This window comes from Sturnus vulgaris, unplaced genomic scaffold, assembly GCF_052056855.1.
Source record: "Sturnus vulgaris isolate bStuVul1 unplaced genomic scaffold, bStuVul1.hap1 Scaffold_798, whole genome shotgun sequence".
NCBI lineage: Eukaryota > Metazoa > Chordata > Aves > Passeriformes > Sturnidae > Sturnus > Sturnus vulgaris.
Genome location: NW_028276694.1, coordinates 1 through 67,273, shown reverse-complemented (window position 1 = coordinate 67,273; position 67,273 = coordinate 1). Strand labels below are relative to the sequence as shown.

At 48.9% G+C, this 67,273-nt stretch overlaps 3 long non-coding RNA genes across 3 annotated transcripts; 2 read left to right on the top strand and 1 right to left on the bottom strand.

The window, feature by feature from the left end:
* Window positions 1–15,554: 15,554 nt before the first annotated feature.
* Window positions 15,555–18,484, bottom strand: LOC148217499 (uncharacterized). The gene is made up of 3 exons (XR_015801039.1): window positions 18,091–18,484; window positions 17,330–17,428; window positions 15,555–15,820 (listed from the first exon to the last, which is right to left on the bottom strand). It is a non-coding gene; the product is annotated as an uncharacterized LOC148217499 (long non-coding RNA).
* Window positions 18,485–33,366: 14,882 nt separating this feature from the next.
* On the top strand, window positions 33,367–35,632 carry LOC148217498 (uncharacterized). The gene is made up of 3 exons (XR_015801038.1): window positions 33,367–33,551; window positions 34,178–34,345; window positions 34,663–35,632. It is a non-coding gene; the product is annotated as an uncharacterized LOC148217498 (long non-coding RNA).
* A 16,085-nt stretch (window positions 35,633–51,717) lies between these two features.
* LOC148217497 (uncharacterized) lies at window positions 51,718–54,387 on the top strand. Its single transcript, XR_015801040.1, has 3 exons — window positions 51,718–52,306; window positions 52,933–53,100; window positions 53,418–54,387. It is a non-coding gene; the product is annotated as an uncharacterized LOC148217497 (long non-coding RNA).
* Window positions 54,388–67,273: the final 12,886 nt, after the last annotated feature.

Below are 67,273 nucleotides of genomic sequence, written 5' to 3'. Positions count from 1 at the left end.
CGGAGGCGCTCGTGGCCCGTGCCGAGGCAGTCCCTGGGGCCACGAGAGGACATCTCTCCCTGCAGAATTTCAGTTCTTTCCAGAGCCTCAGCAGTGACAGAGGACAAAGAGGAAGATGAGGAGGAGGAAGAAGGGGGAGAGGGTTTGAGAGGAGGGGAAGCCCAAATCCGTGCTGTGTGCGGAGCTCCGACAGCACGCTGCAGCCCGCAGCTCAGTGTGAGCACGGGGCAGAGGAAGCGATTTCTGGGCATTCAATCACCCTGAGGCGGGCCCGGCACCGCCCCTGCAGCACCGTCCCCAGCACAGCTCGGTACCGCTCCGGGATCACCCGGCCCCGCCCCCGGTGCCGCCCGGGACCACTGGGGACCGCCCCTAAAGCACCGCCCCGGCCCCGCCCGGTCCCGTCCCCGGGACCTCCGTGCCCCGCCTCGCCAAGCCCCGGCTCCGCCCCGAGCCTGCCCGGGCTGCGCCGGGACCATCGCTGGCGGCCCCGCCCCTCTCCCCCGGGCCGAAGCGGGCTGAAGGAGATGTCCGCACGATTGGAAACGCCGCCGAAAATCGCACCCGTGGGATCGGTGTCGGCGTCGTGCGCAGGCATCCCACTAGAGCGAGCGGGCTCCTTGCTGTGCCCCCCTCCTTTTGCAGCCAGAGTTAGAAGGTCGGGGAGCGACACCCGAGCCGCCATCTTGGGAGAGGCAGGCGCGCAGTACCGCGCTCTGCCCACAGGGTGGCGCTTGGGAGACAGGCAAGGGATGGAATCAAGGAGTGTCCCAATCCTTGAGGAAATCCCCCGGAATGAACGCCCCAAAAAACCCCGACCAGAACTGACAAACCTCCTGCCTCTGTACGAGTGCAAAGGGTGTGCAAGGAGTGTGCAAATAGTGTGCATTAGCAATCGATCGGCAGGCATTGGAAAGCGATCGCCGATCTAATCGATCGGCAGGCGCGATCAATCGATCGCCGAGCTAATCGATCGGCAGGCATTAGCAATCCATCGCCGATCTAATCGATCGGCAGGCGCGATCAATCGATCGCCGATCTAATCGATCGGCAGGCATTAGCAATCGATCGCCGATCTAATCGATCGGCAGGCGCGATCAATCGATCGCCGATCTAATCGATCGGCAGGCGCCATCAATCGATCGCCGATCTAATCGATCGGCAGGCGCGATCAATCGATCGCCGATCTAATCGATCGGCAGGCGCGATCAATCGATCGCCGATCTAATCGATCGGCAGGCATTAGCAATCGATCGCCGATCTAATCGATCGGCAGGCATTAGCAATCGATCGCCGATCTAATCGATCGGCAGGCGCGATCAATCGATCGCCGATCTAATCGATCGGCAGGCATTAGCAATCGATCGCCGATCTAATCGATCGGCAGGCGCCATCAATCGATCGCCGATCTAATCGATCGGCAGGCATTAGCAATCGATCGCCGATCTAATCGATCGGCAGGCGCGATCAATCGATCGCCGATCTAATCGATCGGCAGGCGCGATCAATCGATCGCCGATCTAATCGATCGGCAGGCATTAGCAATCGATCGCCGATCTAATCGATCGGCAGGCGCGATCAATCGATCGCCGATCTAATCGATCGGCAGGCATTACCAATCGATCGCCGATCTAATCGATCGGCAGGCGCCATCAATCGATCGCCGATCTAATCGATCGGCAGGCATTAGCAATCGATCGCCGATCTAATCGATCGGCAGGCGCGATCAATCGATCGCCGATATAATCGATCGGCAGGCGCGATCAATCGATCGCCGATCTAATCGATCGGCAGGCATTAGCAATCGATCGCCGATCTAATCGATCGGCAGGCGCGATCAATCGATCGCCGATCTAATCGATCGGCAGGCGCGATCAATCGATCGCCGATCTAATCGATCGGCAGGCATTAGCAATCGATCGCCGATCTAATCGATCGGCAGGCGCGATCAATCGATCGCCGATCTAATCGATCGGCAGGCATTACCAATCGATCGCCGATCTAATCGATCGGCAGGCGCGATCAATCGATCGCCGATCTAATCGATCTGCAGGCATTAGCAATCGATCGCCGATATAATCGATCGGTAGTCGTGATCAATCGATCGCCGATCTAATCGATCGGCACGCATTAGCTATCGATCGCCGATCTGATTTTTCCCGCCATTTTTCATGGATTTTTTCCCCCATTTCTTACTGATTTTTCCCCAATTTTTCATGCATTTTTTCCCGCAATTTTCGTGGATTTTTTCCCATATTTTCCCCATTTCTCACTGATTTTTTTCCCCCATTTCTCAATGATTTGTTTCCCATATTATCAAAGATTTTTTTTTCCCATTTCACCATGATGTTTCCCCCATTTCTCACTGATTTTTTCCCCCATTTCTCACTGATTTTTTCCCCCCATTTTTCCATGGATATTTCCCGATTTTCCCCCCCATTGCTCACTGATTTTTGCCCCCATTTCTCTCTGAATTTTCCCCCCATTTTCCATGCATTTTTCCCCCCATTAATCACTGATTTTTTTTCCCCATTTATCACTGATATTTGCCCCCATTTCTCTCTGAATTTTTCCTTCCATTTTTCATGCATTTTTCCGCCCATTAATCACTGATTTTCTCCCCATTTATCACTGATTATTGCCCCCATTTTTCACTTATTTTTTCCCCACAGCATCGGCCACCACAGCACGAGCAACAACAGCTCGCTCTGTTCCCGCCATTGCCCATGGATTGTTTGCCTGTTTTCCATGGATTTTTTCCCCATTTCTCACTGATTTCCCCCCCCCCCATTTCTCACTGAATATTCCCCCATTTTTCATCGACTTTTCCCCCATTTACCACTGATTTTTCCCCCATTTCTCGCTGATTTTGTCCCAAATTTTCCCCCATTTCTCATTGATTTTTTTCCCTGTTTCTCACTGATTTTTCCCCCATTTCTTAATGACTTTTCCCGCCATTCGTCACGGATTTTTTCCCCCATTTCTCAATTATTTTTTCCCCCACTTTTCCCCGTTTCTCACTGATTTATTCCCCCATTTTTCATGGATTTTTTTTCCCCCATTTCTCACTGATTTTTTTCCCCATTTTTCAAAGATTCCCCCCCCGTTTTTCACTGATTTTTCTCCATTTCTCACTGATTTTCCCACCATTTTTCATGTGGTTTTTTTCCATTTCTCACTGATGTTTTACCCCATTCTTATTCCCATTCTCATAGCTCTATTTTATATTTATACATATTCTTATATTTGCATTATTTCTGTTATACACTAGATTTTTCATAGATATTTGCTACTTATATTTCATTATATTTTACATGTATACCAATCTATTTCTATTCTTTATATTTTATTTTTATATTAGCTATAAAAACCGTGCCTCTACCCAAATAAAAAGCATTTAAACATTCCTTTTAGACTATATTTAGGTATTTTTTATGGTTCTGTTTTTCATGCATTCTACACCCACCCCTCCCTGTCAATGTTCTGGCACCCACCATGACCCCCCCCCCCCCCCCCCCCCCCCCATGCCCGACTCACCTGCTCCTCCAGCGCAGCCCGGCTCCCTTTCCCAGGGACCTTGGGGTGCCCCAAACCACGTCGGAGCCCCCAGTCTCCACACCCTCCCCCTCCGTAGGGAACGGGAATGGGATGGGGAGCACACAGGACAAGAAAGGAACACAAAAGACACACTGGACAGAGAGAAGAAAAGCGCTGGAAGCTGGATATGAGGATGAAAGTGGAGCAGCAACAAACCTCAGGACTCTTGACTAGAGAGTGTGGCTGCTGAACGTCTCAAAAAAAAACCCCAGCTCCAACACAACATGCTGTGCTCACGGCTCGGCCTGGGACTCGTCAGTGAACATCTCTCTCTTGCCAGGGCCATAAAGCCCCCGAGAAAACACGAGGTGAGGTTGATGTGCTCCGGCTTTGCTCCTGCTCAGCCCTAACCCCAGCCCCTGCTGCCAGTGAGCACCCTGATCTCTGAACCTCTTCTCAGCTTGTTTGTACGCTTCCAAATTCCTTCCTCTTTCTTCAAGCTTCATCTGTTTCCTGGCATTGGGAGAATGACAAGTGTTTAGCACAGCGCAATGAATACAACAGTCTCATTTTCAGAAGACACAACTGAACGAGAACCGACAGCAGCACTGCTTCGAGACAATCTGGGCACACGTTTCCCTTCCAGCAATCTGAGCGTTCTTTTGTGTCACGCCTGAAATCCTGAAAATGGTTTTTTGAGAAAAATTATCCATAACTAGAAAACAATCAAACCAAATAAATAGAACCCCTATGATATAATAACAGCCCATATACTACAACACTCCAATTCTAATATTAATAAGAAAACAGAAATTAGCTACACAGCATTACCTCAAACAAACACTACATACTGGCAAGAATCAAAGCCACCACAAAATAATTCAAAAACTACCCTATGCCTTATGCTACAGGCTAGAATGCCATCGGCAAACCTTATCAAGGTATCCTTTAAAAACAACGCCCCACCAAAAACAAAAACAACACAAAACGCCATTCAAGAACTCCCTTATCAACACCTGAATGAAAAAACATGGCATTAGATAAATAGACCATAGCCCTTATCATACACCATCTACAAACAAAATAAAGCTATACCATACATCCTCGAAAACCACCTTCAAAGCACGACATTAGAAAAAAAAACTTTCCAGAATTAAAAGCTGTATCTAACAAAAGCCGTCTGATAAAATTAACAACCAAGCCCCCACCATCAGAGCTGCCCCTACTAAACTCCCCATCGTACATATGAAAAATCAGTTTTAAAAACCTACTTCAATTCATTCTGCCTCAAATACAAAGCCATCCAGAAAGTTACCTTCACTCAAAAACAAAAGCGCACGTAGTAAATAACATTAAAAAATAAATCAGCACACTACACACCACAAGCATAAAATATTGAATTAAAACCAAAAATACCCCTATTCATTAAAGAGCCCAGCCGCAAGCTATATTTAACTATAACTTCGTGCAAACGTACACATATCATTAAAATAGATTTCTTTCAGAATACAACTGATGATCTAAAATAGTAAAATGTCCGAGAACGATATTATAATAGGATATCCTCGATCATCCTCCCGCAAATTCTCTCCACTGTATTGTCCGACACACACCGGAAAAAAAAATCCAGTTTTTACTTTTTTCAGCTAACTTCTCATTTATTAGCTGAGAGGAATGTTGAATTTGTCTTTACAAATGAGCTGTGGATCAGCCTGTAGATAAGGCTAGCACTGAGAGATAAAAGAAACAATGGGATGGATTCCACTGATTGATGAATGGAAAGAGATAGTTGCCTTTACAAACAAACTGCAGGGCTGCTGATAAATGAAATTGGATATCGAAAGATGAAAGAAGCAACGGGGGGAAGCTATGAATTCTATAAGAATTAAAAATTAAAAGGGAGGGTTATACATTAGAGGGGAATTTCAGGTATCAGGCGTTCCGGGAAGTCTGTGCCTCTCAAGTACCTCAGCCAATGGGAAAAGAGAGAGGGAAATGCGGCCGGGAAAATAGGATAAAAAGGAGGCTGCGTCCTCCAAAAATTTGAGAGATCCCAGGGGAATGTCCGATGGCCTCTCCCTTTATTCGAATAAAGCAAAAAGGACTCCTCTGTTTCCTTTTTGGACATAAACCGCTGGTGTTTGTGGATTAATTTTCCTGACATTTAGCAACATATTGTTAAAAAAAAAAAAAAAAAAAAAAAGTGATCCAGAAGAGGGCAACATTGACAGCCATTCCAAGACAGGATGAACAAATGCTTTCACATTGACAGAGGATGCTGCGATGTTCTGAGAACAGAAGATAGAATAAAATAAAGGAAGGTGATGTTACAAGACAGAAAAGGGTAAAATAAAAGGAGTACCTGAGACTGGGGGGCGGGGGGGAAGAAAATGGGGAAATATTAATTGCTACACACTAGGTACAAATGCTTTTTACAAGTAATTTATGAGAAGCAAACTAAAAGCGTCTTACTGCTGCTAGTGATATCATGCTCCAAGCTCTGCTAATAATTCCTATTTCTAGCAATAGTTAAATTGAACTCACTACATTCCAACTATTTTTCTGCTTGTTTAGATGGCAGATCCGTTTGGAACACACCTTCGTATAGCAAATTCTATGCCCAGGTAGGGACCTCTCAGTTCTTCCATAAAACATTTTCTTCTGCATTATGGCAAGCCTTTGTTTTAGCTTGACAGCTTTCTTGAAACTTAAATTTACGCATGTATCCAAAGACATTTGCAATTCCAGAAATCGGTAGGCACATAATATGGAAAGTAAATAACATTCTCGAGAGGGAGTTGCTTTGTTACTGAGGGGATGAAAAGCAAGGCTAGAGCTAGTAGAACTACCCAAGAAATTGGACTTAACGCAGCTTTTACAAGGCTCAAAGTAGCCATACCGAGATGTTTGAGCTAAAAGCCCCAGTTACCAGACTTACAGGCCTAATAGTTATCACCACACCACATTCCCTGGTTGCAGTATTTTTAACAGCAGTGCAGAACGCTACTGAAAATTATTTTTAGGTTGAATTGTTCTCTCCCCTCACTGCCTGTGTAGCTGTTAGAGGCTTCCAGGAGGCTGGGGAAGCAGACTGCTGGTTTCACTTCCAGACAGGTCACTTCCGTGGTCTGCTGGAGGGCACTTTGAAGCCCGTGTCCTTTTCTTGCTCTATTGTATCTGACAACTTTCCTCCCCCACGTCTGTTTTTTAGCGGGCAGCATTTTTGGAGGGCCAGTCAAAGACCTCAGGCTCCGAGAGAATTCGTCTGCTTTGCTCTGTTTATGTGTGCAACAGATGGGAGCAGCAACTAAGTCAAGTAGTAACTTCTGAGCTGCCCAGTTATCAGTAAACCAAAATATTCTTTTGTGACTCTCGCCAGATGAACATATCATCCTATCCGAGTCACACACTGCCCCTCTGGCATTTTCCAGTCAGACAAAGAATTCCTGGCCCCTTCCTTGCATGAACCTCAGCTCTCCACCTTGTTCCAGAAAGAGTTCTAGATCCAAGGCCCAGTGAGCCAGCTACCCTTTGCTGCCCTGAGCAGTATGGAAACAGCCAAGCCCCAGCCCTGCAGCCCTGCCTAACTCGCCTTTGCCTCCCAAACCTGAACCTTTTCCTTGGCTGTGGCATCCTCACTCATGCAATCCTGAAGACAAAAATCTGATTTGGCAGGTGAGGCCGTTTCTAACGCAAAAGCTTCACCAAGGTTTCTCTTCCAACTTCAGCCTTAAACAGTCCTGTCCTCCTCAGACAGCCCCCACCTCCAGCCTTTAGCTGTAAATACTTACTGTTTTATAGCTAATGCTTGCCACCCCTCAAAATTAAGTCTTTTGATATGCATTTACATCCCTCCCTAACCATGTCCTCAGCACCCTTCCCAAACTCAGCCTCATCTCCAGGCCTAGAACCTCTCCCTAGGTGAGGGACTGTCCTCGGGTAGGAGTGCTGACAGACCTGTGCATGAGCCCAGCTGCAGAGCCCGTGCTAATCCCAGCCCAGCTCTAGCCTTTAAACCCACTGGGGCTTTGGTACTGGAGGCCCAGTTACAGTAACCCCTGTGGCCGTTCCGCTTCCAGGCCATCTGTGAGTTGTGATCCCCCACCCTACACCACTTTGGTGAGAAATGCATTCCTTTCTTACAATAAAGTTTTCATTTTATGTCTAAATTCAAGCATTCCGAGAAAACGTGTAGCAATTATATCAAGACAGACATGACAGGCACCAACATTAGTCTTTCATTACACACTTTTCATGCCTTCTCTCCACAGATTTCTTTGAGGCAACTCTGACTCCTTTTCTCACAGGCAGCTCCACACAGCACCGACTCCTCCTCTCCTCTGTACGACTGGCTAAACCCCAGCCTGTCCCTTCCCCAGCCACCTGAGCCTGTCTGTCCCACACACAGCATCCTCTCACCTTGTCCATCCCTTGCACGGCCACGTGTCCCTTCCTCCTCGCAGCACAGCCAGCAGGCTCCAGCCCACACTGCAGCAGGCTCTGCACCTCCTGCTGGAGCTGTGCTTAGTGAAACTGGCAGCCAGCTGACCCACGCTTTTATAACAACCAGCCTCACTGGGCAGGCAAGGCTGTTTCCACTCCTTGCTAGTCAGTACAGCTGTAACTCGTTGGCAACTAGTGCCTTCTGCACTATCCTTACAAACTATTCTCCTACAGAAATGGACCGGAATTCCGCGGGGATTTTCCGGGGATTCCGGGGGGATTTTCCGGGGATTCCGGGAGGATTTTGTCGGGAATTCCGGGGGGATTTTGTCGGGGATTCCGGGGGGAATTTCTGGGGGATTCCGGGGGGATTTTATCGGGGATTCCTGGGGGATATTCCCGGGGATTCCGGGGGGATTTTATCGGGGATTCTGGGCATATTTTCTCGCGGATTCCGGGGGGATTTTCTCAGGGATTCCGGGGAGATTTTATCGGGGATTCCGGGGGGATTTTTCCCGGGAAATGCGGGGGGCTTTTTCCCCGCGATTCCAGGGGGATTTTCCAGGGGATTCCAGGGGGATTTTATCGGGGATACCTGGGGGATTTTCTAGGGGATTCCTGGGGGATTTTCCCGGGGATTCCGGGGGGATTTTCACTGGGATTCCGGGGCGATTTTCTCAGGGAATTCCGGGGGATTTTCTCGGGAATTCCGGGAGGATTTTCCCGAGTATTCCGGGGGGATTTTCCCGAGTATTCCGGGGGGATTTTTTCGGGGAGTCCGGGGGGATTTTCCCGGGGATTCCGAGGGGATATTCCCGGGGAATTCCGGGGGGATTTTCCAGGGGTTTCAGCGAGGAATTTCCAGGGGAATTCCCGGTGGATTTTCCAGGGGATTCCGGGTGGATTTTCTCGGGGATTCCGGGGGGATTTTCCCGAGTATTCCGGGGGGAATTTTTCGGGGAGTCCGGAGGGATTTTCCCGGGGTATCCGGGGTGATTTTACGAGGAATTCCGGGGGGATTTTCCCGAGTGTTCCGGGGGATTTCCTCGGGGATTACGGGATGATTTTCTCGGGCAATTCCGGGGGATGTTCTCGGGTATTCCGGGGCCATTATCTCGGTGATTCCGGGGAGATTTTCTCGGGGATTCCGAGATTATTTTCCCGGGGAATTCATGGGGGTTTTCCCGGGGATTCCGGGGGGATATTCGCGGGGATTCCGGGGGATTTTCATGGGGATTCCGGGGTATTTTCTCCTGGATTCCGGGGAATTTTCCGTGGATTCCTGGGGGATTTTGCCGAGTATTTCGGGAGAATTTTCTCGGGGATTCCGGGGTGATTTTCCCGGGAAATTCCGGGGGATTTTCTCGGGGATTCCGGGGGATTTTTTCGGGGAGTCCGGAGGGATTTTCCCGGGGATTCCGGGGGGGTTTTCTCGGCGATACCGGGGGGATATTCTCGGGGATTCCGGGATGATTTTCCCGGGGAATTCCAGGGGATGATTCCGGCGATTCCGGGGGGATTTTCTCGGCGATTGCGGGGGGATTTTCTCGGGGATTCCGGGGGGATTATCCCGGGGAATTCTAGGGGATTTGCCCGGGGATTCCGAGGGATTTTCAGGGGAATCCGGGGGGATTTTCTCGGGGATTCAGGGGGGTTTTTCTCGGGGATTCAGGGGGATTTTCCAGGGGATTCCGGGGGGATTTTCTCGCGTATTCCCGGGGCATTTTCCTGGAGATTCCAGGGGGATTTTATCGGGGATTCCGGGGGGATTATCCAGGGGATTCCGGGGGGTTTTTCCAGGGGATTCCGGGCATATTTTCCCGAGTATTACGGGCGAATTTTCTCGGGGATTCCGGGGAGATTTTCTTGGGGATTCCGGGGGGGCTTTCACAGGGATTTCTGGGGGATTTTCGCGTGGATTCCGGGGGGATTTTCTCGCGGATTCCGGGGGCTATTTTCCCGGGGATTCCGGGGGAAATTTCTCGGGGAGTCCGGGGGGATTTTCTAGGGGAATTCCGGGGGATTTTCTCGGGGATTCTGGGGGGATTTTCCCGGCGATTCCGGGTTGATTTTCCCGGGGACTCCGGGGGATTTTCTCGGGGATTTCTGGAGGATTTTCCCGGGGATTCCGGGCGGATTTTCTCGTGGATTCCGGGAGGATTTTCTCTTGGATTCCGGGAGGATTTTCCCGGGGAATTCCGAGGGATTTTCTCGGGGATTCCGGGGAGATTATCCCGGGGATTCCGGGGAGATTTTCTGGGGGATTCCTGGGGGATTTTCTCGGGGATAGCGGACGGATTATCACGGGGATTCCGGGATGAGTTTCTCGGGGAATTCAGGGGGATTTTCCAGGGGATTCCGGGGGGATTTTCCCGGGGAATTCCGGGGGATTTTCTCGGGGATTCCGGGGGGTTTTTCCCGGGGATTCCCGGGGATTTTCTCTCGGATTTTTTCCCCAATTTTTCAAGCATTTTTTCCCGCAATTTTCCTGGATTTTTCCCAAATTTTCCCCATTTCTCACTGATTATTTTCCCCATTTCTCAATGATTTTTGCCCCAATTTATCAAAGATTTTTTTTCCCCATTTCTCACTGATGTTTTTCCTCATTTTCCCCCCATTTCTCACTGATTTTTATCCCCCATTTTTCAATGATTTTTCCCCATTTCTCTCTGATTTTTTCCCCATTTCACCATGATGTTTTCCCCATTTCTCACTGATTTTTCCGTTGATTTTTCATGGATTTTTCCACCCATTTTTCGTGGATTTTTTCCCCATTTTTCCCCATTTCTCACTGATTTTTTCCCCCATTTATCACTCCTTTTTCCCCATTTTTCCCCATTTCTCACTGATTTTTTCCGCCATTTTTCATGGATGTTTCCCCCAATTTTCATGGATATTTCCTGATTTTCCCCCCCATTTCTCACTGATATTTGCCCCCATTTCTCTCTGAATTATTCCCCCCATTTTTCATGCATTTTCCCGCCCATTAATCACTGATTTTTTCCCCATTTCTCACCGACTTTTCCCCCCATTTCTCACTGATTTTACCCCCTTTCTCACTGATTTTATTAATGTTTGTATTTCTATTTCTATTTATATTTATATTTATTATTATTGTTTTGCATGTTTATGTTTATGTTTATGTTTATGTTTATGTTTATATCTATGCAGGTTAACGTTTGTGCATGTTTATGTCTATGTTTATATTTATGCATATTTATTTTTATGCCGGCGAACGCGGGCAGGCGTTTTATGTAAACGCCTATCCGCCGGGGTCCTAGAGAGGCCGCCATCTTGAGTGTGTCCGCACTCTCAAAATGGCGGCTCGGGCGGCACCCCGGCTGACCTGCCAAAAATGGCGGCAGAAAGGGCGGGAAAAAATCAGGACCCCGGTGTGTAGGCATAAGATGCCTGATTACATCGCCGACGCCGATCCGCTCGCCGACAATTTTCCCGGACGTGTCAGAGCGTGCCGACAACGGCCGCGCGGTCCCCGGTGCCGCGGGCGTGAGGGCGCCGGCGAGCGCGGACAGGCGTTTTATGTAAACGCCTATCCGCCGGGGTCCTAGAGAGGCCGCCATCTTGAGCGCTGCCGCAGGGCTGGGTCCCGGCCCGCGGGCCCTTCCGCCATCCTGAGAGGGGCACGGTGCAGTACCCGCCTGTGTCCACACGGCGGCAGCACTGCCGCCCAACTCAGCCCGGCACTGCCGCCCTGTCAGGGACAGACAGAGAAGGGAGAGAGTTCCATGCACCAGAGTCCCCACCCGTCATAAAATCCTCTCAATGAACGCCCCAAAAAAACCCCGACCCAAACTAAAAATGCCCTGCCTCTGACCAAATGAAAAAAAAAACCTTTTATATATATAAATCATCTATTTTTTAATATTTAATTTCTAGTCATAATCTAGACATATTTCATATATTCAATTTAATTGCTATTCTATTTATCATATATACAATATTATTTTATTATTCATTATATACATAGATTTATATTACTAATGTTATTTCTATTTTATCTATATCCATCTATATTTGGAGGTTCATAGTTTTTAATATTATTTCTTTAAAAGCTCTGCCTCTAACCAAATAGAAACAAAAAACTCGATTATTTTAAATTCTATTTGAATATATTTTTCTATTTAGTTTTCATATTTATATCTGTAGATTTATATGTCTATATTGTGTATTCTATATTTATATACTATTTAATGTAGTTTTTACTAGTATATTAATATACTAGATGCTATTTACATTCTATTATAACATACTATTTAATATAACATATTAAAATCGATAAATTATTTCTATTACATACTACATACATGTATTTTATATTTATATTTTTTTCTATATATTTATACTTACATATATATATGCATATATAGTTATAATAATTTTATGTCAGTATCTATTTTTGCATATTTGTATATTTTTGCCTATATTATTTTCAAAAAACCCTCCTCTAACCAAATAAAAACCAATAAAACATTCCTTTTAAAGTCTGAATATTTATATATTTCTATTTTCATAACATAATATAATGTAATGTAATATATTTATATATTGGTTTCTTATATTTGCTTCTATATTTTTATTCTTTATCTTTTCTATTTACAGTATCTATAAAAAAACCCTACCTCTATCCAAACACAAGCCAATAAAACATTCCTTTTAGACTATATTTAGCTATTTTTTAAGGTTCTGTTTTTCATGCATTCTACACCCACCCCTCCCTCTCAATGTTCTGGCACCCACCATGACCCCCCGCCATGCCCGACTCACCTGCTCCTCCAGCGCAGCCCGGCTCCCTCTCCCAGGGACCTTGGGGTGCCCCAAACCACGTCGGAGCCCCCCTCAGCCTTTTTTCCTCACCCCAAAGAAGGCATAGAACGACTCCTTTAATGAAGTTGTTTTAACAATTGTAAGGCTAGAGCTTTTGGTATCCACTGCTTGCCATCCCTTGTAAACCAATTTTTTTCTTCTTTCTTCTGCAGCTTAATAAACCTCTTTTTTTCCCCATAGTTTTCCAAATGCATGTATTACCGCATATGCATATTTAGAATCAGTAAATATATTTAATGTCTTGTCCTGCTATAATTCACAGGCTCTCACAAGCGTGTGCAGCTCTGCTGTCTGAGCTGACCAGGTGGCTGGTAACCTCCCCCCTTCCTTTAATTGCTTTCCATTCACGATAGAGTATCCTGTAAATCATGAAGAATGGGGGGGGAAAAATCAGTGAGAAATGGGGAAAAAAATCCATGAAAAATGGGGGAACAAATCAGTGAGCAACGGGGAAAAGTGGGGAAAAGTTAATTGAGAAATGGGGAAAAAAATCAGTGAGAAATGGGGAAAAAAATCCCTGAAGAATGGGGGAAAAAAATCAGTGAGAAATGGGGGAAAGTGGGGAAAAAATCCGTGAGAAATGGGGGAAAAATCAGTGAGAAATGGGTGGGGAAATTCCATGAAAAATGGCGAAAGAAATCAGTGAGAAATGGGGAAAAATGGGTAAAAAATCAGTGCGAAATGGGGGGGGGGGGGGGGAATCAATGAGAAATCGGGGAAAAACATAAGTAAGAAACGGGGGGGGGAAAAATCCATGAAAAATGGGGGAAAAATCAGTGGGAAATGGGGATAAATCTGGAAAAAATCCATGAAAAATGGGGGAAAATATCAGTGAGAAATGGGGGAAAATGGGGAAAAAGTCAGTGAGAAATGGGGAAAAATCAGTGAAAAACGGGGGGAAAACTCCATGAAGAATGGGAAAAAAAAATCAGTGAGAAATGGGGGAAAAAAATCCCTGAAAAATGGGGGGAAATATCAGTGAGAAATGGGAAAAAAATGGGGAAAAAATCATTGATAAATCGGGGGAAAAATCAGTGTGAAAGGGGGGGAAAAATCGGGATCGGGGACGTGGACCGGGACTGGGATCGGGGACCGGGACGGGGAAATGGGACAGGGACCGGGATCGGGGACGGGGACTGGAGACAGGGACCGGGACCGGGATTGGGGACTGGGACCAGGACCGTGATCGGGTTCCGGGACGGGGAACTGGGACTGGGACCAGGATCGGGGACCGGAACCGGGGACTGGGACCGGGACCAGGACTGGGGACGGGGACTGGGGACAGTGACCGGGACTGCAATCGGCACCGCCCCCCGAACCGCTCCCGGAACCGCTCCCCGGGCTACCCCGGCACGGCGACCGGGAACGCCCCCGGCACCGCCCCCGGTGCCGCCCCCGGCACTGCCCCGGCACCGCCCCGGGTAGCGCCCCCGGCACCGCCCCCGGGGCGGGCCGCCGAACGCACGCGATGACGCGCGGGGGGCGGGACGGCGCGGGGCGGTGACGCGCTTCATGCCAGGAGCAGGGCCCGGGTGCGACGAAGACGGGAGCGGGCCGACCCGATACCGCGCGGGGCCGCGGGCCCGTGCGGAGCCCGGCCCGCTGGGTAGGGGCCGCCAATGGCACCGGGGCTTCTGCTTCGGCTTCTGTCCGTGTCGGCGGGGAGGCCCCAGCCAGCGGTGCCCCTCTCCCTCGGCGACACGGGCGTGGAACTCGGCATCGGGCGCTGCATCGCCGCGGACAGCAGGGGGCGCACGGGTACCGATACTGCCATGGGGCCCGGCGCTGCTCTCCTGCTCCGCCGCCAGGCGGCGCTGCGCTGCCGTCCTGCCGCGCCTCCGGGCACGCTCGGTTTCCTCGGGACCCCGGGCCCCGCCTGTCCCGCCGCTGCGGAGGCGGGGGATGCTTTATGGGACTGCCCGAGCTGGCAGTGCCGGGTCTGGGGCGTTGGGGCGCGCCTTGGGGGGCTGCGGGTGCGCTCGTTTCCTCTTCTGCATGGCCTTCTGTGTGAGCATCTCTCGTTGCGACTGCTCTTGGAGAGTCAAACCCCTCCTCCTAAGTGGTCTCAGGAGCCTGGCAGGGTGAGTTTTGTTTCACAGGGGAAAGGGCCACTGGTCGTGTCCAGAGACCTGTGCACCCAGCCAGGTTTCTGCCTGATAAAATTCCAAATGGATGAGGATTTCTCCCAGCCCCAAGCTGCCCCCACCTGTAACCCTGGCTGCCTTTGGGGTGCCCAAAGCCTCCTCTGTGCAGATCTCAGGAACCTGGGAGGGGTGAACAATGTTGCACAGGGAAAAACCCCACAGATTTTATCTCCGGGCCTGGGGCCAGGAGCAGGCATTTGCGTGCTATAATTCCAGAAGGAGCACGGTGTCTCCCAGACCCAAGCCGCATCCAGCTGTGACCCAGCTGCTCTTGGAGTGCCAAAAGCCTCCTCGTAGCTGATCTCAGGAACCCTGGAAGGGTGAGTTTGGTTTCACAGGGAAAAGGCCTCCGTTTGTGTCCAGAGATCAAATAAGGGACTCTGCTTTTCCTCTAGTTCTCCTTCCTGTTTTCACCTGGGCTACAAGGATGGGCATGGCCTGTATTTCTCATATCAAAGTGATGTTACTAAATTTGTCCAGAAGTTCTGATTGTTATTTTTATTAGTAGTAGTAATTTTCTGATAGAAAACACTCTCATTTTGCCTTTCCCACGTTGTTTCCAGGTGCTGCCCAGGATGGACATCTGTGGTCTCAGACAGTGATTCCCGAGGAGCAAGGAAAGCCTTTTCCTCACCTGCACAGTTCAGGTGGATGGGACAGAATTGGTGTGGCCTGACAAGGCAGGAAAAGCTGTCTGTGTTCTGGAGTGCCTTGAAAGCTTTCTCCGTCAGGTTTGGAAGGGGTTTCTCTTTGGGATTTCTTGTGATGCAGCACCACGGGTATCCCTTTGTGCCAAGTCCAGTGCTAAAGGATTGAAGAACTGACAAGTGGGGTCTGGGATGAAAATGCCTCTAATAAAATTAAGCAAAGAATACAATAAGAGAAATGAGCATCCTTTTAATAGTTAGGAATAAAAATGCTGGAAAAGGGCACTCTGAATTGGTGTCACTTGTCATGGATAAAACCCCAGAGTGAGGAATCAGAGCAGAAGTTGAGAGCTGGAATCCTTCTGCAGTCGACTTAATTTTCTTTTCCTCCTCTCTTTCAGGACAGGAAGAATCACGACTCTCCTGGCATCTTTGCCAAGAGCTGTGGTGTTTGATCAGCCAAAGCCCAGAGGCTTCAGCACCAGAGGTCTGAGCCTGGAGGGCTCCTGGTGCTGCCCGTGCTGTGGGCTATGTCAGAGGATGCAGGGTTCCTCTTTGCCTCCCTGCTGGGATTAACTGCCATGGGAATGTGGGATCTGGGTGAAACTCCAGCTCTCCTGGTGTTCAGGGGAGCAAGGTCTGAGGGACTCCTCTCTGGGGATGTGCGGTGAAGGACTGAATAGTGTGGAAGGAGAGTATTTATAAACTGTATCACTGTTTCTCCCAAAATTGGGGTGGAGCACTGATGGGGGCGGTTGGGTTTGGTCTGGGCCTGTTATTCTTTGTGCAATTTTTAAATTCTCTTGTATGATTTACTGTCCGGTATCTTTCTAACAAAAGCTGACATAAATTTAGATTAAGGATTAGAACTTGGGTCCATTCATTGCAAACATTTGACAAGGCTGGAGGACTGGGGTGGTGACTGCTCTCAGGAAAGGTTACTTATTAATACTGTGTCAGATTTCCCGCAGTGACTGTCAGGCCTGCATGGCTGTGAGTTCGTGCTCTTCTCACTGGGGAAATAAGTTCAGCAAAATTAGAAATGTTAGAAAAATCCAGCCAAAAATTCCACCTCTGTACCCCCTAAGTTTTCCCAGTTTTTCCCAGCTAGGAGCTGCACAGAAGTCAGGCAGGGGAAGTGACAACAGGGAACAGCTGAAAAATTCAAAGGCACAAAGAGGAAAGGGGAAAGGTTTCAGAAAACAATTCTATGGTCTAAGAATAATTTCTGATTCCCTACTGAGAAGAACACGAACTCACAGCCATTCAGGCCTGACAGTCCCCTGCAGTGAGAGCTCAGCACACATCCACAGAGGCAAGTCCAGCATCTTAAATGAAAAAATAAAAATAAAAACCAGGAGAAAAAGGTGATTTCTTTTGCTTCAGAGTTATTTCAAGTTCTTAAAGCCCAAGCAACATTTGCTCTTGATTTTGGTTGGGTGAATCATGAGCAGTGGGCACGGGTCATGCCATTCATTGAGCAGAAAACCCGGGGTCATTTAGAGGGGACACAAGAACTGTTTGTGTAGCGACCTCGGGCTGCAGAGGGGCAGGAGAAAGGCCAAGGGAGCTCCCTGGGGCCACCAGGGCCTGTGGGGAACAGAATGGACGCTTGGATGACCAGTGGAGGTGAGGAGTGGATCTGAGTTCATCTACAGGGAAATAAGGAGGGGATACTCTGGAGTGAAAAGCTGAGGTGATGAGTTCACCCACCTGGGCACGAGTTGTGTTTGCACAAAGTGGGACCAGAGGTGAAGGTCAATCCAAAGTCGATCCTGCTTGACCTCTGAATTCCAGGATAAGTTTTACAAGCTGCCAAATGAGGGAGTAAAAATACACAAAAATGAAACCGAGAGCATTCATGAGGTTCCTGGGAGTCCATTACACTGTTGTCATAGAATTCTTAATGAGTTTTGAGCTTTTAATGACAACAATTCAGTACTTTCTTTGGATTATTCACTGTGTAGGATTTGGGGTTTATCTGGATTTTAAAGGCGTCGTGGTGGCCCTGACACTGCTCAGGAGCTGGTAGGAAAAGCAGGGTCAGAGCTCCTGGCAGGCACAGGGTGTTTTTCCCAGAGTGGACTGTGGAGGAATTGTTTGGGCCTTGGATTGTCCCTCTGGGTGATGCCAGTTGCTGTGATTTGTGTAATTCCATACATTTAACTCCCAATACTTCCCAGCCCAGGAGCTTGAGCTGACAGGGCAGCACACAGATTGTTCTCTGTGCTGTGCCCCGATTTGGGGTTGGCTGTCAGCTTTGCTAGCTCCCGTGAATTATGCCCATAGCCCCGAATTCCCTGCTCAATTCCCACTGCCATAACCTCACAGCGCCTCATGGAGTGGGGATATACTGTGGCAGGAAGCTCAGCAGCATCGGCACAGGGACAGGTGTATATTCCAAAGAATTTGCTGTTTCAAACCCTCATCCCCCAGCCCCGCCGATGTCCCTGGGGGGCACTTGACAGAGTTACCTGGATTTCAGCTGATTTCACCCCCCCCGAGCTCGGGCTCCAGGTGATCTTTTCAAGCAGGAGAAGGCAGGGGCCGGAGGCGCTCGTGGCCCGTGCCGAGGCAGTCCCTGGGGCCACGAGAGGACATCTCTCCCTGCAGAATTTCAGTTCTTTCCAGAGCCTCAGCAGTGACAGAGGACAAAGAGGAAGATGAGGAGGAGGAAGAAGGGGGAGAGGGTTTGAGAGGAGGGGAAGCCCAAATCCGTGCTGTGTGCGGAGCTCCGACAGCACGCTGCAGCCCGCAGCTCAGTGTGAGCACGGGGCAGAGGAGGCGATTTCTGGGCATTCAATCACCCTGAGGCGGGCCCGGCACCGCCCCTGCAGCACCGTCCCCAGCACAGCTCGGTACCGCTCCGGGATCACCCGGCCCCGCCCCCGGTGCCGCCCGGGACCACTGGGGACCGCCCCTAAAGCACCGCCCCGGCCCCGCCCGGTCCCGTCCCCGGGACCTCCGTGCCCCGCCTCGCCAAGCCCCGGCTCCGCCCCGAGCCTGCCCGGGCTGCGCCGGGACCATCGCTGGCGGCCCCGCCCCTCTCCCCCGGGCCGAAGCGGGCTGAAGGAGATGTCCGCACGATTGGAAACGCCGCCGAAAATCGCACCCGTGGGATCGGTGTCGGCGTCGTGCGCAGGCATCCCACTAGAGCGAGCGGGCTCCTTGCTGTGCCCCCCTCCTTTTGCAGCCAGAGTTAGAAGGTCGGGGAGCGACACCCGAGCCGCCATCTTGGGAGAGGCAGGCGCGCAGTACCGCGCTCTGCCCACAGGGTGGCGCTTGGGAGACAGGCAAGGGATGGAATCAAGGAGTGTCCCAATCCTTGAGGAAATCCCCCGGAATGAACGCCCCAAAAAACCCCGACCAGAACTGACAAACCTCCTGCCTCTGTACGAGTGCAAAGGGTGTGCAAGGAGTGTGCAAATAGTGTGCATTAGCAATCGATCGGCAGGCATTGGAAAGCGATCGCCGATCTAATCGATCGGCAGGCGCGATCAATCGATCGCCGAGCTAATCGATCGGCAGGCATTAGCAATCGATCGCCGATCTAATCGATCGGCAGGCGCGATCAATCGATCGCCGATCTAATCGATCGGCAGGCATTAGCAATCGATCGCCGATCTAATCGATCGGCAGGCGCGATCAATCGATCGCCGATCTAATCGATCGGCAGGCATTAGCAATCGATCGCCGATCTAATCGATCGGCAGGCGCGATCAATCGATCGCCGATCTAATCGATCGGCAGGCATTAGCAATCGATCGCCGATCTAATCGATCGGCAGGCGCGATCAATCGATCGCCGATCTAATCGATCGGCAGGCGCCATCAATCGATCGCCGATCTAATCGATCGGCAGGCGCGATCAATCGATCGCCGATCTAATCGATCGGCAGGCATTAGCAATCGATCGCCGATCTAATCGATCGGCAGGCATTAGCAATCGATCGCCGATCTAATCGATCGGCAGGCGCGATCAATCGATCGCCGATCTAATCGATCAGCAGGCATTAGCAATCGATCGCCGATCTAATCGATCGGCAGGCGCCATCAATCGATCGCCGATCTAATCGATCGGCAGGCATTAGCAATCGATCGCCGATCTAATCGATCGGCAGGCGCGATCAATCGATCGCCGATATAATCGATCGGCAGGCGCGATCAATCGATCGCCGATCTAATCGATCGGCAGGCATTAGCAATCGATCGCCGATCTAATCGATCGGCAGGCGCGATCAATCGATCGCCGATCTAATCGATCGGCAGGCATTACCAATCGATCGCCGATCTAATCGATCGGCAGGCGCCATCAATCGATCGCCGATCTAATCGATCGGCAGGCATTAGCAATCGATCACCGATCTAATCGATCGGCAGGCGCGATCAATCGATCGCCGATCTAATCGATCTGCAGGCATTAGCAATCGATCGCCGATCTAATCGATCGGCAGGCGCGATCAATCGATCGCCGATCTAATCGATCTGCAGGCATTAGCAATCGATCGCCGATATAATCGATCGGTAGTCGTGATCAATCGATCGCCGATCTAATCGATCGGCACGCATTAGCTATCGATCGCCGATCTGATTTTTCCCGCCATTTTTCATGGATTTTTTCCCCCATTTCTTACTGATTTTTCCCCAATTTTTCATGCATTTTTTCCCGCAATTTTCGTGGATTTTTTCCCATATTTTCCCCATTTCTCACTGATTTTTTTCCCCCATTTCTCAATGATTTGTTTCCCATATTATCAAAGATTTTTTTTTTCCCATTTCACCATGATGTTTCCCCAATTTCTCACTGATTTTTTCCCCCATTTCTCACTGATTTTTTCCCCCCATTTTTCCATGGATATTTCCCGATTTTCCCCCCCATTGCTCACTGATTTTTGCCCCCATTTCTCTCTGAATTTTCCCCCCATTTTCCATGCATTTTTCCCCCCATTAATCACTGATTTTTTTTCCCCATTTATCACTGATATTTGCCCCCATTTCTCTCTGAATTTTTCCTTCCATTTTTCATGCATTTTTCCGCCCATTAATCACTGATTTTCTCCCCATTTATCACTGATTATTGCCCCCATTTTTCACTTATTTTTTCCCCACAGCATCGGCCACCACAGCACGAGCAACAACAGCTCGCTCTGTTCCCGCCATTGCCCATGGATTGTTTGCCTGTTTTCCATGGATTTTTTCCCCATTTCTCACTGATTTCCCCCCCCCCCATTTCTCACTGAATATTCCCCCATTTTTCATCGACTTTTCCCCCATTTACCACTGATTTTTCCCCCATTTCTCGCTGATTTTGTCCCAAATTTTCCCCCATTTCTCATTGATTTTTTTCCCTGTTTCTCACTGATTTTTCCCCCATTTCTTAATGACTTTTCCCGCCATTCGTCACGGATTTTTTCCCCCATTTCTCAATTATTTTTTCCCCCACTTTTCCCCGTTTCTCACTGATTTATTCCCCCATTTTTCATGGATTTTTTTTCCCCCATTTCTCACTGATTTTTTTCCCCATTTTTCAAAGATTCCCCCCCCGTTTTTCACTGATTTTTCTCCATTTCTCACTGATTTTCCCACCATTTTTCATGTGGTTTTTTTCCATTTCTCACTGATGTTTTACCCCATTCTTATTCCCATTCTCATAGCTCTATTTTATATTTATACATATTCTTATATTTGCATTATTTCTGTTATACACTAGATTTTTCATAGATATTTGCTACTTATATTTCATTATATTTTACATGTATACCAATCTATTTCTATTCTTTATATTTTATTTTTATATTAGCTATAAAAACCGTGCCTCTACCCAAATAAAAAGCATTTAAACATTCCTTTTAGACTATATTTAGGTATTTTTTATGGTTCTGTTTTTCATGCATTCTACACCCACCCCTCCCTGTCAATGTTCTGGCACCCACCATGACCCCCCCCCCCCCCCCCCCCCCATGCCCGACTCACCTGCTCCTCCAGCGCAGCCCGGCTCCCTTTCCCAGGGACCTTGGGGTGCCCCAAACCACGTCGGAGCCCCCAGTCTCCACACCCTCCCCCTCCGTAGGGAACGGGAATGGGATGGGGAGCACACAGGACAAGAAAGGAACACAAAAGACACACTGGACAGAGAGAAGAAAAGGGCTGGAAGCTGGATATGAGGATGAAAGTGGAGCAGCAACAAACCTCAGGACTCTTGACTAGAGAGTGTGGCTGCTGAACGTCTCAAAAAAAAACCCCAGCTCCAACACAACATGCTGTGCTCACGGCTCGGCCTGGGACTCGTCAGTGAACATCTCTCTCTTGCCAGGGCCATAAAGCCCCCGAGAAAACACGAGGTGAGGTTGATGTGCTCCGGCTTTGCTCCTGCTCAGCCCTAACCCCAGCCCCTGCTGCCAGTGAGCACCCTGATCTCTGAACCTCTTCTCAGCTTGTTTGTACGCTTCCAAATTCCTTCCTCTTTCTTCAAGCTTCATCTGTTTCCTGGCATTGGAGAATGACAAGTGTTTAGCACAGCGCAATGAATACAACAGTCTCATTTTCAGAAGACACAACTGAACGAGAACCGACAGCAGCACTGCTTCGAGACAATCTGGGCACACGTTTCCCTTCCAGCAATCTGAGCGTTCTTTTGTGTCACGCCTGAAATCCTGAAAATGGTTTTTTGAGAAAAATTATCCATAACTAGAAAACAATCAAACCAAATAAATAGAACCCCTATGATATAATAACAGCCCATATACTACAACACTCCAATTCTAATATTAATAAGAAAACAGAAATTAGCTACACAGCATTACCTCAAACAAACACTACATACTGGCAAGAATCAAAGCCACCACAAAATAATTCAAAAACTACCCTATGCCTTATGCTACAGGCTAGAATGCCATCGGCAAACCTTATCAAGGTATCCTTTAAAAACAACGCCCCACCAAAAACAAAAACAACACAAAACGCCATTCAAGAACTCCCTTATCAACACCTGAATGAAAAAACATGGCATTAGATAAATAGACCATAGCCCTTATCATACACCATCTACAAACAAAATAAAGCTATACCATACATCCTCGAAAACCACCTTCAAAGCACGACATTAGAAAAAAAAACTTTCCAGAATTAAAAGCTGTATCTAACAAAAGCCGTCTGATAAAATTAACAACCAAGCCCCCACCATCAGAGCTGCCCCTACTAAACTCCCCATCGTACATATGAAAAATCAGTTTTAAAAACCTACTTCAATTCATTCTGCCTCAAATACAAAGCCATCCAGAAAGTTACCTTCACTCAAAAACAAAAGCGCACGTAGTAAATAACATTAAAAAATAAATCAGCACACTACACACCACAAGCATAAAATATTGAATTAAAACCAAAAATACCCCTATTCATTAAAGAGCCCAGCCGCAAGCTATATTTAACTATAACTTCGTGCAAACGTACACATATCATTAAAATAGATTTCTTTCAGAATACAACTGATGATCTAAAATAGTAAAATGTCCGAGAACGATATTATAATAGGATATCCTCGATCATCCTCCCGCAAATTCTCTCCACTGTATTGTCCGACACACACCGGAAAAAAAAATCCAGTTTTTACTTTTTTCAGCTAACTTCTCATTTATTAGCTGAGAGGAATGTTGAATTTGTCTTTACAAATGAGCTGTGGATCAGCCTGTAGATAAGGCTAGCACTGAGAGATAAAAGAAACAATGGGATGGATTCCACTGATTGATGAATGGAAAGAGATAGTTGCCTTTACAAACAAACTGCAGGGCTGCTGATAAATGAAATTGGATATCGAAAGATGAAAGAAGCAACGGGGGGAAGCTATGAATTCTATAAGAATTAAAAATTAAAAGGGAGGGTTATACATTAGAGGGGAATTTCAGGTATCAGGCGTTCCGGGAAGTCTGTGCCTCTCAAGTACCTCAGCCAATGGGAAAAGAGAGAGGGAAATGCGGCCGGGAAAATAGGATAAAAAGGAGGCTGCGTCCTCCAAAAATTTGAGAGATCCCAGGGGAATGTCCGATGGCCTCTCCCTTTATTCGAATAAAGCAAAAAGGACTCCTCTGTTTCCTTTTTGGACATAAACCGCTGGTGTTTGTGGATTAATTTTCCTGACATTTAGCAACATATTGTTAAAAAAAAAAAAAAAAAAAAAAAGTGATCCAGAAGAGGGCAACATTGACAGCCATTCCAAGACAGGATGAACAAATGCTTTCACATTGACAGAGGATGCTGCGATGTTCTGAGAACAGAAGATAGAATAAAATAAAGGAAGGTGATGTTACAAGACAGAAAAGGGTAAAATAAAAGGAGTACCTGAGACTGGGGGGCGGGGGGGAAGAAAATGGGGAAATATTAATTGCTACACACTAGGTACAAATGCTTTTTACAAGTAATTTATGAGAAGCAAACTAAAAGCGTCTTACTGCTGCTAGTGATATCATGCTCCAAGCTCTGCTAATAATTCCTATTTCTAGCAATAGTTAAATTGAACTCACTACATTCCAACTATTTTTCTGCTTGTTTAGATGGCAGATCCGTTTGGAACACACCTTCGTATAGCAAATTCTATGCCCAGGTAGGGACCTCTCAGTTCTTCCATAAAACATTTTCTTCTGCATTATGGCAAGCCTTTGTTTTAGCTTGACAGCTTTCTTGAAACTTAAATTTACGCATGTATCCAAAGACATTTGCAATTCCAGAAATCGGTAGGCACATCATATGGAAAGTAAATAACATTCTCGAGAGGGAGTTGCTTTGTTACTGAGGGGATGAAAAGCAAGGCTAGAGCTAGTAGAACTACCCAAGAAATTGGACTTAACGCAGCTTTTACAAGGCTCAAAGTAGCCATACCGAGATGTTTGAGCTAAAAGCCCCAGTTACCAGACTTACAGGCCTAATAGTTATCACCACACCACATTCCCTGGTTGCAGTATTTTTAACAGCAGTGCAGAACGCTACTGAAAATTATTTTTAGGTTGAATTGTTCTCTCCCCTCACTGCCTGTGTAGCTGTTAGAGGCTTCCAGGAGGCTGGGGAAGCAGACTGCTGGTTTCACTTCCAGACAGGTCACTTCCGTGGTCTGCTGGAGGGCACTTTGAAGCCCGTGTCCTTTTCTTGCTCTATTGTATCTGACAACTTTCCTCCCCCACGTCTGTTTTTTAGCGGGCAGCATTTTTGGAGGGCCAGTCAAAGACCTCAGGCTCCGAGAGAATTCGTCTGCTTTGCTCTGTTTATGTGTGCAACAGATGGGAGCAGCAACTAAGTCAAGTAGTAACTTCTGAGCTGCCCAGTTATCAGTAAACCAAAATATTCTTTTGTGACTCTCGCCAGACGAACATATCATCCTATCCGAGTCACACACTGCCCCTCTGGCATTTTCCAGTCAGACAAAGAATTCCTGGCCCCTTCCTTGCATGAACCTCAGCTCTCCACCTTGTTCCAGAAAGAGTTCTAGATCCAAGGCCCAGTGAGCCAGCTACCCTTTGCTGCCCTGAGCAGTATGGAAACAGCCAAGCCCCAGCCCTGCAGCCCTGCCTAACTCGCCTTTGCCTCCCAAACCTGAACCTTTTCCTTGGCTGTGGCATCCTCACTCATGCAATCCTGAAGACAAAAATCTGATTTGGCAGGTGAGGCCGTTTCTAACGCAAAAGCTTCACCAAGGTTTCTCTTCCAACTTCAGCCTTAAACAGTCCTGTCCTCCTCAGACAGCCCCCACCTCCAGCCTTTAGCTGTAAATACTTACTGGTTTATAGCTAATGCTTGCCACCCCTCAAAATTAAGTCTTTTGATATGCATTTACATCCCTCCCTAACCATGTCCTCATCACCCTTCCCAAACTCAGCCTCATCTCCAGGCCTAGAACCTCTCCCTAGGTGAGGGACTGTCCTCGGGTAGGAGTGCTGACAGACCTGTGCATGAGCCCAGCTGCAGAGCCCGTGCTAATCCCAGCCCAGCTCTAGCCTTTAAACCCACTGGGGCTTTGGTACTGGAGGCCCAGTTACAGTAACCCCTGTGGCCGTTCCGCTTCCAGGCCATCTGTGAGTTGTGATCCCCCACCCTACACCACTTTGGTGAGAAATGCATTCCTTTCTTACAATAAAGTTTTCATTTTATGTCTAAATTCAAGCATTCCGAGAAAACGTGTAGCAATTATATCAAGACAGACATGACAGGCACCAACATTAGTCTTTCATTACACACTTTTCATGCCTTCTCTCCACAGATTTCTTTGAGGCAACTCTGACTCCTTTTCTCACAGGCAGCTCCACACAGCACCGACTCCTCCTCTCCTCTGTACGACTGGCTAAACCCCAGCCTGTCCCTTCCCCAGCCACCTGAGCCTGTCTGTCCCACACACAGCATCCTCTCACCTTGTCCATCCCTTGCACGGCCACGTGTCCCTTCCTCCTCGCAGCACAGCCAGCAGGCTCCAGCCCACACTGCAGCAGGCTCTGCACCTCCAGCTGGAGCTGTGCTTAGTGAAACTGGCAGCCAGCTGACCCACGCTTTTATAACAACCAGCCTCACTGGGCAGGCAAGGCTGTTTGCACTCCTTGCTAATCAGTACAGCTGTAACTCGTTGGCAACTAGTGCCTTCTGCACTATCCTTACAAACTATTCTCCTACAGAAATGGACCGGAATTCCGCGGGGATTTTCCGGGGATTCCGGGGGGATTTTCCGGGGATTCCGGGAGGATTTTGTCGGGAATTCCGGGGGGATTTTGTCGGGGATTCCGGGGGGAATTTCTGGGGGATTCCGGGGGGATTTTATCGGGGATTCCTGGGGGATATTCCCGGGGATTCCGGGGGGATTTTATCGGGGATTCTGGGCATATTTTCTCGCGGATTCCGGGGGGATTTTCTCAGGGATTCCGGGGAGATTTTATCGGGGATTCCGGGGGGATTTTTCCCGGGAAATGCGGGGGGCTTTTTCCCCGCGATTCCAGGGGGATTTTCCAGGGGATTCCAGGGGGATTTTATCGGGGATACCTGGGGGATTTTCTAGGGGATTCCTGGGGGATTTTCCCGGGGATTCCGGGGGGATTTTCACTGGGATTCCGGGGCGATTTTCTCAGGGAATTCCGGGGGATTTTCTCGGGAATTCCGGGAGGATTTTCCCGAGTATTCCGGGGGGATTTTCCCGAGTATTCCGGGGGGATTTTTTCGGGGAGTCCGGGGGGATTTTCCCGGGGATTCCGAGGGGATATTCCCGGGGAATTCCGGGGGGATTTTCCAGGGGTTTCAGCGAGGAATTTCCAGGGGAATTCCCGGTGGATTTTCCAGGGGATTCCGGGTGGATTTTCTCGGGGATTCCGGGGGGATTTTCCCGAGTATTCCGGGGGGAATTTTTCGGGGAGTCCGGAGGGATTTTCCCGGGGTATCCGGGGTGATTTTACGAGGAATTCCGGGGGGATTTTCCCGAGTGTTCCGGGGGATTTCCTCGGGGATTACGGGATGATTTTCTCGGGCAATTCCGGGGGATGTTCTCGGGTATTCCGGGGCCATTATCTCGGTGATTCCGGGGAGATTTTCTCGGGGATTCCGAGATTATTTTCCCGGGGAATTCATGGGGATTTTCCCGGGGATTCCGGGGGGATATTCGCGGGGATTCCGGGGGATTTTCATGGGGATTCCGGGGTATTTTATCCTGGATTCCGGGGAATTTTCCGTGGATTCCTGGGGGATTTTGCCGAGTATTTCGGGAGAATTTTCTCGGGGATTCCGGGGTGATTTTCCCGGGAAATTCCGGGGGATTTTCTCGGGGATTCCGGGGGATTTTTTCGGGGAGTCCGGAGGGATTTTCCCGGGGATTCCGGGGGGGTTTTCTCGGCGATACCGGGGGGATATTCTCGGGGATTCCGGGATGATTTTCCCGGGGAATTCCAGGGGATGATTCCGGCGATTCCGGGGGGATTTTCTCGGCGATTGCGGGGGGATTTTCTCGGGGATTCCGGGGGGATTATCCCGGGGAATTCTAGGGGATTTTCTCGGGGATTCCGGGGGGATTTTCCCGGGGAATTCCGGGGGGATTTTCTCGGGGAGTCCGGGGAGATTTGCCCGGGGATTCCGAGGGATTTTCAGGGGAATCCGGGGGGATTTTCTCGGGGATTCAGGGGGGTTTTTCTCGGGGATTCAGGGGGGATTTTCCAGGGGATTCCGGGGGGATTTTCTCGCGTATTCCCGGGGCATTTTCCTGGAGATTCCAGGGGGATTTTATCGGGGATTCCGGGGGGATTATCCAGGGGATTCCGGGGGGTTTTTCCAGGGGATTCCGGGCATATTTTCCCGAGTATTACGGGCGAATTTTCTCGGGGATTCCGGGGAGATTTTCTTGGGGATTCCGGGGGGGCTTTCACAGGGATTTCTGGGGGATTTTCGCGTGGATTCCGGGGGGATTTTCCCGGGGATTCCGGGCGGATTTTCTCGTGGATTCCGGGAGGATTTTCTCTTGGATTCCGGGAGGATTTTCCCGGGGAATTCCGAGGGATTTTCTCGGGGATTCCGGGGAGATTATCCCGGGGATTTCGGGGAGATTTTCTGGGGGATTCCTGGGGGATTTTCTCGGGGATAGCGGACGGATTATCACGGGGATTCCGGGATGAGTTTCTCGGGGAATTCAGGGGGATTTTCCAGGGGATTCCGGGGGGATTTTCCCGGGGAATTCCGGGGGATTTTCTCGGGGATTCCGGGGGGTTTTTCCCGGGGATTCCCGGGGATTTTCTCTCGGATTTTTTCCCCAATTTTTCAAGCATTTTTTCCCGCAATTTTCCTGGATTTTTCCCAAATTTTCCCCATTTCTCACTGATTATTTTCCCCATTTCTCAATGATTTTTGCCCCAATTTATCAAAGATTTTTTTTCCCCATTTCTCACTGATGTTTTTCCCCATTTTCCCCCCATTTCTCACTGATTTTTATCCCCCATTTTTCAATGATTTTTCCCCATTTCTCTCTGATTTTTGCCCCATTTCACCATGATGTTTTCCCCATTTCTCACTGATTTTTCCGTTGATTTTTCATGGATTTTTCCACCCATTTTTCGTGGATTTTTCCCCATTTTTCCCCATTTCTCACTGATTTTTTCCCCCATTTATCACTCCTTTTTCCCCATTTTTCCCCATTTCTCACTGATTTTTTCCGCCATTTTTCATTGATTTTTTCCGCCATTTTTCATTGATTTTTTCCGCCATTTTTCATGGATGTTTCCCCCAATTTTCATGGATATTTCCTGATTTTCCCCCCCATTTCTCACTGATATTTGCCCCCATTTCTCTCTGAATTATTCCCCCCATTTTTCATGCATTTTCCCGCCCATTAATCACTGATTTTTTCCCCATTTCTCACCGACTTTTCCCCCCATTTCTCACTGATTTTTATCCCCCACTTCTGACTGATTTTTCCCAATTTTTCGTTGATCTTTTTCCCCATTCCTCACCGATTTTTCCCCCATTTCTCTCTGATTTTTCCATCATTTTTCATGGTTTTTCCCCCCCATTTCTCACTGATTTTACCCCCTTTCTCACTGATTTTATTAATGTTTGTATTTCTATTTCTATTTATATTTATTATTATTGTTTTGCATGTTTATGTTTATGTTTATGTTTATGTTTATGTTTATGTTTATGTTTATGTTTATGTTTATGTTTATGTTTATGTTTATATCTATGCAGGTTAACGTTTGTGCATGTTTATGTCTATGTTTATATTTATGCATATTTATTTTTATGCCGGCGAACGCGGGCAGGCGTTTTATGTAAACGCCTATCCGCCGGGGTCCTAGAGAGGCCGCCATCTTGAGCGTGTCGGGACTCTCAAAATGGCGCCTCGGGCGGCACCCCGGCTGACCTGCCAAAAATGGCGGCAGAAAGGGCGGGAAAAAATCAGGACCCCGGTGTGTAGGCATAAGATGCCTGATTACATCGCCGACGCCGATCCGCTCGCCGACAATTTTCCCGGATGTTTCAGAGCGTGCCGACAACGGCCGCGCGGTCCGCGGTGCCGCGGGCGTGAGGGCGCCGGCGGGCGCGGGCAGGCGTTTTATGTAAACGCCTATCCGCCGGGGTCCTAGAGAGGCCGCCATCTTGAGTGTGTCCGCACTCTCAAAATGGCGGCTCGGGCGGCACCCCGGCTGACCTGCCAAAAATGGCGGCAGAAAGGGCGGGAAAAAATCAGGACCCCGGTGTGTAGGCATAAGATGCCTGATTACATCGCCGACGCCGATCCGCTCGCCGACAATTTTCCCGGATGTTTCAGAGCGTGCCGACAACGGCCGCGCGGTCCGCGGTGCCGCGGGCGTGAGGGCGCCGGCGGGCGCGGACAGGCGTTTTATGTAAACGCCTATCCGCCGGGGTCCTAGAGAGGCCGCCATCTTGAGTGTGTCCGCACTCTCAAAATGGCGCCTCGGGAGGCACTCCGGCTGACCTGCCAAAAATGGCGGCAGAAAGGGCGGGAAAAAATCAGGACCCCGGTGTGTAGGCATAAGATGCCTGATTACATCGCCGACGCCGATCCGCTCGCCGACAATTTTCCCGGACGTGTCAGAGCGTGCCGACAACGGCCGCGCGGTCCCCGGTGCCGCGGGCGTGAGGGCGCCGGCGAGCGCGGACAGGCGTTTTATGTAAACGCCTATCCGCCGGGGTCCTAGAGAGGCCGCCATCTTGAGCGCTGCCGCAGGGCTGGGTCCCGGCCCGCGGGCCCTTCCGCCATCCTGAGAGGGGCACGGTGCAGTACCCGCCTGTGTCCACACGGCGGCAGCACTGCCGCCCAACTCAGCCCGGCACTGCCGCCCTGTCAGGGACAGACAGAGAAGGGAGAGAGTTCCAAGCACCAGAGTCCCCACCCGTCATAAAATCCTCTCAATGAACGCCCCAAAAAAACCCCGACCCAAACTAAAAATGCCCTGCCTCTGACCAAATGAAAAAAAAACCTTTTATATATATAAAGCATCTATTTTTTAATATTTAATTTCTAGTCATAATCTAGACATATTTCATATATTCAATTTAATTGCTATTCTATTTATCATATATACAATATTATTTTATTATTCATTATATACATAGATTTATATTACTAATGTTATTTCTATTTTATCTATATCCATCTATATTTGGAGGTTCATAGTTTTTAATATTATTTCTTTAAAAGCTCTGCCTCTAACCAAATAGAAACAAAAAACTCGATTATTTTAAATTCTATTTGAATATATTTTTCTATTTAGTTTTCATATTTATATCTGTAGATTTATATGTCTATATTGTGTATTCTATATTTATATACTATTTAATGTAGTTTTTACTAGTATATTAATATACTAGATGCTATTTACATTCTATTATAACATACTATTTAATATAACATATTAAAATCGATAAATTATTTCTATTACATACTACATACATGTATTTTATATTTATATTTTTTCTATATATTTATACTTACATATATATATGCATATATAGTTATAATAATTTTATGTCAGTATCTATTTTTGCATATTTGTATATTTTTGCCTATATTATTTTCAAAAAACCCTCCTCTAACCAAATAAAAACCAATAAAACATTCCTTTTAAAGTCTGAATATTTATATATTTCTATTTTCATAACATAATATAATGTAATGTAATATATTTATATATTGGTTTCTTATATTTGCTTCTATATTTTTATTCTTTATCTTTTCTATTTACAGTATCTATAAAAAAACCCTACCTCTATCCAAACACAAGCCAATAAAACATTCCTTTTAGACTATATTTAGCTATTTTTTAAGGTTCTGTTTTTCATGCATTCTACACCCACCCCTCCCTCTCAATGTTCTGGCACCCACCATGACCCCCCCCCCATGCCCGACTCACCTGCTCCTCCAGCGCAGCCCGGCTCCCTCTCCCAGGGACCTTGGGGTGCCCCAAACCACGTCGGAGCCCCCCTCAGCCTTTTTTCCTCACCCCAAAGAAGGCACAGAACGACTCCTTTAATGAAGTTGTTTTAACAATTGTAAGGCTAGAGCTTTTGGTATCCACTGCTTGCCATCCCTTGTAAACCAATTTTTTTCTTCTTTCTTCTGCAGCTTAATAAACCTCTTTTTTTCCCCATAGTTTTCCAAATGCATGTATTACCGCATATGCATATTTAGAATCAGTAAATATATTTAATGTCTTGTCCTGCTATAATTCACAGGCTCTCACAAGCGTGTGCAGCTCTGCTGTCTGAGCTGACCAGGTGGCTGGTAACCTCCCCCCTTCCTTTAATTGCTTTCCATTCACGATAGAGTATCCTGTAAATCATGAAGAATGGGGGGAAAAATCAGTGAGAAATGGGGAAAAAAATCCCTGAAGAATGGGGGGAAAAATCAGTGAGAAATGGGGAAAAGTGGGGGAAAAATCCGTTAGAAATGGGTGGGGAAATTCCATGAAAAATGGCGAAAGAAATCAGTGAGAAATGGGGAAAAATGGGTAAAAAATCAGTGCGAAATGGGGGGGGGGGAAATCAATGAGAAATCGGGGAAAAACATAAGTAAGAAACGGGGGGGAAAAGTCCATGAAAAATGGGGAAAAATCAGTGGGAAATGGGGATAAATCTGGAAAAAATCCATGAAAAATGGGGGAAAATATCAGTGAGAAATGGGGGAAAATGGGGAAAAAGTCAGTGAGAAATGGGGAAAAATCAGTGAAAAACGGGGGCAAAACTCCATGAAGAATGGGGAAAAAAATCAGTGAGAAATGGGGAAAAAAATCCCTGAAAAATGGGGGAAAATATCAGTGAGAAATGGGAAAAAATGGGGAAAAAAATCATTGATAAATCGGGGGAAAAATCAGTGTGAAAGGGGGGGGAAAATCGGGATCGGGGACGTGGACCGGGACTGGGATCGGGGACCGGGACGGGGAAATGGGACAGGGACCGGGATCGCGGACGGGGACCTGGGACAGGGACCGGAACCGGGATCGGGGACGGGGACTGGAGACAGGGACCGGGACCGGGATTGGGGACTGGGACCAGGACCGTGATCGGGTTCCGGGACGGGGAACTGGGACTGGGACCAGGATCGGGGACCGGAACCGGGGACTGGGACCGGGACCAGGACTGGGGACGGGGACTGGGGACAGTGACCGGGACTGCAATCGGCACCGCCCCCCGAACCGCTCCCGGAACCGCTCCCCGGGCTACCCCGGCACGGCGACCGGGAACGCCCCCGGCACCGCCCCCGGTGCCGCCCCCGGCACTGCCCCGGCACCGCCCCGGGTAGCGCCCCCGGCACCGCCCCCGGGGCGGGCCGCCGAACGCACGCGATGACGCGCGGGGGGGCGGGACGGCGCGGGGCGGTGACGCGCTTCATGCCAGGAGCAGGGCCCGGGTGCGACGAAGACGGGAGCGGGCCGACCCGATACCGCGCGGGGCCGCGGGCCCGGCGGAGCCCGGCCCGCTGGGTAGGGGCCGCCAATGGCACCGGGGCTTCTGCTTCGGCTTCTGTCCGTGTCGGCGGGGAGGCCCCAGCCAGCGGTGCCCCTCTCCCTCGGCGACACGGGCGTGGAACTCGGCATCGGGCGCTGCATCGCCGCGGACAGCAGGGGGCGCACGGGTACCGATACTGCCATGGGGCCCGGCGCTGCTCTCCTGCTCCGCCGCCAGGCGGCGCTGCGCTGCCGTCCTGCCGCGCCTCCGGGCACGCTCGGTTTCCTCGGGACCCCGGGCCCCGCCTGTCCCGCCGCTGCGGAGGCGGGGGATGCTTTATGGGACTGCCCGAGCTGGCAGTGCCGGGTCTGGGGCGTTGGGGCGCGCCTTGGGGGGCTGCGGGTGCGCTCGTTTCCTCTTCTGCATGGCCTTCTGTGTGAGCATCTCTCGTTGCGACTGCTCTTGGAGAGTCAAACCCCTCCTCCTAAGTGGTCTCACTTAGGCTCACTCAGGAGCCTGGCAGGGTGAGTTTTGTTTCACAGGGGAAAGGGCCACTGGTCGTGTCCAGAGACCTGTGCACCCAGCCAGGTTTCTGCCTGATAAAATTCCAAATGGATGAGGATTTCTCCCAGCCCCAAGCTGCCCCCACCTGTAACCCTGGCTGCCTTTGGGGTGCCCAAAGCCTCCTCTGTGCAGATCTCAGGAACCTGGGAGGGGTGAACAATGTTGCACAGGGAAAAACCCCACAGATTTTATCTCCGGGCCTGGGGCCAGGAGCAGGCATTTGCGTGCTAGAATTCCAGAAGGAGCACGGTGTCTCCCAGACCCAAGCCGCATCCAGCTGTGACCCAGCTGCTCTTGGAGTGCCAAAAGCCTCCTCGTAGCTGATCTCAGGAACCCTGGAAGGGTGAGTTTGGTTTCACAGGGAAAAGGCCTCAGTTTGTGTCCAGAGATCAAATAAGGGACTCTGCTTTTCCTCTAGTTCTCCTTCCTGTTTTCACCTGGGCTACAAGGATGGGCATGGCCTGTATTTCTCATATCAAAGTGATGTTACTAAATTTGTCCAGAAGTTCTGATTGTTATTTTTATTAGTAGTAGTAATTTTCTGATAGAAAACACTCTCATTTTGCCTTTCCCACGTTGTTTCCAGGTGCTGCCCAGGATGGACATCTGTGGTCTCAGACAGTGATTCCCGAGGAGCAAGGAAAGCCTTTTCCTCACCTGCACAGTTCAGGTGGATGGGACAGAATTGGTGTGGCCTGACAAGGCAGGAAAAGCTGTCTGTGTTCTGGAGTGCCTTGAAAGCTTTCTCCGTCAGGTTTGGAAGGGGTTTCTCTTTGGGATTTCTTGTGATGCAGCACCACGGGTATCCCTTTGTGCCAAGTCCAGTGCTAAAGGATTGAAGAACTGACAAGTGGGGTCTGGGATGAAAATGCCTCTAATAAAATTAAGCAAAGAATACAATAAGAGAAATGAGCATCCTTTTAATAGTTAGGAATAAAAATGCTGGAAAAGGGCACTCTGAATTGGTGTCACTTGTCATGGATAAAACCCCAGAGTGAGGAATCAGAGCAGAAGTTGAGAGCTGGAATCCTTCTGCAGTCGACTTAATTTTCTTTTCCTCCTCTCTTTCAGGACAGGAAGAATCACGACTCTCCTGGCATCTTTGCCAAGAGCTGTGGTGTTTGATCAGCCAAAGCCCAGAGGCTTCAGCACCAGAGGTCTGAGCCTGGAGGGCTCCTGGTGCTGCCCGTGCTGTGGGCTATGTCAGAGGATGCAGGGTTCCTCTTTGCCTCCCTGCTGGGATTAACTGCCATGGGAATGTGGGATCTGGGTGAAACTCCAGCTCTCCTGGTGTTCAGGGGAGCAAGGTCTGAGGGACTCCTCTCTGGGGATGTGCGGTGAAGGACTGAATAGTGTGGAAGGAGAGTATTTATAAACTGTATCACTGTTTCTCCCAAAATTGGGGTGGAGCACTGATGGGGGCGGTTGGGTTTGGTCTGGGCCTGTTATTCTTTGTGCAATTTTTAAATTCTCTTGTATGATTTACTGTCCGGTATCTTTCTAACAAAAGCTGACATAAATTTAGATTAAGGATTAGAACTTGGGTCCATTCATTGCAAACATTTGACAAGGCTGGAGGACTGGGGTGGTGACTGCTCTCAGGAAAGGTTACTTATTAATACTGTGTCAGATTTCCCGCAGTGACTGTCAGGCCTGCATGGCTGTGAGTTCGTGCTCTTCTCACTGGGGAAATAAGTTCAGCAAAATTAGAAATGTTAGAAAAATCCAGCCAAAAATTCCACCTCTGTACCCCCTAAGTTTTCCCAGTTTTTCCCAGCTAGGAGCTGCACAGAAGTCAGGCAGGGGAAGTGACAACAGGGAACAGCTGAAAAATTCAAAGGCACAAAGAGGAAAGGGGAAAGGTTTCAGAAAACAATTCTATGGTCTAAGAATAATTTCTGATTCCCTACTGAGAAGAACACGAACTCACAGCCATTCAGGCCTGACAGTCCCCTGCAGTGAGAGCTCAGCACACATCCACAGAGGCAAGTCTAGCATCTTAAATGAAAAAATAAAAATAAAAACCAGAAGAAAAAGGTGATTTCTTTTGCTTCAGAGTTATTTCAAGTTCTTAAAGCCCAAGCAACATTTGCTCTTGATTTTGGTTGGGTGAATCATGAGCAGTGGGCACGGGTCATGCCATTCATTGAGCAGAAAACCCGGGGTCATTTAGAGGGGACACAAGAACTGTTTGTGTAGCGACCTCGGGCTGCAGAGGGGCAGGAGAAAGGCCAAGGGAGCTCCCTGGGGCCACCAGGGCCTGTGGGGAACAGAATGGACGCTTGGATGACCAGTGGAGGTGAGGAGTGGATCTGAGTTCATCTACAGGGAAATAAGGAGGGGATACTCTGGAGTGAAAAGCTGAGGTGATGAGTTCACCCACCTGGGCACGAGTTGTGTTTGCACAAAGTGGGAACAGAGGTGAAGGTCAATCCAAAGTCGATCCTGCTTGACCTCTGAATTCCAGGATAAGTTTTACAAGCTGCCAAATGAGGGAGTAAAAATACACAAAAATGAAACCGAGAGCATTCATGAGGTTCCTGGGAGTCCATTACACTGTTGTCATAGAATTCTTAATGAGTTTTGAGCTTTTAATGACAACAATTCAGTACTTTCTTTGGATTATTCACTGTGTAGGATTTGGGGTTTATCTGGATTTTAAAGGCGTCGTGGTGGCCCTGACACTGCTCAGGAGCTGGTAGGAAAAGCAGGGTCAGAGCTCCTGGCAGGCACAGGGTGTTTTTCCCAGAGTGGACTGTGGAGGAATTGTTTGGGCCTTGGATTGTCCCTCTGGGTGATGCCAGTTGCTGTGATTTGTGTAATTCCATACATTTAACTCCCAATACTTCCCAGCCCAGGAGCTTGAGCTGACAGGGCAGCACACAGATTGTTCTCTGTGCTGTGCCCCGATTTGGGGTTGGCTGTCAGCTTTGCTAGCTCCCGTGAATTATGCCCATAGCCCCGAATTCCCTGCTCAATTCCCACTGCCATAACCTCACAGCGCCTCATGGAGTGGGGATATACTGTGGCAGGAAGCTCAGCAGCATCGGCACAGGGACAGGTGTATATTCCAAAGAATTTGCTGTTTCAAACCCTCATCCCCCAGCCCCGCCGATGTCCCTGGGGGGCACTTGACAGAGTTACCTGGATTTCAGCTGATTTCACCCCCCCGAGCTCGGGCTCCAGGTGATCTTTTCAAGCAGGAGAAGGCAGGGGCCGGAGGCGCTCGTGGCCCGTGCCGAGGCAGTCCCTGGGGCCACGAGAGGACATCTCTCCCTGCAGAATTTCAGTTCTTTCCAGAGCCTCAGCAGTGACAGAGGACAAAGAGGAAGATGAGGAGGAGGAAGAAGGGGGAGAGGGTTTGAGAGGAGGGGAAGCCCAAATCCGTGCTGTGTGCGGAGCTCCGACAGCACGCTGCAGCCCGCAGCTCAGTGTGAGCACGGGGCAGAGGAAGCGATTTCTGGGCATTCAATCACCCTGAGGCGGGCCCGGCACCGCCCCTGCAGCACCGTCCCCAGCACAGCTCGGTACCGCTCCGGGATCACCCGGCCCCGCCCCCGGTGCCGCCCGGGACCACTGGGGACCGCCCCTAAAGCACCGCCCCGGCCCCGCCCGGTCCCGTCCCCGGGACCTCCGTGCCCCGCCTCGCCAAGCCCCGGCTCCGCCCCGAGCCTGCCCGGGCTGCGCCGGGACCATCGCTGGCGGCCCCGCCCCTCTCCCCCGGGCCGAAGCGGGCTGAAGGAGATGTCCGCACGATTGGAAACGCCGCCGAAAATCGCACCCGTGGGATCGGTGTCGGCGTCGTGCGCAGGCATCCCACTAGAGCGAGCGGGCTCCTTGCTGTGCCCCCCTCCTTTTGCAGCCAGAGTTAGAAGGTCGGGGAGCGACACCCGAGCCGCCATCTTGGGAGAGGCAGGCGCGCAGTACCGCGCTCTGCCCACAGGGTGGCGCTTGGGAGACAGGCAAGGGATGGAATCAAGGAGTGTCCCAATCCTTGAGGAAATCCCCCGGAATGAACGCCCCAAAAAACCCCGACCAGAACTGACAAACCTCCTGCCTCTGTACGAGTGCAAAGGGTGTGCAAGGAGTGTGCAAATAGTGTGCATTAGCAATCGATCGGCAGGCATTGGAAAGCGATCGCCGATCTAATCGATCGGCAGGCGCGATCAATCGATCGCCGAGCTAATCGATCGGCAGGCATTAGCAATCCATCGCCGATCTAATCGATCGGCAGGCGCGATCAATCGATCGCCGATCTAATCGATCGGCAGGCATTAGCAATCGATCGCCGATCTAATCGATCGGCAGGCGCGATCAATCGATCGCCGATCTAATCGATCGGCAGGCGCCATCAATCGATCGCCGATCTAATCGATCGGCAGGCGCGATCAATCGATCGCCGATCTAATCGATCGGCAGGCGCGATCAATCGATCGCCGATCTAATCGATCGGCAGGCATTAGCAATCGATCGCCGATCTAATCGATCGGCAGGCATTAGCAATCGATCGCCGATCTAATCGATCGGCAGGCGCGATCAATCGATCGCCGATCTAATCGATCGGCAGGCATTAGCAATCGATCGCCGATCTAATCGATCGGCAGGCGCCATCAATCGATCGCCGATCTAATCGATCGGCAGGCATTAGCAATCGATCGCCGATCTAATCGATCGGCAGGCGCGATCAATCGATCGCCGATCTAATCGATCGGCAGGCGCGATCAATCGATCGCCGATCTAATCGATCGGCAGGCATTAGCAATCGATCGCCGATCTAATCGATCGGCAGGCGCGATCAATCGATCGCCGATCTAATCGATCGGCAGGCATTACCAATCGATCGCCGATCTAATCGATCGGCAGGCGCCATCAATCGATCGCCGATCTAATCGATCGGCAGGCATTAGCAATCGATCGCCGATCTAATCGATCGGCAGGCGCGATCAATCGATCGCCGATATAATCGATCGGCAGGCGCGATCAATCGATCGCCGATCTAATCGATCGGCAGGCATTAGCAATCGATCGCCGATCTAATCGATCGGCAGGCGCGATCAATCGATCGCCGATCTAATCGATCGGCAGGCGCGATCAATCGATCGCCGATCTAATCGATCGGCAGGCATTAGCAATCGATCGCCGATCTAATCGATCGGCAGGCGCGATCAATCGATCGCCGATCTAATCGATCGGCAGGCATTACCAATCGATCGCCGATCTAATCGATCGGCAGGCGCGATCAATCGATCGCCGATCTAATCGATCTGCAGGCATTAGCAATCGATCGCCGATATAATCGATCGGTAGTCGTGATCAATCGATCGCCGATCTAATCGATCGGCACGCATTAGCTATCGATCGCCGATCTGATTTTTCCCGCCATTTTTCATGGATTTTTTCCCCCATTTCTTACTGATTTTTCCCCAATTTTTCATGCATTTTTTCCCGCAATTTTCGTGGATTTTTTCCCATATTTTCCCCATTTCTCACTGATTTTTTTCCCCCATTTCTCAATGATTTGTTTCCCATATTATCAAAGATTTTTTTTTCCCATTTCACCATGATGTTTCCCCCATTTCTCACTGATTTTTTCCCCCATTTCTCACTGATTTTTTCCCCCCATTTTTCCATGGATATTTCCCGATTTTCCCCCCCATTGCTCACTGATTTTTGCCCCCATTTCTCTCTGAATTTTCCCCCCATTTTCCATGCATTTTTCCCCCCATTAATCACTGATTTTTTTTCCCCATTTATCACTGATATTTGCCCCCATTTCTCTCTGAATTTTTCCTTCCATTTTTCATGCATTTTTCCGCCCATTAATCACTGATTTTCTCCCCATTTATCACTGATTATTGCCCCCATTTTTCACTTATTTTTTCCCCACAGCATCGGCCACCACAGCACGAGCAACAACAGCTCGCTCTGTTCCCGCCATTGCCCATGGATTGTTTGCCTGTTTTCCATGGATTTTTTCCCCATTTCTCACTGATTTCCCCCCCCCCCATTTCTCACTGAATATTCCCCCATTTTTCATCGACTTTTCCCCCATTTACCACTGATTTTTCCCCCATTTCTCGCTGATTTTGTCCCAAATTTTCCCCCATTTCTCATTGATTTTTTTCCCTGTTTCTCACTGATTTTTCCCCCATTTCTTAATGACTTTTCCCGCCATTCGTCACGGATTTTTTCCCCCATTTCTCAATTATTTTTTCCCCCACTTTTCCCCGTTTCTCACTGATTTATTCCCCCATTTTTCATGGATTTTTTTTCCCCCATTTCTCACTGATTTTTTTCCCCATTTTTCAAAGATTCCCCCCCCGTTTTTCACTGATTTTTCTCCATTTCTCACTGATTTTCCCACCATTTTTCATGTGGTTTTTTTCCATTTCTCACTGATGTTTTACCCCATTCTTATTCCCATTCTCATAGCTCTATTTTATATTTATACATATTCTTATATTTGCATTATTTCTGTTATACACTAGATTTTTCATAGATATTTGCTACTTATATTTCATTATATTTTACATGTATACCAATCTATTTCTATTCTTTATATTTTATTTTTATATTAGCTATAAAAACCGTGCCTCTACCCAAATAAAAAGCATTTAAACATTCCTTTTAGACTATATTTAGGTATTTTTTATGGTTCTGTTTTTCATGCATTCTACACCCACCCCTCCCTGTCAATGTTCTGGCACCCACCATGACCCCCCCCCCCCCCCCCCCCCCCCCATGCCCGACTCACCTGCTCCTCCAGCGCAGCCCGGCTCCCTTTCCCAGGGACCTTGGGGTGCCCCAAACCACGTCGGAGCCCCCAGTCTCCACACCCTCCCCCTCCGTAGGGAACGGGAATGGGATGGGGAGCACACAGGACAAGAAAGGAACACAAAAGACACACTGGACAGAGAGAAGAAAAGCGCTGGAAGCTGGATATGAGGATGAAAGTGGAGCAGCAACAAACCTCAGGACTCTTGACTAGAGAGTGTGGCTGCTGAACGTCTCAAAAAAAAACCCCAGCTCCAACACAACATGCTGTGCTCACGGCTCGGCCTGGGACTCGTCAGTGAACATCTCTCTCTTGCCAGGGCCATAAAGCCCCCGAGAAAACACGAGGTGAGGTTGATGTGCTCCGGCTTTGCTCCTGCTCAGCCCTAACCCCAGCCCCTGCTGCCAGTGAGCACCCTGATCTCTGAACCTCTTCTCAGCTTGTTTGTACGCTTCCAAATTCCTTCCTCTTTCTTCAAGCTTCATCTGTTTCCTGGCATTGGGAGAATGACAAGTGTTTAGCACAGCGCAATGAATACAACAGTCTCATTTTCAGAAGACACAACTGAACGAGAACCGACAGCAGCACTGCTTCGAGACAATCTGGGCACACGTTTCCCTTCCAGCAATCTGAGCGTTCTTTTGTGTCACGCCTGAAATCCTGAAAATGGTTTTTTGAGAAAAATTATCCATAACTAGAAAACAATCAAACCAAATAAATAGAACCCCTATGATATAATAACAGCCCATATACTACAACACTCCAATTCTAATATTAATAAGAAAACAGAAATTAGCTACACAGCATTACCTCAAACAAACACTACATACTGGCAAGAATCAAAGCCACCACAAAATAATTCAAAAACTACCCTATGCCTTATGCTACAGGCTAGAATGCCATCGGCAAACCTTATCAAGGTATCCTTTAAAAACAACGCCCCACCAAAAACAAAAACAACACAAAACGCCATTCAAGAACTCCCTTATCAACACCTGAATGAAAAAACATGGCATTAGATAAATAGACCATAGCCCTTATCATACACCATCTACAAACAAAATAAAGCTATACCATACATCCTCGAAAACCACCTTCAAAGCACGACATTAGAAAAAAAAACTTTCCAGAATTAAAAGCTGTATCTAACAAAAGCCGTCTGATAAAATTAACAACCAAGCCCCCACCATCAGAGCTGCCCCTACTAAACTCCCCATCGTACATATGAAAAATCAGTTTTAAAAACCTACTTCAATTCATTCTGCCTCAAATACAAAGCCATCCAGAAAGTTACCTTCACTCAAAAACAAAAGCGCACGTAGTAAATAACATTAAAAAATAAATCAGCACACTACACACCACAAGCATAAAATATTGAATTAAAACCAAAAATACCCCTATTCATTAAAGAGCCCAGCCGCAAGCTATATTTAACTATAACTTCGTGCAAACGTACACATATCATTAAAATAGATTTCTTTCAGAATACAACTGATGATCTAAAATAGTAAAATGTCCGAGAACGATATTATAATAGGATATCCTCGATCATCCTCCCGCAAATTCTCTCCACTGTATTGTCCGACACACACCGGAAAAAAAAATCCAGTTTTTACTTTTTTCAGCTAACTTCTCATTTATTAGCTGAGAGGAATGTTGAATTTGTCTTTACAAATGAGCTGTGGATCAGCCTGTAGATAAGGCTAGCACTGAGAGATAAAAGAAACAATGGGATGGATTCCACTGATTGATGAATGGAAAGAGATAGTTGCCTTTACAAACAAACTGCAGGGCTGCTGATAAATGAAATTGGATATCGAAAGATGAAAGAAGCAACGGGGGGAAGCTATGAATTCTATAAGAATTAAAAATTAAAAGGGAGGGTTATACATTAGAGGGGAATTTCAGGTATCAGGCGTTCCGGGAAGTCTGTGCCTCTCAAGTACCTCAGCCAATGGGAAAAGAGAGAGGGAAATGCGGCCGGGAAAATAGGATAAAAAGGAGGCTGCGTCCTCCAAAAATTTGAGAGATCCCAGGGGAATGTCCGATGGCCTCTCCCTTTATTCGAATAAAGCAAAAAGGACTCCTCTGTTTCCTTTTTGGACATAAACCGCTGGTGTTTGTGGATTAATTTTCCTGACATTTAGCAACATATTGTTAAAAAAAAAAAAAAAAAAAAAAGTGATCCAGAAGAGGGCAACATTGACAGCCATTCCAAGACAGGATGAACAAATGCTTTCACATTGACAGAGGATGCTGCGATGTTCTGAGAACAGAAGATAGAATAAAATAAAGGAAGGTGATGTTACAAGACAGAAAAGGGTAAAATAAAAGGAGTACCTGAGACTGGGGGGCGGGGGGGAAGAAAATGGGGAAATATTAATTGCTACACACTAGGTACAAATGCTTTTTACAAGTAATTTATGAGAAGCAAACTAAAAGCGTCTTACTGCTGCTAGTGATATCATGCTCCAAGCTCTGCTAATAATTCCTATTTCTAGCAATAGTTAAATTGAACTCACTACATTCCAACTATTTTTCTGCTTGTTTAGATGGCAGATCCGTTTGGAACACACCTTCGTATAGCAAATTCTATGCCCAGGTAGGGACCTCTCAGTTCTTCCATAAAACATTTTCTTCTGCATTATGGCAAGCCTTTGTTTTAGCTTGACAGCTTTCTTGAAACTTAAATTTACGCATGTATCCAAAGACATTTGCAATTCCAGAAATCGGTAGGCACATAATATGGAAAGTAAATAACATTCTCGAGAGGGAGTTGCTTTGTTACTGAGGGGATGAAAAGCAAGGCTAGAGCTAGTAGAACTACCCAAGAAATTGGACTTAACGCAGCTTTTACAAGGCTCAAAGTAGCCATACCGAGATGTTTGAGCTAAAAGCCCCAGTTACCAGACTTACAGGCCTAATAGTTATCACCACACCACATTCCCTGGTTGCAGTATTTTTAACAGCAGTGCAGAACGCTACTGAAAATTATTTTTAGGTTGAATTGTTCTCTCCCCTCACTGCCTGTGTAGCTGTTAGAGGCTTCCAGGAGGCTGGGGAAGCAGACTGCTGGTTTCACTTCCAGACAGGTCACTTCCGTGGTCTGCTGGAGGGCACTTTGAAGCCCGTGTCCTTTTCTTGCTCTATTGTATCTGACAACTTTCCTCCCCCACGTCTGTTTTTTAGCGGGCAGCATTTTTGGAGGGCCAGTCAAAGACCTCAGGCTCCGAGAGAATTCGTCTGCTTTGCTCTGTTTATGTGTGCAACAGATGGGAGCAGCAACTAAGTCAAGTAGTAACTTCTGAGCTGCCCAGTTATCAGTAAACCAAAATATTCTTTTGTGACTCTCGCCAGATGAACATATCATCCTATCCGAGTCACACACTGCCCCTCTGGCATTTTCCAGTCAGACAAAGAATTCCTGGCCCCTTCCTTGCATGAACCTCAGCTCTCCACCTTGTTCCAGAAAGAGTTCTAGATCCAAGGCCCAGTGAGCCAGCTACCCTTTGCTGCCCTGAGCAGTATGGAAACAGCCAAGCCCCAGCCCTGCAGCCCTGCCTAACTCGCCTTTGCCTCCCAAACCTGAACCTTTTCCTTGGCTGTGGCATCCTCACTCATGCAATCCTGAAGACAAAAATCTGATTTGGCAGGTGAGGCCGTTTCTAACGCAAAAGCTTCACCAAGGTTTCTCTTCCAACTTCAGCCTTAAACAGTCCTGTCCTCCTCAGACAGCCCCCACCTCCAGCCTTTAGCTGTAAATACTTACTGTTTTATAGCTAATGCTTGCCACCCCTCAAAATTAAGTCTTTTGATATGCATTTACATCCCTCCCTAACCATGTCCTCAGCACCCTTCCCAAACTCAGCCTCATCTCCAGGCCTAGAACCTCTCCCTAGGTGAGGGACTGTCCTCGGGTAGGAGTGCTGACAGACCTGTGCATGAGCCCAGCTGCAGAGCCCGTGCTAATCCCAGCCCAGCTCTAGCCTTTAAACCCACTGGGGCTTTGGTACTGGAGGCCCAGTTACAGTAACCCCTGTGGCCGTTCCGCTTCCAGGCCATCTGTGAGTTGTGATCCCCCACCCTACACCACTTTGGTGAGAAATGCATTCCTTTCTTACAATAAAGTTTTCATTTTATGTCTAAATTCAAGCATTCCGAGAAAACGTGTAGCAATTATATCAAGACAGACATGACAGGCACCAACATTAGTCTTTCATTACACACTTTTCATGCCTTCTCTCCACAGATTTCTTTGAGGCAACTCTGACTCCTTTTCTCACAGGCAGCTCCACACAGCACCGACTCCTCCTCTCCTCTGTACGACTGGCTAAACCCCAGCCTGTCCCTTCCCCAGCCACCTGAGCCTGTCTGTCCCACACACAGCATCCTCTCACCTTGTCCATCCCTTGCACGGCCACGTGTCCCTTCCTCCTCGCAGCACAGCCAGCAGGCTCCAGCCCACACTGCAGCAGGCTCTGCACCTCCTGCTGGAGCTGTGCTTAGTGAAACTGGCAGCCAGCTGACCCACGCTTTTATAACAACCAGCCTCACTGGGCAGGCAAGGCTGTTTCCACTCCTTGCTAGTCAGTACAGCTGTAACTCGTTGGCAACTAGTGCCTTCTGCACTATCCTTACAAACTATTCTCCTACAGAAATGGACCGGAATTCCGCGGGGATTTTCCGGGGATTCCGGGGGGATTTTCCGGGGATTCCGGGAGGATTTTGTCGGGAATTCCGGGGGGATTTTGTCGGGGATTCCGGGGGGAATTTCTGGGGGATTCCGGGGGGATTTTATCGGGGATTCCTGGGGGATATTCCCGGGGATTCCGGGGGGATTTTATCGGGGATTCTGGGCATATTTTCTCGCGGATTCCGGGGGGATTTTCTCAGGGATTCCGGGGAGATTTTATCGGGGATTCCGGGGGGATTTTTCCCGGGAAATGCGGGGGGCTTTTTCCCCGCGATTCCAGGGGGATTTTCCAGGGGATTCCAGGGGGATTTTATCGGGGATACCTGGGGGATTTTCTAGGGGATTCCTGGGGGATTTTCCCGGGGATTCCGGGGGGATTTTCACTGGGATTCCGGGGCGATTTTCTCAGGGAATTCCGGGGGATTTTCTCGGGAATTCCGGGAGGATTTTCCCGAGTATTCCGGGGGGATTTTCCCGAGTATTCCGGGGGGATTTTTTCGGGGAGTCCGGGGGGATTTTCCCGGGGATTCCGAGGGGATATTCCCGGGGAATTCCGGGGGGATTTTCCAGGGGTTTCAGCGAGGAATTTCCAGGGGAATTCCCGGTGGATTTTCCAGGGGATTCCGGGTGGATTTTCTCGGGGATTCCGGGGGGATTTTCCCGAGTATTCCGGGGGGAATTTTTCGGGGAGTCCGGAGGGATTTTCCCGGGGTATCCGGGGTGATTTTACGAGGAATTCCGGGGGGATTTTCCCGAGTGTTCCGGGGGATTTCCTCGGGGATTACGGGATGATTTTCTCGGGCAATTCCGGGGGATGTTCTCGGGTATTCCGGGGCCATTATCTCGGTGATTCCGGGGAGATTTTCTCGGGGATTCCGAGATTATTTTCCCGGGGAATTCATGGGGGTTTTCCCGGGGATTCCGGGGGGATATTCGCGGGGATTCCGGGGGATTTTCATGGGGATTCCGGGGTATTTTCTCCTGGATTCCGGGGAATTTTCCGTGGATTCCTGGGGGATTTTGCCGAGTATTTCGGGAGAATTTTCTCGGGGATTCCGGGGTGATTTTCCCGGGAAATTCCGGGGGATTTTCTCGGGGATTCCGGGGGATTTTTTCGGGGAGTCCGGAGGGATTTTCCCGGGGATTCCGGGGGGGTTTTCTCGGCGATACCGGGGGGATATTCTCGGGGATTCCGGGATGATTTTCCCGGGGAATTCCAGGGGATGATTCCGGCGATTCCGGGGGGATTTTCTCGGCGATTGCGGGGGGATTTTCTCGGGGATTCCGGGGGGATTATCCCGGGGAATTCTAGGGGATTTTCTCGGGGATTCCGGGGGGATTTTCCCGGGGAATTCCGGGGGGATTTTCTCGGGGAGTCCGGGGAGATTTGCCCGGGGATTCCGAGGGATTTTCAGGGGAATCCGGGGGGATTTTCTCGGGGATTCAGGGGGGTTTTTCTCGGGGATTCAGGGGGGATTTTCCAGGGGATTCCGGGGGGATTTTCTCGCGTATTCCCGGGGCATTTTCCTGGAGATTCCAGGGGGATTTTATCGGGGATTCCGGGGGGATTATCCAGGGGATTCCGGGGGGTTTTTCCAGGGGATTCCGGGCATATTTTCCCGAGTATTACGGGCGAATTTTCTCGGGGATTCCGGGGAGATTTTCTTGGGGATTCCGGGGGGGCTTTCACAGGGATTTCTGGGGGATTTTCGCGTGGATTCCGGGGGGATTTTCCCGGGGATTCCGGGCGGATTTTCTCGTGGATTCCGGGAGGATTTTCTCTTGGATTCCGGGAGGATTTTCCCGGGGAATTCCGAGGGATTTTCTCGGGGATTCCGGGGAGATTATCCCGGGGATTTCGGGGAGATTTTCTGGGGGATTCCTGGGGGATTTTCTCGGGGATAGCGGACGGATTATCACGGGGATTCCGGGATGAGTTTCTCGGGGAATTCAGGGGGATTTTCCAGGGGATTCCGGGGGGATTTTCCCGGGGAATTCCGGGGGATTTTCTCGGGGATTCCGGGGGGTTTTTCCCGGGGATTCCCGGGGATTTTCTCTCGGATTTTTTCCCCAATTTTTCAAGCATTTTTTCCCGCAATTTTCCTGGATTTTTCCCAAATTTTCCCCATTTCTCACTGATTATTTTCCCCATTTCTCAATGATTTTTGCCCCAATTTATCAAAGATTTTTTTTCCCCATTTCTCACTGATGTTTTTCCCCATTTTCCCCCATTTCTCACTGATTTTTATCCCCCATTTTTCAATGATTTTTCCCCATTTCTCTCTGATTTTTGCCCCATTTCACCATGATGTTTTCCCCATTTCTCACTGATTTTTCCGTTGATTTTTCATGGATTTTTCCACCCATTTTTCGTGGATTTTTCCCCATTTTTCCCCATTTCTCACTGATTTTTTCCCCCATTTATCACTCCTTTTTCCCCATTTTTCCCCATTTCTCACTGATTTTTTCCGCCATTTTTCATTGATTTTTTCCGCCATTTTTCATTGATTTTTTCCGCCATTTTTCATGGATGTTTCCCCCAATTTTCATGGATATTTCCTGATTTTCCCCCCCATTTCTCACTGATATTTGCCCCCATTTCTCTCTGAATTATTCCCCCCATTTTTCATGCATTTTCCCGCCCATTAATCACTGATTTTTTCCCCATTTCTCACCGACTTTTCCCCCCATTTCTCACTGATTTTTATCCCCCACTTCTGACTGATTTTTCCCAATTTTTCGTTGATCTTTTTCCCCATTCCTCACCGATTTTTCCCCCATTTCTCTCTGATTTTTCCATCATTTTTCATGGTTTTTCCCCCCCATTTCTCACTGATTTTACCCCCTTTCTCACTGATTTTATTAATGTTTGTATTTCTATTTCTATTTATATTTATTATTATTGTTTTGCATGTATGTTTATGTTTATGTTTATGTTTATGTTTATGTTTATGTTTATGTTTATGTTTATGTTTATGTTTATGTTTATATCTATGCAGGTTAACGTTTGTGCATGTTTATGTCTATGTTTATATTTATGCATATTTATTTTTATGCCGGCGAACGCGGGCAGGCGTTTTATGTAAACGCCTATCCGCCGGGGTCCTAGAGAGGCCGCCATCTTGAGCGTGTCGGGACTCTCAAAATGGCGCCTCGGGCGGCACCCCGGCTGACCTGCCAAAAATGGCGGCAGAAAGGGCGGGAAAAAATCAGGACCCCGGTGTGTAGGCATAAGATGCCTGATTACATCGCCGACGCCGATCCGCTCGCCGACAATTTTCCCGGATGTTTCAGAGCGTGCCGACAACGGCCGCGCGGTCCGCGGTGCCGCGGGCGTGAGGGCGCCGGCGGGCGCGGGCAGGCGTTTTATGTAAACGCCTATCCGCCGGGGTCCTAGAGAGGCCGCCATCTTGAGTGTGTCCGCACTCTCAAAATGGCGGCTCGGGCGGCACCCCGGCTGACCTGCCAAAAATGGCGGCAGAAAGGGCGGGAAAAAATCAGGACCCCGGTGTGTAGGCATAAGATGCCTGATTACATCGCCGACGCCGATCCGCTCGCCGACAATTTTCCCGGATGTTTCAGAGCGTGCCGACAACGGCCGCGCGGTCCCCGGTGCCGCGGGCGTGAGGGCGCCGGCGGGCGCGGACAGGCGTTTTATGTAAACGCCTATCCGCCGGGGTCCTAGAGAGGCCGCCATCTTGAGTGTGTCCGCACTCTCAAAATGGCGCCTCGGGAGGCACTCCGGCTGACCTGCCAAAAATGGCGGCAGAAAGGGCGGGAAAAAATCAGGACCCCGGTGTGTAGGCATAAGATGCCTGATTACATCGCCGACGCCGATCCGCTCGCCGACAATTTTCCCGGACGTGTCAGAGCGTGCCGACAACGGCCGCGCGGTCCCCCGGTGCCGCGGGCGTGAGGGCGCCGGCGAGCGCGGACAGGCGTTTTATGTAAACGCCTATCCGCCGGGGTCCTAGAGAGGCCGCCATCTTGAGCGCTGCCGCAGGGCTGGGTCCCGGCCCGCGGGCCCTTCCGCCATCCTGAGAGGGGCACGGTGCAGTACCCGCCTGTGTCCACACGGCGGCAGCACTGCCGCCCAACTCAGCCCGGCACTGCCGCCCTGTCAGGGACAGACAGAGAAGGGAGAGAGTTCCAAGCACCAGAGTCCCCACCCGTCATAAAATCCTCTCAATGAACGCCCCAAAAAAACCCCGACCCAAACTAAAAATGCCCTGCCTCTGACCAAATGAAAAAAAAACCTTTTATATATATAAAGCATCTATTTTTTAATATTTAATTTCTAGTCATAATCTAGACATATTTCATATATTCAATTTAATTGCTATTCTATTTATCATATATACAATATTATTTTATTATTCATTATATACATAGATTTATATTACTAATGTTATTTCTATTTTATCTATATCCATCTATATTTGGAGGTTCATAGTTTTTAATATTATTTCTTTAAAAGCTCTGCCTCTAACCAAATAGAAACAAAAAACTCGATTATTTTAAATTCTATTTGAATATATTTTTCTATTTAGTTTTCATATTTATATCTGTAGATTTATATGTCTATATTGTGTATTCTATATTTATATACTATTTAATGTAGTTTTTACTAGTATATTAATATACTAGATGCTATTTACATTCTATTATAACATACTATTTAATATAACATATTAAAATCGATAAATTATTTCTATTACATACTACATACATGTATTTTATATTTATATTTTTTCTATATATTTATACTTACATATATATATGCATATATAGTTATAATAATTTTATGTCAGTATCTATTTTTGCATATTTGTATATTTTTGCCTATATTATTTTCAAAAAACCCTCCTCTAACCAAATAAAAACCAATAAAACATTCCTTTTAAAGTCTGAATATTTATATATTTCTATTTTCATAACATAATATAATGTAATGTAATATATTTATATATTGGTTTCTTATATTTGCTTCTATATTTTTATTCTTTATCTTTTCTATTTACAGTATCTATAAAAAAACCCTACCTCTATCCAAACACAAGCCAATAAAACATTCCTTTTAGACTATATTTAGCTATTTTTTAAGGTTCTGTTTTTCATGCATTCTACACCCACCCCTCCCTCTCAATGTTCTGGCACCCACCATGACCCCCCCCCCATGCCCGACTCACCTGCTCCTCCAGCGCAGCCCGGCTCCCTCTCCCAGGGACCTTGGGGTGCCCCAAACCACGTCGGAGCCCCCCTCAGCCTTTTTTCCTCACCCCAAAGAAGGCACAGAACGACTCCTTTAATGAAGTTGTTTTAACAATTGTAAGGCTAGAGCTTTTGGTATCCACTGCTTGCCATCCCTTGTAAACCAATTTTTTTCTTCTTTCTTCTGCAGCTTAATAAACCTCTTTTTTTCCCCATAGTTTTCCAAATGCATGTATTACCGCATATGCATATTTAGAATCAGTAAATATATTTAATGTCTTGTCCTGCTATAATTCACAGGCTCTCACAAGCGTGTGCAGCTCTGCTGTCTGAGCTGACCAGGTGGCTGGTAACCTCCCCCCTTCCTTTAATTGCTTTCCATTCACGATAGAGTATCCTGTAAATCATGAAGAATGGGGGGAAAAATCAGTGAGAAATGGGGAAAAAAATCCCTGAAGAATGGGGGGAAAAATCAGTGAGAAATGGGGAAAAGTGGGGGAAAAATCCGTTAGAAATGGGTGGGGAAATTCCATGAAAAATGGCGAAAGAAATCAGTGAGAAATGGGGAAAAATGGGTAAAAAATCAGTGCGAAATGGGGGGGGGGGAAATCAATGAGAAATCGGGGAAAAACATAAGTAAGAAACGGGGGGGAAAAGTCCATGAAAAATGGGGAAAAATCAGTGGGAAATGGGGATAAATCTGGAAAAAATCCATGAAAAATGGGGGAAAATATCAGTGAGAAATGGGGGAAAATGGGGAAAAAGTCAGTGAGAAATGGGGAAAAATCAGTGAAAAACGGGGGCAAAACTCCATGAAGAATGGGGAAAAAAATCAGTGAGAAATGGGGAAAAAAATCCCTGAAAAATGGGGGAAAATATCAGTGAGAAATGGGAAAAAATGGGGAAAAAAATCATTGATAAATCGGGGGAAAAATCAGTGTGAAAGGGGGGGGAAAATCGGGATCGGGGACGTGGACCGGGACTGGGATCGGGGACCGGGACGGGGAAATGGGACAGGGACCGGGATCGCGGACGGGGACCTGGGACAGGGACCGGAACCGGGATCGGGGACGGGGACTGGAGACAGGGACCGGGACCGGGATTGGGGACTGGGACCAGGACCGTGATCGGGTTCCGGGACGGGGAACTGGGACTGGGACCAGGATCGGGGACCGGAACCGGGGACTGGGACCGGGACCAGGACTGGGGACGGGGACTGGGGACAGTGACCGGGACTGCAATCGGCACCGCCCCCCGAACCGCTCCCGGAACCGCTCCCCGGGCTACCCCGGCACGGCGACCGGGAACGCCCCCGGCACCGCCCCCGGTGCCGCCCCCGGCACTGCCCCGGCACCGCCCCGGGTAGCGCCCCCGGCACCGCCCCCGGGGCGGGCCGCCGAACGCACGCGATGACGCGCGGGGGGGCGGGACGGCGCGGGGCGGTGACGCGCTTCATGCCAGGAGCAGGGCCCGGGTGCGACGAAGACGGGAGCGGGCCGACCCGATACCGCGCGGGGCCGCGGGCCCGGCGGAGCCCGGCCCGCTGGGTAGGGGCCGCCAATGGCACCGGGGCTTCTGCTTCGGCTTCTGTCCGTGTCGGCGGGGAGGCCCCAGCCAGCGGTGCCCCTCTCCCTCGGCGACACGGGCGTGGAACTCGGCATCGGGCGCTGCATCGCCGCGGACAGCAGGGGGCGCACGGGTACCGATACTGCCATGGGGCCCGGCGCTGCTCTCCTGCTCCGCCGCCAGGCGGCGCTGCGCTGCCGTCCTGCCGCGCCTCCGGGCACGCTCGGTTTCCTCGGGACCCCGGGCCCCGCCTGTCCCGCCGCTGCGGAGGCGGGGGATGCTTTATGGGACTGCCCGAGCTGGCAGTGCCGGGTCTGGGGCGTTGGGGCGCGCCTTGGGGGGCTGCGGGTGCGCTCGTTTCCTCTTCTGCATGGCCTTCTGTGTGAGCATCTCTCGTTGCGACTGCTCTTGGAGAGTCAAACCCCTCCTCCTAAGTGGTCTCACTTAGGCTCACTCAGGAGCCTGGCAGGGTGAGTTTTGTTTCACAGGGGAAAGGGCCACTGGTCGTGTCCAGAGACCTGTGCACCCAGCCAGGTTTCTGCCTGATAAAATTCCAAATGGATGAGGATTTCTCCCAGCCCCAAGCTGCCCCCACCTGTAACCCTGGCTGCCTTTGGGGTGCCCAAAGCCTCCTCTGTGCAGATCTCAGGAACCTGGGAGGGGTGAACAATGTTGCACAGGGAAAAACCCCACAGATTTTATCTCCGGGCCTGGGGCCAGGAGCAGGCATTTGCGTGCTAGAATTCCAGAAGGAGCACGGTGTCTCCCAGACCCAAGCCGCATCCAGCTGTGACCCAGCTGCTCTTGGAGTGCCAAAAGCCTCCTCGTAGCTGATCTCAGGAACCCTGGAAGGGTGAGTTTGGTTTCACAGGGAAAAGGCCTCAGTTTGTGTCCAGAGATCAAATAAGGGACTCTGCTTTTCCTCTAGTTCTCCTTCCTGTTTTCACCTGGGCTACAAGGATGGGCATGGCCTGTATTTCTCATATCAAAGTGATGTTACTAAATTTGTCCAGAAGTTCTGATTGTTATTTTTATTAGTAGTAGTAATTTTCTGATAGAAAACACTCTCATTTTGCCTTTCCCACGTTGTTTCCAGGTGCTGCCCAGGATGGACATCTGTGGTCTCAGACAGTGATTCCCGAGGAGCAAGGAAAGCCTTTTCCTCACCTGCACAGTTCAGGTGGATGGGACAGAATTGGTGTGGCCTGACAAGGCAGGAAAAGCTGTCTGTGTTCTGGAGTGCCTTGAAAGCTTTCTCCGTCAGGTTTGGAAGGGGTTTCTCTTTGGGATTTCTTGTGATGCAGCACCACGGGTATCCCTTTGTGCCAAGTCCAGTGCTAAAGGATTGAAGAACTGACAAGTGGGGTCTGGGATGAAAATGCCTCTAATAAAATTAAGCAAAGAATACAATAAGAGAAATGAGCATCCTTTTAATAGTTAGGAATAAAAATGCTGGAAAAGGGCACTCTGAATTGGTGTCACTTGTCATGGATAAAACCCCAGAGTGAGGAATCAGAGCAGAAGTTGAGAGCTGGAATCCTTCTGCAGTCGACTTAATTTTCTTTTCCTCCTCTCTTTCAGGACAGGAAGAATCACGACTCTCCTGGCATCTTTGCCAAGAGCTGTGGTGTTTGATCAGCCAAAGCCCAGAGGCTTCAGCACCAGAGGTCTGAGCCTGGAGGGCTCCTGGTGCTGCCCGTGCTGTGGGCTATGTCAGAGGATGCAGGGTTCCTCTTTGCCTCCCTGCTGGGATTAACTGCCATGGGAATGTGGGATCTGGGTGAAACTCCAGCTCTCCTGGTGTTCAGGGGAGCAAGGTCTGAGGGACTCCTCTCTGGGGATGTGCGGTGAAGGACTGAATAGTGTGGAAGGAGAGTATTTATAAACTGTATCACTGTTTCTCCCAAAATTGGGGTGGAGCACTGATGGGGGCGGTTGGGTTTGGTCTGGGCCTGTTATTCTTTGTGCAATTTTTAAATTCTCTTGTATGATTTACTGTCCGGTATCTTTCTAACAAAAGCTGACATAAATTTAGATTAAGGATTAGAACTTGGGTCCATTCATTGCAAACATTTGACAAGGCTGGAGGACTGGGGTGGTGACTGCTCTCAGGAAAGGTTACTTATTAATACTGTGTCAGATTTCCCGCAGTGACTGTCAGGCCTGCATGGCTGTGAGTTCGTGCTCTTCTCACTGGGGAAATAAGTTCAGCAAAATTAGAAATGTTAGAAAAATCCAGCCAAAAATTCCACCTCTGTACCCCCTAAGTTTTCCCAGTTTTTCCCAGCTAGGAGCTGCACAGAAGTCAGGCAGGGGAAGTGACAACAGGGAACAGCTGAAAAATTCAAAGGCACAAAGAGGAAAGGGGAAAGGTTTCAGAAAACAATTCTATGGTCTAAGAATAATTTCTGATTCCCTACTGAGAAGAACACGAACTCACAGCCATTCAGGCCTGACAGTCCCCTGCAGTGAGAGCTCAGCACACATCCACAGAGGCAAGTCTAGCATCTTAAATGAAAAAATAAAAATAAAAACCAGAAGAAAAAGGTGATTTCTTTTGCTTCAGAGTTATTTCAAGTTCTTAAAGCCCAAGCAACATTTGCTCTTGATTTTGGTTGGGTGAATCATGAGCAGTGGGCACGGGTCATGCCATTCATTGAGCAGAAAACCCGGGGTCATTTAGAGGGGACACAAGAACTGTTTGTGTAGCGACCTCGGGCTGCAGAGGGGCAGGAGAAAGGCCAAGGGAGCTCCCTGGGGCCACCAGGGCCTGTGGGGAACAGAATGGACGCTTGGATGACCAGTGGAGGTGAGGAGTGGATCTGAGTTCATCTACAGGGAAATAAGGAGGGGATACTCTGGAGTGAAAAGCTGAGGTGATGAGTTCACCCACCTGGGCACGAGTTGTGTTTGCACAAAGTGGGAACAGAGGTGAAGGTCAATCCAAAGTCGATCCTGCTTGACCTCTGAATTCCAGGATAAGTTTTACAAGCTGCCAAATGAGGGAGTAAAAATACACAAAAATGAAACCGAGAGCATTCATGAGGTTCCTGGGAGTCCATTACACTGTTGTCATAGAATTCTTAATGAGTTTTGAGCTTTTAATGACAACAATTCAGTACTTTCTTTGGATTATTCACTGTGTAGGATTTGGGGTTTATCTGGATTTTAAAGGCGTCGTGGTGGCCCTGACACTGCTCAGGAGCTGGTAGGAAAAGCAGGGTCAGAGCTCCTGGCAGGCACAGGGTGTTTTTCCCAGAGTGGACTGTGGAGGAATTGTTTGGGCCTTGGATTGTCCCTCTGGGTGATGCCAGTTGCTGTGATTTGTGTAATTCCATACATTTAACTCCCAATACTTCCCAGCCCAGGAGCTTGAGCTGACAGGGCAGCACACAGATTGTTCTCTGTGCTGTGCCCCGATTTGGGGTTGGCTGTCAGCTTTGCTAGCTCCCGTGAATTATGCCCATAGCCCCGAATTCCCTGCTCAATTCCCACTGCCATAACCTCACAGCGCCTCATGGAGTGGGGATATACTGTGGCAGGAAGCTCAGCAGCATCGGCACAGGGACAGGTGTATATTCCAAAGAATTTGCTGTTTCAAACCCTCATCCCCCAGCCCCGCCGATGTCCCTGGGGGGCACTTGACAGAGTTACCTGGATTTCAGCTGATTTCACCCCCCCGAGCTCGGGCTCCAGGTGATCTTTTCAAGCAGGAGAAGGCAGGGGCCGGAGGCGCTCGTGGCCCGTGCCGAGGCAGTCCCTGGGGCCACGAGAGGACATCTCTCCCTGCAGAATTTCAGTTCTTTCCAGAGCCTCAGCAGTGACAGAGGACAAAGAGGAAGATGAGGAGGAGGAAGAAGGGGGAGAGGGTTTGAGAGGAGGGGAAGCCCAAATCCGTGCTGTGTGCGGAGCTCCGACAGCACGCTGCAGCCCGCAGCTCAGTGTGAGCACGGGGCAGAGGAAGCGATTTCTGGGCATTCAATCACCCTGAGGCGGGCCCGGCACCGCCCCTGCAGCACCGTCCCCAGCACAGCTCGGTACCGCTCCGGGATCACCCGGCCCCGCCCCCGGTGCCGCCCGGGACCACTGGGGACCGCCCCTAAAGCACCGCCCCGGCCCCGCCCGGTCCCGTCCCCGGGACCTCCGTGCCCCGCCTCGCCAAGCCCCGGCTCCGCCCCGAGCCTGCCCGGGCTGCGCCGGGACCATCGCTGGCGGCCCCGCCCCTCTCCCCCGGGCCGAAGCGGGCTGAAGGAGATGTCCGCACGATTGGAAACGCCGCCGAAAATCGCACCCGTGGGATCGGTGTCGGCGTCGTGCGCAGGCATCCCACTAGAGCGAGCGGGCTCCTTGCTGTGCCCCCCTCCTTTTGCAGCCAGAGTTAGAAGGTCGGGGAGCGACACCCGAGCCGCCATCTTGGGAGAGGCAGGCGCGCAGTACCGCGCTCTGCCCACAGGGTGGCGCTTGGGAGACAGGCAAGGGATGGAATCAAGGAGTGTCCCAATCCTTGAGGAAATCCCCCGGAATGAACGCCCCAAAAAACCCCGACCAGAACTGACAAACCTCCTGCCTCTGTACGAGTGCAAAGGGTGTGCAAGGAGTGTGCAAATAGTGTGCATTAGCAATCGATCGGCAGGCATTGGAAAGCGATCGCCGATCTAATCGATCGGCAGGCGCGATCAATCGATCGCCGAGCTAATCGATCGGCAGGCATTAGCAATCGATCGCCGATCTAATCGATCGGCAGGCGCGATCAATCGATCGCCGATCTAATCGATCGGCAGGCATTAGCAATCGATCGCCGATCTAATCGATCGGCAGGCGCGATCAATCGATCGCCGATCTAATCGATCGGCAGGCGCCATCAATCGATCGCCGATCTAATCGATCGGCAGGCGCGATCAATCGATCGCCGATCTAATCGATCGGCAGGCGCGATCAATCGATCGCCGATCTAATCGATCGGCAGGCATTAGCAATCGATCGCCGATCTAATCGATCGGCAGGCATTAGCAATCGATCGCCGATCTAATCGATCGGCAGGCGCGATCAATCGATCGCCGATCTAATCGATCGGCAGGCATTACCAATCGATCGCCGATCTAATCGATCGGCAGGCGCCATCAATCGATCGCCGATCTAATCGATCGGCAGGCATTAGCAATCGATCGCCGATCTAATCGATCGCCGATCTAATCGATCGGCAGGCGCGATCAATCGATCGCCGATCTAATCGATCGGCAGGCATTAGCAATCGATCGCCGATCTAATCGATCGGCAGGCGCGATCAATCGATCGCCGATCTAATCGATCGGCAGGCATTACCAATCGATCGCCGATCTAATCGATCGGCAGGCGCCATCAATCGATCGCCGATCTAATCGATCGGCAGGCATTAGCAATCGATCGCCGATCTAATCGATCGGCAGGCGCGATCAATCGATCGCCGATATAATCGATCGGCAGGCGCGATCAATCGATCGCCGATCTAATCGATCGGCAGGCATTAGCAATCGATCGCCGATCTAATCGATCGGCAGGCGCGATCAATCGATCGCCGATCTAATCGATCGGCAGGCATTACCAATCGATCGCCGATCTAATCGATCGGCAGGCGCGATCAATCGATCGCCGATCTAATCGATCGGCAGGCATTAGCAATCGATCGCCGATCTAATCGATCGGCAGGCGCGATCAATCGATCGCCGATCTAATCGATCGGCAGGCATTACCAATCGATCGCCGATCTAATCGATCGGCAGGCGCGATCAATCGATCGCCGATCTAATCGATCTGCAGGCATTAGCAATCGATCGCCGATATAATCGATCGGTAGTCGTGATCAATCGATCGCCGATCTAATCGATCGGCACGCATTAGCTATCGATCGCCGATCTGATTTTTCCCGCCATTTTTCATGGATTTTTTCCCCCATTTCTTACTGATTTTTCCCCAATTTTTCATGCATTTTTTCCCGCAATTTTCGTGGATTTTTTCCCATATTTTCCCCATTTCTCACTGATTTTTTTCCCCCATTTCTCAATGATTTGTTTCCCATATTATCAAAGATTTTTTTTTCCCATTTCACCATGATGTTTCCCCCATTTCTCACTGATTTTTTCCCCCATTTCTCACTGATTTTTTCCCCCCATTTTTCCATGGATATTTCCCGATTTTCCCCCCCATTGCTCACTGATTTTTGCCCCCATTTCTCTCTGAATTTTCCCCCCCATTTTCCATGCATTTTTCCCCCCATTAATCACTGATTTTTTTTCCCCATTTATCACTGATATTTGCCCCCATTTCTCTCTGAATTTTTCCTTCCATTTTTCATGCATTTTTCCGCCCATTAATCACTGATTTTCTCCCCATTTATCACTGATTATTGCCCCCATTTTTCACTTATTTTTTCCCCACAGCATCGGCCACCACAGCACGAGCAACAACAGCTCGCTCTGTTCCCGCCATTGCCCATGGATTGTTTGCCTGTTTTCCATGGATTTTTTCCCCATTTCTCACTGATTTCCCCCCCCCCCCCATTTCTCACTGAATATTCCCCCATTTTTCATCGACTTTTCCCCCATTTACCACTGATTTTTCCCCCATTTCTCGCTGATTTTGTCCCAAATTTTCCCCCATTTCTCATTGATTTTTTTCCCCTGTTTCTCACTGATTTTCCCCCATTTCTTAATGACTTTTCCCGCCATTCGTCACGGATTTTTTCCCCCATTTCTCAATTATTTTTTCCCCCACTTTTCCCCGTTTCTCACTGATTTATTCCCCCATTTTTCATGGATTTTTTTTCCCCCATTTCTCACTGATTTTTTTCCCCATTTTTCAAAGATTCCCCCCCCGTTTTTCACTGATTTTTCTCCATTTCTCACTGATTTTCCCACCATTTTTCATGTGGTTTTTTTCCATTTCTCACTGATGTTTTACCCCATTCTTATTCCCATTCTCATAGCTCTATTTTATATTTATACATATTCTTATATTTGCATTATTTCTGTTATACACTAGATTTTTCATAGATATTTGCTACTTATATTTCATTATATTTTACATGTATACCAATCTATTTCTATTCTTTATATTTTATTTTATATTAGCTATAAAAACCGTGCCTCTACCAAATAAAAAGCATTTAAACATTCCTTTTAGACTATATTTAGGTATTTTTTATGGTTCTGTTTTTCATGCATTCTACACCCACCCCTCCCTGTCAATGTTCTGGCACCCACCATGACCCCCCCCCCCCCCCCCCCCCCCCCCATGCCCGACTCACCTGCTCCTCCAGCGCAGCCCGGCTCCCTTTCCCAGGGACCTTGGGGTGCCCCAAACCACGTCGGAGCCCCCAGTCTCCACACCCTCCCCCTCCGTAGGGAACGGGAATGGATGGGGAGCACACAGGACAAGAAAGGAACACAAAAGACACACTGGACAGAGAGAAGAAAAGCGCTGGAAGCTGGATATGAGGATGAAAGTGGAGCAGCAACAAACCTCAGGACTCTTGACTAGAGAGTGTGGCTGCTGAACGTCTCAAAAAAAAACCCCAGCTCCAACACAACATGCTGTGCTCACGGCTCGGCCTGGGACTCGTCAGTGAACATCTCTCTCTTGCCAGGGCCATAAAGCCCCCGAGAAAACACGAGGTGAGGTTGATGTGCTCCGGCTTTGCTCCTGCTCAGCCCTAACCCCAGCCCCTGCTGCCAGTGAGCACCCTGATCTCTGAACTCTTCTCAGCTTGTTTGTACGCTTCCAAATTCCTTCCTCTTTCTTCAAGCTTCATCTGTTTCCTGGCATTGGGAGAATGACAAGTGTTTAGCACAGCGCAATGAATACAACAGTCTCATTTTCAGAAGACACAACTGAACGAGAACCGACAGCAGCACTGCTTCGAGACAATCTGGGCACAACGTTTCCCTTCCAGCAATCTGAGCGTTCTTTTGTGTCACGCCTGAAATCCTGAAAATGGTTTTTTGAGAAAAATTATCCATAACTAGAAAACAATCAAACCAAATAAATAGAACCCCTATGATATAATAACAGCCCATATACTACAACACTCCAATTCTAATATTAATAAGAAAACAGAAATTAGCTACACAGCATTACCTCAAACAAACACTACATACTGGCAAGAATCAAAGCCACCACAAAATAATTCAAAAACTACCCTATGCCTTATGCTACAGGCTAGAATGCCATCGGCAAACCTTATCAAGGTATCCTTTAAAAAACAACGCCCCACCAAAAACAAAAACAACACAAAACGCCATTCAAGAACTCCCTTATCAACACCTGAATGAAAAAACATGGCATTAGATAAATAGACCATAGCCCTTATCATACACCATCTACAAACAAAATAAAGCTATACCATACATCCTCGAAAACCACCTTCAAAGCACGACATTAGAAAAAAAAACTTTCCAGAATTAAAAGCTGTATCTAACAAAAGCCGTCTGATAAAATTAACAACCAAGCCCCCACCATCAGAGCTGCCCCTACTAAACTCCCCATCGTACATATGAAAAATCAGTTTTAAAAACCTACTTCAATTCATTCTGCCTCAAATACAAAGCCATCCAGAAAGTTACCTTCACTCAAAAACAAAAGCGCACGTAGTAAATAACATTAAAAAATAAATCAGCACACTACACACCACAAGCATAAAATATTGAATTAAAACCAAAAATACCCCTATTCATTAAAGAGCCCAGCCGCAAGCTATATTTAACTATAACTTCGTGCAAACGTACACATATCATTAAAATAGATTTCTTTCAGAATACAACTGATGATCTAAAATAGTAAAATGTCCGAGAACGATATTATAATAGGATATCCTCGATCATCCTCCCGCAAATTCTCTCCACTGTATTGTCCGACACACACCGGAAAAAAAATCCAGTTTTTACTTTTTTCAGCTAACTTCTCATTTATTAGCTGAGAGGAATGTTGAATTTGTCTTTACAAATGAGCTGTGGATCAGCCTGTAGATAAGGCTAGCACTGAGAGATAAAAGAAACAATGGGATGGATTCCACTGATTGATGAATGGAAAGAGATAGTTGCCTTTACAAACAAACTGCAGGGCTGCTGATAAATGAAATTGGATATCGAAAGATGAAAGAAGCAACGGGGGGAAGCTATGAATTCTATAAGAATTAAAAATTAAAAGGGAGGGTTATACATTAGAGGGGAATTTCAGGTATCAGGCGTTCCGGGAAGTCTGTGCCTCTCAAGTACCTCAGCCAATGGAAAAGAGAGAGGGAAATGCGGCCGGGAAAATAGGATAAAAAGGAGGCTGCGTCCTCCAAAAATTTGAGAGATCCCAGGGGAATGTCCGATGGCCTCTCCCTTTATTCGAATAAAGCAAAAAGGACTCCTCTGTTTCCTTTTTGGACATAACCGCTGGTGTTTGTGGATTAATTTTCCTGACATTTAGCAACATATTGTTAAAAAAAAAAAAAAAAAAAAAAGTGATCCAGAAGAGGGCAACATTGACAGCCATTCCAAGACAGGATGAACAAATGCTTTCACATTGACAGAGGATGCTGCGATGTTCTGAGAACAGAAGATAGAATAAAATAAAGGAAGGTGATGTTACAAGACAGAAAAGGGTAAAATAAAAGGAGTACCTGAGACTGGGGGGCGGGGGGGAAGAAAATGGGGAAATATTAATTGCTACACACTAGGTACAAATGCTTTTTACAAGTAATTTATGAGAAGCAAACTAAAAGCGTCTTACTGCTGCTAGTGATATCATGCTCCAAGCTCTGCTAATAATTCCTATTTCTAGCAATAGTTAAATTGAACTCACTACATTCCAACTATTTTTCTGCTTGTTTAGATGGCAGATCCGTTTGGAACACACCTTCGTATAGCAAATTCTATGCCCAGGTAGGGACCTCTCAGTTCTTCCATAAAACATTTTCTTCTGCATTATGGCAAGCCTTTGTTTTAGCTTGACAGCTTTCTTGAAACTTAAATTTACGCATGTATCCAAAGACATTTGCAATTCCAGAAATCGGTAGGCACATAATATGGAAAGTAAATAACATTCTCGAGAGGGAGTTGCTTTGTTACTGAGGGGATGAAAAGCAAGGCTAGAGCTAGTAGAACTACCCAAGAAATTGGACTTAACGCAGCTTTTACAAGGCTCAAAGTAGCCATACCGAGATGTTTGAGCTAAAAGCCCCAGTTACCAGACTTACAGGCCTAATAGTTATCACCACACCACATTCCCTGGTTGCAGTATTTTTAACAGCAGTGCAGAACGCTACTGAAAATTATTTTTAGGTTGAATTGTTCTCTCCCCTCACTGCCTGTGTAGCTGTTAGAGGCTTCCAGGAGGCTGGGGAAGCAGACTGCTGGTTTCACTTCCAGACAGGTCACTTCCGTGGTCTGCTGGAGGGCACTTTGAAGCCCGTGTCCTTTTCTTGCTCTATTGTATCTGACAACTTTCCTCCCCCACGTCTGTTTTTTAGCGGCAGCATTTTTGGAGGGCCAGTCAAAGACCTCAGGCTCCGAGAGAATTCGTCTGCTTTGCTCTGTTTTATGTGTGCAACAGATGGGAGCAGCAACTAAGTCAAGTAGTAACTTCTGAGCTGCCCAGTTATCAGTAAACCAAAATATTCTTTTGTGACTCTCGCCAGATGAACATATCATCCTATCCGAGTCACACACTGCCCCCTCTGGCATTTTCCAGTCAGACAAAGAATTCCTGGCCCCTTCCTTGCATGAACCTCAGCTCTCCACCTTGTTCCAGAAAGAGTTCTAGATCCAAGGCCCAGTGAGCCAGCTACCCTTTGCTGCCCTGAGCAGTATGGAAACAGCCAAGCCCCAGCCCTGCAGCCCTGCCTAACTCGCCTTTGCCTCCCAAACCTGAACCTTTTCCTTGGCTGTGGCATCCTCACTCATGCAATCCTGAAGACAAAAATCTGATTTGGCAGGTGAGGCCGTTTCTAACGCAAAAGCTTCACCAAGGTTTCTCTTCCAACTTCAGCCTTAAACAGTCCTGTCCTCCTCAGACAGCCCCCACCCTCCAGCCTTTAGCTGTAAATACTTACTGTTTTATAGCTAATGCTTGCCACCCCTCAAAATTAAGTCTTTTGATATGCATTTACATCCTCCCTAACCATGTCCTCAGCACCCTTCCCAAACTCAGCCTCATCTCCAGGCCTAGAACCTCTCCTAGGTGAGGGACTGTCCTCGGGTAGGAGTGCTGACAGACCTGTGCATGAGCCCAGCTGCAGAGCCCGTGCTAATCCCAGCCCAGCTCTAGCCTTTAAACCCACTGGGGCTTTGGTACTGGAGGCCCAGTTACAGTAACCCTGTGGCCGTTCCGCTTCCAGGCCATCTGTGAGTTGTGATCCCCCACCCTACACCACTTTGGTGAGAAATGCATTCCTTTCTTACAATAAAGTTTTCATTTTATGTCTAAATTCAAGCATTCCGAGAAAACGTGTAGCAATTATATCAAGACAGACATGACAGGCACCAACATTAGTCTTTCATTACACACTTTTCATGCCTTCTCTCCACAGATTTCTTTGAGGCAACTCTGACTCCTTTTCTCACAGGCAGCTCCACACAGCACCGACTCCTCCTCTCCTCTGTACGACTGGCTAAACCCCAGCCTGTCCCTTCCCCAGCCACCTGAGCCTGTCTGTCCCACACACAGCATCCTCTCACCTTGTCCATCCCTTGCACGGCCACGTGTCCCTTCCTCCTCGCAGCACAGCCAGCAGGCTCCAGCCCACACTGCAGCAGGCTCTGCACCTCCAGCTGGAGCTGTGCTTAGTGAAACTGGCAGCCAGCTGACCCACGCTTTTATAACAACCAGCCTCACTGGGCAGGCAAGGCTGTTTCCACTCCTTGCTAGTCAGTACAGCTGTAACTCGTTGGCAACTAGTGCCTTCTGCACTATCCTTACAAACTATTCTCCTACAGAAATGGACCGGAATTCCGCGGGGATTTTCCGGGGATTCGGGGGGATTTTCCGGGGATTCCGGGAGGATTTTGTCGGGAATTCCGGGGGGATTTTGTCGGGGATTCCGGGGGAATTTCTGGGGGATTCCGGGGGGATTTATCGGGGATTCCTGGGGATATTCCCGGGGATTCCGGGGGGATTTTATCGGGGATTCTGGGCATATTTTCTCGCGGATTCCGGGGGGATTTTCTCAGGGATTCCGGGAGATTTTATCGGGGATTCCGGGGGGATTTTTCCCGGGAAATGCGGGGGGCTTTTTCCCCGCGATTCCAGGGGGATTTTCCAGGGGATTCAGGGGGATTTTATCGGGATACCTGGGGGATTTTCTAGGGGATTCCTGGGGGATTTTCCCGGGGATTCCGGGGGGATTTTCACTGGGATTCCGGGGCGATTTTCTCAGGGAATTCGGGGATTTTCTCGGGAATTCCGGGAGGATTTTCCCGAGTATTCCGGGGGGATTTTCCCGAGTATTCCGGGGGGATTTTTTCGGGGAGTCCGGGGGGGATTTTCCCGGGGATTCCGAGGGGATATTCCCGGGGAATTCCGGGGGGATTTTCCAGGGGTTTCAGCGAGGAATTTCCAGGGGAATTCCCGGTGGATTTTCCAGGGATTCCGGGTGGATTTTCTCGGGGATTCCGGGGGGATTTTCCCGAGTATTCCGGGGGGAATTTTTCGGGAGTCCGGAGGGATTTTCCCGGGGTATCCGGGGTGATTTTAACGAGGAATTCCGGGGGGATTTTCCCGAGTGTTCGGGGGATTTCCTCGGGGATTACGGGATGATTTTCTCGGGCAATTCCGGGGGATGTTCTCGGGTATTCCGGGGCCATTATCTCGGTGATTCCGGGGAGATTTTCTCGGGATTCCGAGATTATTTTCCCGGGGAATTCATGGGGGTTTTCCCGGGGATTCCGGGGGGATATTCGCGGGATTCCGGGGGATTTTCATGGGGATTCCGGGGTATTTTCTCCTGGATTCCGGGGAATTTTCCGTGGATTCCTGGGGGATTTTGCCGAGTATTTCGGGAGAATTTTCTCGGGGATTCCGGGTGATTTTCCCGGGAAATTCCGGGGGATTTTCTCGGGGATTCCGGGGGATTTTTTCGGGGAGTCCGGAGGGATTTTCCGGGGATTCCGGGGGGGTTTTCTCGGCGATACCGGGGGGATATTCTCGGGATTCCGGGATGATTTTCCGGGGAATTCCAGGGGATGATTCCGGCGATTCCGGGGGGATTTTCTCGGCGATTGCGGGGGGATTTTCTCGGGGATTCCGGGGGGATTATCCCGGGGAATTCTAGGGATTTGCCCGGGGATTCGAGGGATTTTCAGGGAATCCGGGGGGATTTTCTCGGGGATTCAGGGGGGTTTTTCTCGGGGATTCAGGGGGGATTTTCCAGGGATTCCGGGGGGATTTTCTCGCGTATTCCCGGGGCATTTTCCTGGAGATTCCAGGGGGATTTTATCGGGGATTCCGGGGGGATTATCCAGGGGATTCCGGGGGGTTTTTCCAGGGGATTCGGGCATATTTTCCCGAGTATTACGGGCGAATTTTCTCGGGGATTCCGGGGAGATTTTCTTGGGGATTCCGGGGGGGCTTTCACAGGGATTTCTGGGGGATTTTCGCGTGGATTCCGGGGGGATTTTCTCGCGGATTCCGGGGGCTATTTTCCCGGGGATTCCGGGGGGAAATTTCTCGGGGAGTCCGGGGGGATTTTCTAGGGGAATTCCGGGGGATTTTCTCGGGGATTCTGGGGATTTTCCCGGCGATTCGGGTTGATTTTCCCGGGGGACTCCGGGGGATTTTCTCGGGGATTTCTGGAGGATTTTCCCGGGGATTCCGGGCGGATTTTCTCGTGGATTCCGGGAGGATTTTCTCTTGGATTCCGGGAGGATTTTCCCGGGGAATTCCGAGGGATTTTCTCGGGGATTCCGGGGAGATTATCCCGGGGATTCCGGGGAGATTTTCTGGGGGATTCCTGGGGGATTTTCTCGGGGATAGCGGACGGATTATCACGGGGATTCCGGGATGAGTTTCTCGGGGAATTCAGGGGGATTTTCCAGGGGATTCCGGGGGGATTTTCCCGGGGAATTCCGGGGGATTTTCTCGGGGATTCCGGGGGGTTTTCCCGGGGATTCCCGGGGATTTTCTCTCGGATTTTTTCCCCAATTTTTCAAGCATTTTTTCCCGCAATTTTCCTGGATTTTTCCCAAATTTTCCCCATTTCTCACTGATTATTTTCCCCATTTCTCAATGATTTTTGCCCCAATTTATCAAAGATTTTTTTTCCCCATTTCTCACTGATGTTTTTCCTCATTTTCCCCCCATTTCTCACTGATTTTTATCCCCCATTTTTCAATGATTTTTCCCCCATTTCTCTCTGATTTTTTCCCCATTTCACCATGATGTTTTCCCCCATTTCTCACTGATTTTTCCGTTGATTTTCATGGATTTTTCCACCCATTTTTCGTGGATTTTTTCCCCATTTTTCCCATTTCTCACTGATTTTTTCCCCCCATTTATCACTCCTTTTTCCCCATTTTTCCCCATTTCTCACTGATTTTTTCCGCCATTTTCATGGATGTTCCCCCAATTTTCATGGATATTTCCTGATTTTCCCCCCCATTTCTCACTGATATTTGCCCCCATTTCTCTCTGAATTATTCCCCCCATTTTTCATGCATTTTCCCGCCCATTAATCACTGATTTTTTCCCCATTTCTCACCGACTTTTCCCCCCATTTCTCACTGATTTTACCCCCTTTCTCACTGATTTTATTAATGTTGTATTTCTATTTCTATTTATATTTATTATTTATTATTATTGTTTTGCATGTTTATGTTTATGTTTATGTTTATGTTTATGTTTATATCTATGCAGGTTAACGTTTGTGCATGTTTATGTCTATGTTTATATTTATGCATATTTATTTTTATGCCGGCGAACGCGGGCAGGCGTTTTATGTAAACGCCTATCCGCCGGGGTCCTAGAGAGGCCGCCATCTTGAGTGTGTCCGCACTCTCAAAATGGCGGCTCGGGCGGCACCCCGGCTGACCTGCCAAAATGGCGGCAGAAAGGGCGGGAAAAAATCAGGACCCCGGTGTGTAGGCATAAGATGCCTGATTACATCGCCGACGCCGATCCGCTCGCCGACAATTTTCCCGGACGTGTCAGAGCGTGCCGACAACGGGCCGCGCGGTCCCCGGTGCCGCGGGCGTGAGGGCGCCGGCGAGCGCGGACAGGCGTTTTATGTAAACGCCTATCCGCCGGGGTCCTAGAGAGGCCGCCATCTTGAGCGCTGCCGCAGGGCTGGGTCCCGGCCCGCGGGCCCTTCCGCCATCCTGAGAGGGGCACGGTGCAGTACCCGCCTGTGTCCACACGGCGGCAGCACTGCCGCCCAACTCAGCCCGGCACTGCCGCCCTGTCAGGGACAGACAGAGAAGGGAGAA